Below are 72,089 nucleotides of genomic sequence, written 5' to 3'. Positions count from 1 at the left end.
TTTTAATGGGATGTAATGCGACACAAAATCATTAATATGCATATAGTTGTGGACTACAAGGAAATTATAATTAATATTACTAATATTTACAAAGTCGGAAAAGTTTTGAGGTATGTTTCTAGCTCAAATTCAGTTACATCAACTTGCATCTTCTTCCACGTCTTTGCTATACAGAAGGCATGGCTTGAGAAAAGCTGCAAACATGATCTATCATGACCTTCTTTCAATAATACATTTGTCCTTACCACTTCCCCAAAAAGAAGATTAATGGACTCCTGTTTACAAATTCTACCTTCTGAGTTGTGGCTCTCTGCAGCTCCTCCCGAGTTACCACGGTCCTCTTTGCTAATCCTTTGATTAATGGAGGCCGTCAGTTTAGGTGGGCATCCATTTATGTGTTTTTATACTGAAATTAAAGCCCAGGCAAGCGGCTATTTCTGAAAGCAGCACTATTTTTTAGTGTGGAATACATATGCGTGCCACATTTTTCAGAAACTATATAAGATTTAGCTTCCAGTTCATAATTTGTGCAACAGTCTGTTTTGCTCTACGACATAAAATCCCTTGAAAATACAGTGACGTTCAAGCGGTCTCAGAACTTTCTCTCATGAATGAGGCTTTTTTTCTTCTTCTTCTTCTTTGCCAGGTTGGTTTAACCTTAAAGCAGAAACATTTCTCTTTTTGAATATGAAATCAGTTATAGATTCTTACCGGTGCAATAAATGTCAAGAGATTTTAAAAGACTGGAGCAAAAAAACAGTATCCCACAAACTCATGAAAATCTAATTATAGCTAAGGTCTGAGGTTAAGGGTTTAAAGTTAGCGCTGCAATATGCATCGTTTTATACTTTTTTTGATCGTGGAAGGGGCTTGACCCATTAGGCATGGCTGTGCGTGTTTGTACCGCTGTGAAACCTTGTTTACCGATGCAAAACCTTTTCAGATGTGGTCGTATCCACTTGATGTGCGATGCCAGTTGTTAACTCACCTTCCTTTCATCTCCCTGGCCTTCCTTTTTCTTTTTTTTTTTGCTCGTTGACCCTAGAAGTCTGTGCCCGAGCATGCCACGCTCATAATCAGCCACTCCAATATGCAAACGGGTGGAGAACGCTATTATCAGCACATGTGCAGTCGAGCACCAGCACACATCGAGGGATGGCCGGCACCAAAACTGACTCCCAGTTTTTCTTCGCTTTACTGAAACACAAATTAATATGCAGTAAGATCGATATGATGAAGCATGTAGGAAGACATACTGAGACAGGGTTGGGGGGGGGGGGCAGGCAGTGGTAGCCATGGAGCTGTTAAAACATAGCCCAATTACCCCTCCGTCTGAGCAGGAAGGAAACGGGGCTGTACACACTCCTCAATGACTTCCTGTTAAACATCCGCAAATCACAAACTCACAAAAGGATTACAAAAAAAAAAAAAAAAAGAAAAAAAAAAGGTATACCAGAGACCTGGTGTCATCTAAATGCTGCTGGCTGTGTATTTATGTAACCCTGCTTGTAAGGAAGCTGACCACCACCTGGTTCCTCCAAGCGCAAGAGTGTATTTTGCTGAATGGGGATGTGTGTATCTTATAGAGGGGGATGTTATCAACATGGCAGTGATGAGAGATGAATAGGTGTCCCATGGGTCGGCTCTAAGTCCCTGCACATGTGCGCGCCACTACCGCCCACTAAAAAATATGACTCCTGGACACTTTTTTGAACCCTGCCTGCGACCATAAATCAGCCGTCGGACTGCGAGGCTCGGATTTGGCCGAGTGTCAGCCGCGCCTCCTGCGACCGGTCCTGTCGCTCATTCGGCCCCTGCTGACTGGGGCTGCTTAATTAATGTGGCAATTGAACGCTGCATATCATAATGAACACACAGCCCCCTCTATCTAACCCCTTCCTGGGCTTGTTATTCTTGGTTGGCGCTGAGGATGTGTCCCTGTGTACGCACGGATATTTATAGGTAATGGATCTATTAAAAATGCATGAGAGCGAATTAAAAAACAAATAAATGCGAGGGTGCTCGAAGGGGCCCGGAATGTTTGGAGAAGGGGGATACTCGGTTTTGATGTGTTTTCACAGCGCGCCTGTCGAATTTATCACTTTCACCTTCTGTTGGCGTTGCTCCGTCGGCCCATTTCATCAAGCGGAACACACAGGCCGCTTCAGCCCCAGACATTTTTCATTTTCACGAGGACTTCGCCGTCGCGGCAGCATAAAAACGCACTCAGAGGGCTGGCTTGAAAGACGTGAGTAACCTGCCCGCCATTTTTTCGAAGTGGAGAAATAAATGGTTCACTTTCACCAACCGAGTGATGACAGAGAGGTTGATGTGGGTCTTTTTTCCACCACTGAACACACAGAATATCTATTATGGAGGGTTATAATTCCTGGAGCTCATTGCTCAGTCTCAGATGGTAGTTTTGCTCCGAGCAAGAGAGCGACTGTATCAGCCTGACAGCAGCAGGTAGAGGTTAATGCCTCTCCATTTGTAACTCTTTGCTGCGTGTAATGCCACCTCCCTTGGCTATAAGGACCTCGTAAATCATTTGCTCCAGTCCTCTGTGATTCTCCGACTAGACGCGGCCCAATTTATGACTACACCTTCGAGCAGACCCCTCATCCCTTATCCTCCTATAATACCCCCGTTTCTGCTATCCTGTTAATACTCTTCTCGTTCTTTTTCCTTTCCAGGTGTCTGCGCTCTGACTTAGACGCACGGCCGGCCAAAGCACACAAAGGGAAAAAAAGATCTGTTTTCAGGAACAGCTAATAGTATCTGACATAACTAATGACCGACTTGAGGTATTGTGACATGTCAGACCTGTTGGATTTTTTTTTTTCTTTTTCTTTTCCAGAGTCATACAGCGAAGTTGCAGTTATTTAAACCAGCGTACATAGAAGAAGCTTATCTCTGCCTTGCTTTGGACTGAGGAGAATCCCTGTCTGTTGCAAATCATGCATTTTGATTAGTTTGACCGTGCCGTGAGCTGGGGGATATGGGTAACTGAATTTGGTAATCATCCCCTCTGATTTCTGGCTTTGGAAAGGGAAGAAAGCCGCACACACGATGTCCCTTCCAGATAAAGCTGAGGAGAAAATCCAAACCCGACGCTCGAACGGCGCGCGGGCGGGCTTAACCTGAACATTTCGGATTCCAGCTGAGATCATATCTGTCTAATTCAAGATTATGTTCATGTGTCTTTCACATGTTTCAGCCCAGGTCTCCAGCCTAACACTTCATCTGTTTTCTCACCTCGGGCTCTGCGCCGTTTCTCAGGCTTCATGGTTCTTGTTATACTGGGAAGACCTTCAGTGAGCTGACTTTGAACCCCAATCCAATTCCTTGCTGCAATTCAAAACCATAAAGAGACACTTTTTAAAGAGTCTTTGTTTCGGTCATTGAAGAAAGGAAACAGTCTTTCTTGGATATGTTTGTTCTCAAAATAGTCGACCCTTTGTTTCAACAGCCTTTCATTTGTTATGGCTTCGCGTCTCTGTTTTTGCTGCAGTGCAGAGTAAATGAAGTTGGGAGAAAATTTCCTTGACTCGGGGCGCAAGTTTGTGTTTCTTCGGATGGCTACGGTTCGTGATAAAACCATGGGCTTAGTCCTTCAGTAGTCCTCCTTACTGAGGCTAAAAGGGGGCAACCCCAATAATCTTGTTTGACAGTTGGGAGCAGGGGGCGCATGGCTATGGTGTCCCACAATGCAACTGTAAAAACAAACAGTGTGTAACTGCGCACGGAGGGGGGGGGGAGCGGGAGGTGATCTTCACCCCATTGTAGAACAACCCATGTATGCACGCATACCATGCTACAGACATGTGCAAAATGCCTAACAGGCCTTGCATGTGTCAGACATTAATCCAGTCCACTTCACACCCGCGTGTGTATTATGACAACCACAACCTCCATATGCGTCTTGGTTTCTTTTGCCTCGGCTTGGTTGTTTTTTCGGCGCAGGTTGGGGTTCTAATCCTGTTAAGACCTGCCAGGACTAATACAATGACAGGTCAACCCACTGTCACTAACACTCCACCGTCACCTCAAGACCAGGGGTGTTGACACGGGAGAGGAGAGTGGCTGCGTTGCTTCTGAGGTAGTTACTTTCAAACCGCCGTGAATCATGGCTGACTGTACAGAGGAAGGCGTATGAGGCATGGAGAGATACCCGCTTGTTCTGAGTCCGGCTCTGGGTTTAGAGCTGAGATTGTTTTTCTTAATGTCGGTAAGAAAGAAAGTGTCTCTTTAAAATCCAAATACAAAGCAGCATAAAAGAAATCAAGTTTATGTTGACTGTCCTCACTTCTATCTAGGGGGATTTGCGCTGTTTTTAAACAACTGCAGTCTCCAAAAATCCATAAATTCTGGACTTCCATGCACTTTTTATACAAGCATCAGTTTTATATGAGGCACTTATTTATGTTTAAATGACTTTTAGCTGTGTTAGGATACGTACTCTGCATGAAACATTGTGTAAAAAAAAAAAGAATGCATATAGTACCCACGCAGGGCAAGTTTTTACATAGAAATGAAATGCAGCTCTGTTGCCTTACAATGACAAGGTCCTGGGTTCTAATCCTGGCCTGGGGTCTCTCTACATGGGGTTGTGAATGTGTGGGTTCTCTCTGGGTACTCCGGCTTCCTCCTGCAGTTCATAAACCTGACAGGTGAATTGCTGTATGCGTGCATGGTTGTTGGTCATGTGTGTCCAGGGTGAAGTCTGTCTCTCGTCCAATGAATGCTGCAGATAGGCACCAAACCCCCACCCCTAACCCCACTCCAGCACTCTGCATAGGTAAGCAGGTATAGACAATGGATGGATGAAACGATTTTGTTTGCTACCAAACCGCAGTTAGACTGAATCAAAAGCGATAACGTATCACTCATTCCCTAAACCGAAATCATTCAGACTGCTAAAAATAATATCCCACTCTGGGAAATCTGAACTGTTACTGTATCTTTTAGGTCCATTCTCACTAGCCGCCTGCAGGGGTAACTCGTGACACTATTTGTGTATATCGCTTTGCAAAAGGATTCCTGCCATCTCAACCTGTTCATATTTTGTGATGTTAGAACCACAAACCAAACCCTTAATGTTAGGATTCTCAAAATAATACGACACCCCGACCAGCTAGAACCATGGCACTTTGAACCAGCACCACCCAGTTTTGTGCCGGTAAGCTCTTCAACAGACCCAAACACACTATGCATGTGGGTGTACACACACACACACACACACACACAGAGACACACACACACACACGTGTGATTATATTGGATGTGCAGGTAGCGGCCTGCGGACTCCTGGGATTCAGCTTCACACCAGTGCACATGGCACCACACAAAAACACACGCTGTGGTTATGTGGTTTCCTCTGTGGCCACTCAGCTCATCCAGACTCTGACCACCCCAGTCCCACCACCCCAACGTTCCCCACAGCGTCCCCCCCCCCCCCTCCACCATCTCCAGGGGGACCGCGCAGCGTCGCTGGGCGCTCGTGTCTTCAGTTGTGGGCAGAGAGTCAGCAGCTGGGGCTGGGGCTGGGGGACGCATGCGGGGCAGAAGGGAGAAACCCGAGACGAGGATTTATTAGGGAGGAAAGGGGAGAGAAAAAAAAAGAAGTGGATGTAAAACGTAAGGGAGAAAGGAAAGGATGGAGGTTAGGGCAGCAGGGGTTACCTATCACCTAGTTTATCATATACAAAATTCCCAAGCGAGGCTGTCATCCTGGAGACCGAGGCAAGGCTGAAAAGTAAACGTCTGTGCGCTGATGGAGATGAAGCGATGGTGACACACTATGGCCTTTGTGCGAAAGCCTCTGAGGCGCTTGCTAGACTTCGGGGTGACCTTTTAGTGTAAATTGACCATATTCCGCAGATTGTTATTAGATTTGTGATGTCGACATGTTTTCATGGCCACAGAAGAAAGAACGAAAGAAAGAGAAAAAATAAAAAGGCGAGTGAAAGAAAATAATCCTAGTGGACATGTTTATTTATGCTTACTGATCGAGCTCAACAACTGCGAAATGTGCTTGCTTTCAAAACTGTAACTCCAGCAGGAAAAAAAAAAAAAAAAAAGAAATGATTCAGCTTTGTCTATTGGTCCACTATTGTTCTGGGCCCGCCGTCAAGAATAATAAAAAGCTGCGTCATCACAGGAGTGGAGGGGTGGGCTGGCTGGTGAAGTGGGAATTCTGGCTGGTTCTCAGGTTTGCCCTTATGGCCTGTTAATGCCTTCTTTTTTTCTGGACGGCCAACATTAAAAAAATAAAAAATATAGGGAGACATTAACACAGAGGAAGTCAGCAATAAAAAATCAGCCAGTGGGAAGATCACAGAGAGACAACCTCGCTTAGTAATATGTCAGCCCTCCTCATCATTGTTTCCTCATTAGAAAGGCCTTCCAGTCCCACATAAATAAAGAACCTGTGGAAAGTTTCACTTCTCTCTGGAGGGTCCCCTTCTCTCCTCGCTCATTATATTTCTGCCCTCAACCTTTCTTGCCTTGTTTTAGGAAAATTCCGCTGGTGGTAATGGCGTGTGCCCCTGCAGCCCTGAAGTCTTCCATGCGACGGGCGCTGAGACGAATTTCCAGTTTGTGTTGGTTTTAGGCAAACACACCAGCTTCCACCTCATTCATCGACAGAGGTGACCCCCTCTGTCCTGGAAACTGGTGTTCTACCAACAGCTTGGACGGGACCATGGCAAACTCAAACGATCCGCATCTCGGCCCCCCAAAAATCACCCACCCCCCCGGCCCTGTGCCGCGAGTTATTTTTGCTTTGATATCCAGAACAAAGCCGGCAGAGAACAGGAGAAGAAGACAGGGGGAGACGTTTACTTACGCTTGTTAAATGTCACCATTTCGAAGAAAAAAAAGCCCTCACACATAGTGCCACTGAGTTTGCCGGGGTGATCTCAAATCAGGAAAACATTGCCATCTGCAGGAGATTTAAACCAACAAAAATAAAGTCACATTCATGTGCAACCAGAACAATACAAAAAAATAGGTAAGATTAGGATTTTGGAAACACAGAAACTCCAAATACCTGCAGCACAACTGAATCGGGAGCTGGCATGCACGCTCCTGCTGGCACCTTGACGTGTTACAATCTGGCACCATGGTGGCACTATGTGTTTAGCTAGCGGTGTTGACGCCCACCCGCAGGTGGCAAAGGTACACTGGAACCTCTGCCAGATGTTTGCAAGCCACAGCAGACCCGGCCCTGCTTGGCTTCAGCCCGCTTAACTGCCCTGATCTCACAGGAAGGGAGGAAGTGGTTAAGTTACCCAGCAGCAAATTTGAGGTTTTTAAAAGGAGAAACTTGTAAAGAAAAACCTGCCTGGAGTTTCCTTTTACTTACCGACTAGAATGAATGAAATGTCGCCTCTTCCTGAATTAGTGACCGTCATTAGTCACTGTCGGTGAGGCTCTCTATTTGTAGTGCAGGTGTTTCGGTCTTCTTGATGGACGATTGCCTTGAAAAAAGTGGGTTTAATGCCTGTTTCTCACCAGGAAGCCTCCCAAAAGGACTGGAGGCAGGTAGAACATGCTCAGTGGCAGTCTAAAGGCTAGGTTCAGGATTTTAATTTGCGGTTCTAATAAGGTTAGAATCTCTGTTGTTTAGTATATGTTAATAGATTTTTATTATTATTATTATTATTATTATTATTATTATTATTATTATTATTTGAAATTGGAGCATGAAGGGAAAGACATACACCTGCTCTACAAACTCAGCCGCACTAGTTCCAAGTTAGGGCAATGTTAAATTACACTACTCTAAAATTTAGAGTATGAAGAGATTTCCTTTTATCGTATCTAATCTTATGTGATCCGAGGGGGAACAGGAAGAAAAGCTTTGAAATTCTCTCTTGACCCCATCCATTCTAATCTTGTTCCAAATTAGCAAAGTAATCCAGAGTTTTCCCACCTCATGTCCATGGAAATGTCAGCTGTGGCATCCTGGATCTCGGGCTCTCTGCCAACAAGATGTCTAGGCCGCTTATCTGCACAACTTCAGGAGCAGACAAACATTCTCGAGGGGAGCAGATAGGCTAAAGCGGTGATTTCCATGAGAACAACACAAGGGGAACTTAAACGGTTGATCAGACTGGGAAACTTGACAGCCTGTCCTCTGGATTATGAATCTTCCAGGTCTTTTTATCGTGGAGGGCTTCTTTTCTTGTTATATTATATCTGATGTGTCATTGAAGTGTCTGGCTTTAAAAGTTCTCCTGACTTCCAGGAAATTATTGCCTCATCTTAGGTTGGCGATGAAGGAACAGGACACATACTGTTTGATATGTCGGCATGAACGTCAACGTAAACCTTGTGTTAAAACCCTTCAACTGACCGATTCAATGAGATAGATATTTCCATACAAAATCCCAGAAAATCCTCCAAGATTGTTACACTCATCAGGACCATTTTTATATCTTACACATGACAGTGATCATTGTAATCGTAATAAAATTTAATCCTATTCTAGGCATGAAAATCACATAAGAACAACTTATCCATTTAAAACTGTCAAACAAATCTATAAAATATGAAAAAGACTTAAAAGACAGCTTCCTCTGACAATAAGGGAATAATTGGGCGCACACATCTTCTCTGTTGGTTACACAAAAGACTCTAGTGGTCACGAGGCAGACAGGCAGGGAACCCGATGTCCAAACCAGACACGGTGTTGTGTTTTAAAAGGTTTATTGATAAGACCTCAGGAGCAAGCTGGAGATCTTGGCCGTGAAGAGCTGGCGGCCCGCAGCAGATGGTGACAGGCGGGATGGCTGAGGCTGGATCCAAAAAAGAGGCTTGGGTCATACAAGGGTGGCTAGCTCTGATATAGGCAGAAAGATCCGAGGGGCTAGTCAGGGCTCATAGTCGTGATAGGAGTCCAGCTCATGGTCCAGAACATAGAGGCTCAGGCAGACGTCAATCAATCCGAAGAATGTGGTCATGGTCAACCCGTGGTAGCAGGCGTGAAAAAAACACTGGACGTCTACTGAAAGCTGTCAATAATCTGGCACTGCCTGTCTGTCAGCAGCAAGTATTTGAAGGTGGAGACATACGTAGGTGGAAATGTTGAGTTTGACTGAAGTAGTAGAGAGGCAGGGTCACAGGTGTGGTCCATAGGACTTAACAGCTGAGGTCTGGGGAGTGGCAGGATGAAGGCAGCAGACATGCCAGGTCACCGCACTAACAGCTTTCTGTTTCAGTCCGGGGCCTAATCCTTTTTTTTTTTTTTTGCGTCCTTACAAACTGAGGTTACAACAGAGTCGGAAATGGACCTAGGGTAGAAAACGAGAACTTGGGTATAACGTCTGATGGTAGCCTAATGATAAACTGACGCGGCCAAAACGATTTCACGTTTGAAGAAAAAGGTTTTTCTTGGAACACACGAGCTCTGCCGTACCAGCTTCCCAGAGAAAGGTATCACAAGCAAAGCGAAAAAGTTTATTATTTAAAGAATAGTTCAGGATTTTTTTAGGCCAGGTTCTGCTAAATGGTTAGAAGCAACTTACCTGCAGTCAGTCAGTTATCTACACAGACGCAGATGATTATTTACTCAGGAAATTGAGACAGGAGGTGGTGCACCACCAGGTATGTTTGAGGGGTGTAACATGTATCAAGCAAATGCAAAGCATTTGTGGTATGAATAAGTAACTGAACAGAAAATTAGGTTGCGTAAAATGAAATGGCATTCGATTAAACTGCTATATCATCTTTGCTTTTTAGCTCCATTTTACATTCAAATGAGACAATTACTTTGAGATGCTCTGTTTGGAAGTACGTGTTTCATAGTTGCTGGAGCACCAACTATAGCTCCATTTCTTGTGTTGATAACCATCAACTTCTCTGTTAATAATCCCCTAAAACAAAGGTGACAGAGGTTTGAAGGTTTATGAAATAGTAGATGGTAGAAGTTTACTCCATATGTGGGCTTTGTGTAAAAAAAAATACCCACTTGCAACCTTTTATCAAATCCCAAAATTTCCCTTATATAAATAAAAACAAAAAATGTGATATATTTCCATGGGAAGCTGGTATTGCCAGGTTCGGGCAGTTGAGGAAATACCTTTTTCTTCAGATGTGAAATCAGTCTGGCATGTTTAGCATTTGGATTTCACGAAGGCCTGCTTCAGTACGTTCCTGCATCTGCTAAGAGGTAATGGAAATAGGGGGAGGGGGGGGGGGGGGTGAGGCACAGAGAGGTGGCAGCAGCGCCCGCCTTGTTAGAACCAGCACAACGATGCTCAGTTCACACTCAGCTGTGGCATATTTGGAAACCTTCAAGCAAAGCAACAGGAGGAAAGTGAAAAATCCTTAAAATCAGTTCCACTCTCCCATAAATTACAATCTTGCATTTTTCATTTCCTCCCACCATACAATGTCATTCATTGGCATCCAAGCCAAACACGGGCCCCTGCAGTCTGTGCAGCTCCGCAGGACAAACTGCCCTCTCATGCAGTCACAACCTGTCACGAGCACAGAGGCCTGATTAAAAAAACAACGCATTCCTTGATGCAGTGTGGAGAGGCTGGAAGTAAAAAAAAAAAAAAAAAAAAGGGACAACCAAGCCGTTGGGTGCAGATTCAGTCAGAGTAAGAAATGAAGCGGCCATGTTTACATCATCAGTGGTTTGAGATAAATCACATCCCATTACCAATTTCGCAACGCCGAACTCTAACTCCAACAATATATTAAAGATGCAAACTGCTGCCATGTCAAATCCTCACTTTGTGGACTATTTCATGGCAATTACACCACAATTTTACGCTAAGAAAAGAATGTGCCTACCCAAACATGCTTCGTCCATGCCTCAGGAAACCGTCGAAGCTTCTTGAACCGCTTGGCAGAGACGGAGTTGGCTGCTGAAATGATAGGCGCCTGTTCGTGTAATAGCTAAGCCGCATTTATTAGCATTAGACGTCTAACTACCAACTAAAAACCACGGCTCATTCTAATCATGCAGGATCTATAGCAGTTGCAACATGGCTTTAATGCCCTTCACAGCACACACAGTGCCTTAGGTATTCATACACCTTGAACTGCTTTATATTTTGTCATGTTACAGCCACCATGTTGTAGCTGCAAGCCTTTTGGGAATAAATAAACCAGTTTTGCAAAAATAAAGACTGAAATCCTTGAAATACATTCTTTGCTCGATCATAATTGCAAGCATAGGGTCTGGGGACAGCGGGTTTAAGATCTTTCCAAATGGATTTACGGTTTGACTTTGACTGGGCCATGCTAACACCACCACTCCATTGTTAGTGCTGGCCGTCTGTTTAGGGCTTTGTCCTGCTGAAAGGTGAACCTCTGCTACTCCCTGAAGTCATTTTGCAGTCTCTAACCTTTATGATTGACCTTTAGGTCCATCCACCTTTACGTCTCCGTTGACCAGCGCTGCTATCCATTTGGAAGAAAAGCATCCACTCGCCACGATGCCGTGGGGTTATGTACAGTGTTAATTTTCTGCTGCGCAGTTTTGCATGTGGGCCTAAAGGTTACATGTCGGAGCACCTTCTTCCACATGCTTGCTATGTCGCATACATGGCTTGTTGCAAACTGTACACATTTGATGACTTTTTGGTTATTTTTAACAAAGGCTCACTTCTTTGCACTCTTCCATAAAGGCTAGATTTGCGGAGCGCTCCGCAAATAGCTGTACGTTTGGGTGGACAGCCATGCCTTGGTAGGTTTGAAGTTTCACCAAACTATTACACTTTCTGGATGAGGGATTGAACTCTGAGGGCTTCGGAGAACATCTGGATTTGTTCTGAGACTGAGTAACACATCAAGTGGATTCTCAGCGCAAATGGTTGGACAAAGTTTTGTTTCAGGGGGGCTTAGAGTGAAAGAGTTTGAACGCTCATCGGTTTCATCAGATTTCATTTGTTTAAAAAAAATTGAAAGTCACGCATCGCTTTGCTTCTGTGCCGTCACAATTATGCATTACTTTAATAGTGAAAAAGGTAAAGGAGTATGAATAGTTCTACTGCAGCTTGCCCCGTTTCTGGGTGTCTACGGGTTGCAACCACATGGTCCTAAATTACAGTAAGGGATTGATAAAGGAACTGGGATATTTTAGATGTATTTTGTCCACGTCAGTGCTGCGCGCTATAGGACTGTTTGACTGGGATGCCAAACAGGTTTCAAGCATGAAAGTTTAAAAGAGATCGGATCTCTTGCACCAGACTCACATGAGCTAGGGTTCTGCTAATTCTGTCATTTGGGCGCCACACAAAGTTCTTGGGGGGGGGGGGGGGGGGAAGCACCTGGCTTCTGCTTTGAGTGCCTTTGCATGTATACATAATCTGAAAAGACAGCGCTAGCAGAACTCTAACTCCTCATTAGATTTAGCCCAGAAGACAACAACACAATCATGTCATTACCCCTCGGGCCGGTCTGCCACGTTGTTATTGCGGGCAGGAGGCGCAGGATTTGATTTCAACAGACTTCGCTGACCTCTGCCGCCGAGCCCACCAGAACTGTGGAGCTGCAGCCAGCCGGCCATCCTCCACGCTGGCTCTCCGCCTAGCCAAACACTTTAACTCTTACAGACCAAAACAAAGCCGTTTCGCCTTTCTTTTCCCCCCGCGACTCTCGGCTGTAAAATAAAAAAAAAATTGAATCAAGCATTATGAAGACATGTTTCTGATGGCTTTTTCGGTCTTGCGATTTTACGCTGCAGTTGCAAAACTTGAGTAGAATTCCCCCGAAAACTCCCGCTCCATCTTTCTGCTTATTTTGCTTCTTGTCTTTTCTTTCCTCCCGAATGTGTTATTCATCCTGTCCCCGGTGTCTCCAGGCACACTTCGGAAAGGGATCTAAAATAAACAGCCGTGTTTTCGGCCCATCACTAGACCTTGGGAGCCTGTAGCTGTAACAATAAACAGCTGGGTTTCTGCGCTTGTTTATACTCATCTTTTTTACTCATCTCTTCCGTACTCACTTGAGGACAGAAGCACAACAGGAACCAGATTGTGTATATGGATTTGCTAGGCAAACGCCCACTACGAAGCACGGGGTTGGAGAGGACTACTGGACCATGATGGAGCGGAGGCTGCTGTCAGGTAGTATGCATCGCGTCTGGCAGACGGGAGGTTTACTTTGGAGCGACACCAACCATCCGAGTGCTAAAAAGACTAAATTGCCAGCTTGATGTCAAAGAAGCAAAACAAAACAGTTTCACGTACATGGAAATAGTTTCTGTTGGTGTGCGTTTGTGCGTCTGCGAGTCTGACGTTAAAAAAGAACCAGACATGGACGGTAATAAAAAAGAAGCTAACGAGGTGGTAAGGCAGGCGACCCATGTTCGGAGGCCTTAGTCCTAAGCCCAGGTTTCAAGTCCCGGACCATAAACCTCTGCAGCATCTTTCCTCTCTTTCACAACCCCATTTCCTATCAGCCTATAGTTAAACGGAAGGCAACTGGAGCCATAGCATAAAAGAATTTAAGACAGCCAATATGCAACCTACCAGAATACCCTCCTTTTTATTTATTACCTCACAACCACAAACTTTAATGTATTTTATTGATAAACTGAAGCCAAACAGTGCATAATTGTGAAGGGAAATTAAACAAGTGCATTTTTTTTCTTTTTTTTTGCTAACAAATCAGAAATGTGGCATGTGTTTGTATTTGGCCGCCTTGAGGTGTTACGAGTCATTGTTTGCGACAATTACACCATCAGGTCTTTTGAGGCATGTCTCTGCCATCTCCGCGCAAGGGGAGAGGGATATTTCTGTGGCACAATAGCTCAGCTTCAGTCATGGATGGAGAGTATCTGTGAGCATCAGATTTTGAGTTGTGCCACAGGTTCTCGGAATGATTTGATTACATTTGACTTTGTAAAGTGCCTTGAGATGACGTGTTGTGAATTGGCACTATATAAATAAAACTGAATCGAATTGAATTGAATCAATTGAATTTAGGTTAGGACTTTGACTAGGCCATTCAAACAAATTAATATGCTTTGAACTAAACCGTTCGATTGTAACTCAGGTTCAATTTTCAAAGTCGTCCTGCAGAAAGGTGAACCTCCCCTCCCGCCTCGCGTGGTTTGTAGCTTCTAGCAGGTTATTTTGCTGAATTGCCTTTAATTTAGCTTCACCCATCTTCCAATCAACTCTGGCCAGCTGCCTTGTCCTTGCAGAAGAAAAGCATGCCCACAGGATGATACGGTCGCCACCATATTTTATGGTGAAGATGGTGTGTTCAGAAGATGGACACTGTGGGTTTTCCACCACACATGGCATTTTACAAGTGGGACAAAAAGCTCTGTTTTGCTTCCACATGTTTGCTGTGTCCCCCACATGACTTGTGGCCAACTTTAACAGGACTTCTTCTGGCTTCCTTTTAGTGTCTATCCTCCTGCCATTCTTGTATGAATACCAGATTTGTGAAGGACACAATGAATAAGTGTCCTATGAAGAGATTATCTCACCAAAGCCATGTACCTTTGCAGTGCCCCAAGTTACGTTAGGCCTCTTAGCTGCTTCTCTGGTAAATGTTCTCCCTGCCTGACCTGTCATTTGAGTTTGAAAGACATGTACTGGTAGGTTAGCAGCTGTGACATACTCTTTTCCTTTTCAGATGACTGCCTGCTGGACAGTGCTTAATGAGATGTTTAAAAGTCTGGATATTGTTTTATCACTTAAACCCTGCTTTAAACATCTACAGTTTCAACTCCAAAGTTGTGTGTTATTTGGTCTTCAAGATGATGTTAACAAATGTCCTGAAAGAAACCCATGAGGCCTTCACAGAACAACTGGACTCATACTAAATTACACACAGGGGGGACTGAATTTACTAATTAGATGACTGCTGAAGGCAGTTGATTGCGCTGAATTCTGTTTACAGGCATCAGAGTAAAGGGGCTGAATACAAATGTTATGCTTTTCATTGATATAAATTAAATAAAACTATCCCTTTTCTTCCACTTTACCATTATGCACTACTTGTCAAAAACTCTGCTCTGTATACTTTAGCTAGGCACTGTATGCAAGATGTTACGCAATTTGCAACAAAGCCCTTGTAAAGCGAGTTTCATTTTATCCTGAAAACAAGTTTAATTGCATGCAAATAAAAAAAAAATAATGCAATGGTTCAACAGGCAACATTACAAGTTGAATTGGTGGACAAAGACAGCGTCTTGGTTGGGAACTTTGTGAACCGTTTTTTATGATCTTTGGAACCACGAGAGACGCCAGTTGATCTTTCAAAATGTAACCTTTATTTATACTTACATGGAAAGTCTTAACAACGTAGCGGAGGAGTCAGTGTTTCTGCTTTCACGTCATGGCAACAGTAGTCATAGCGTTTGTGGACCTTCATAACATAACGAAACATCAAAGTGGTTGCAGCTAGAAGGACCCAGAAACATGTGGGGATTAATATATGCTGATGTACAAATTGTCCTGTTCTGATTTAAAAAAAATTACCAGTGGCAGTTATGATGTTTGAAATAAATAATCATAAAAGGGTTGACGGAAGATCCTAATTCCCACAAAAAAAAGTATGCCTCCTGCAGCAGGGAGACCATTTGTTCGACAGAACCTATTCAGCAGGACCACTGTTCTTCAGAAAAATAAAGGACTGCAGTTGTGGATGTATCTAACCATTGGGTTTAGGATAAGGTTTTGCTTCAAATACAGAGCCATGTTTTATTTATTTAAAGATGGGAAAATAATGAAATGAGAGTTGGACAGAAATTGTGTGTTGTGTCATAAAGTTTGATTGAATCTAAGTACGACTATGAGCTAGCCCACTATGAGCTAGCCCACATTCAGACAGTAGTCTGTCCAAGATGTTGTTAAAATTTTAAAAAGCCATTTTCCCTGTATGTTTTGACTCTATATGCCGGGGGATGAAAAGCCCCTATGACTCTAGAATCGTTCAGGTTAAATGTGCCTTAACAGCGGAGCCAATCACAGCATGAACATTGTAGCGCTGTTCTTCTGCCAACTCTGGAGCTCTGATAGGTTTTCCAGAAGGATGTGGGACTCATGGACGTGGCAGCTGCTTAAAATAAAGTGACAATTTTTAATGGGGTTTCAAACCTCAGTGAGTCATTGCATCCTGCCAAGTCCCTGGTGATGGCACGAGTTCAAGCCCCGGTTTTATCAGACAGGACACGGCGGCGAGAGCGTGCTCTCTGAGCTCAGATCCATCAGGAGGCCTGCGCGCAGTCAAACGCTTTCTAGAGTTTCCTTATCCTTTAGCCGGAGGTTTTTTGTAAGAGGGATACCAGCACATATACGCTAACAGACTGAAACCAGGCCTTTGAGGTGCCCCTCCATACGGACGTCAGAAGAATCCTGTAAAGTTGAGTTAAACCTGTGGTCAGCTTTGCAGTCTGAGTCACGCTGTGTCAATAATAAAGATAAATCCCTGATATAAAAAAAAACGTTCAGTAAACGTTGTAGCTTGTGTGTCATGTGAACTATCTCGCCTAATCAGTTCTGAGCGTTAGATGTTTACCAGCTGAGAGAGAGAGAGAGAGAGAGAGAGAGAGAGAGAGAGATGCAAGAGACTAACAGGAAATGCAATTACTGTCTGTCTGGGTCCAGCATTCCTCCGCAGTATGGCCAATTTCACAGCAATTTCAGTGTGTCAACAGGTTGTAAGTAATCATAATGAGCACCTTAATGTTTTCACACGAACCAGAGCGCCGCTTTGTGGTTTCATCCCTTGGCCATTTGATCCACCTAATCATCTACAAGCTTTTTTAAACAGAGGAGCTAAAGGCTCATACAAATCCCTGGAGGAGGCCCACCTTCTCTGTGTTTATGGAACTCTGACATTTAAACACCGTGTCAACAGGGATCAGGTTGCTGGCTTTAGTTTTGTTTACAGGCCGGTAGCATGCCGTAGAGGAGGACGCGGTGCCGAGAGCGCGTCGGGGCCTCAGACGGTGAGTGGATACAATATTTTATGCTTGTTTTGACACCACACTTTTCATTTGTATCTGACAGGTGAAGGTTAACTGCTTCTGAGGGCACGCACAGTTAGGAATACCTTCTCCTCATTTTCACGTAGTTAATCATGAGAAACTGGCATTTTAATTACTTTTAACAGATTGCATACTTTGTACCATGAAGTACTTTGTTCGGTCCTAACCTACAATGTGGCAACATCTGATGAACCCTCTTGCAACAGTTTTATATCTGATCTACTGTTCACTCATACTTCCTTATATATCATATTGTGTGGAAGTGTGGGGCTCCACATACAAATCAGATACAAATAATAAAGTTCTATTCCAAAAATGAGTTATGTGTTTTATTAATTAGGCTGATTACTAGAAGAAAATACTAATCCACTGTTTATACAATCTAATATTCCAAAATTTTATGGTTGATCTCTTACAAAACAGTGCAAATAATGTATAGAGCTAGATTAAACATAATCCCTGTTGGTGTACAAAGATTCATTGAATTATATGAATCCAAATATGATTTGAGACTGGTTTACAAATTCAAGAAACATAACTTTCAATTTCATAACTGCAATTTCCACTTAAGTTTAGTGGAAAATGGACATTTTAGTTTTGATTGTCATGAAAATATCGTATCATACAGTGGCTTTATACTTCACACTCTTCCAAATCCTTCAACTATACTGGCAAAACTTAAGTGCATCTATTTTTATTTTTTTTTCAGAACTTGCTCAGTTTTATTTTCAGAAGTGTTCGACCTCTCTCTGTGCCACAATTACTGCATTTTAGTGGAAAGGTGATTTTTAAAGCGTTTGCTTTTAGAATATTTTTCTGCACACCTCACAGCCAATGGGATCCAAAAGACACCAGAATAAAAACAGAAAACCTTTCTAATGAAAAGCATAGTGGCATAACAACACTGACACATGTTTTGAGGGAAGGGGGGGTCCTATCACCTCCTTGGGATGTTTCATTTCACCTGATATTGTCTGCCTTTAAATGTTAAATGATGGCCCTCTGTATTGACAATCATCTGTGAAGTTTAGTCTCAAGAGCAGTGTTCAAAATACTTTCCCTCCTGTTGTCTAGCACTGTTTAGTTTCACAACCAGGCTGGTGTACTGAATGCTGCACCAGCTCCGCTGTGCTCTAAAAGTCATTCATTTGCACTGCTGCCAGAGCAACAACAGCTTCACGTTGCCCTCAACAAAGCGCATGTGGAGTACAACTCCAACCTTAGCATGGAGGTGGGCGAGGCTCCAAAGAGCTTTTGCTCCGTGCCCAAACCTGATATGCCCTTTTCAGTATGCAAGCCCCGAGAATGGTACCCTCAACTCTTTGCTTGCTCACAGCAATCAGCAAAACACACAAGGAGGAATGAGCGCTGTGTAGCAGAACATGCTTATGGGTTTACATTTCACGGCGCAATTGAATGCATAGTTTTATTTAATGCATTATTTTTAATGTAATTAATTCACAAAAATGAATGCCCTAAAATCCCTAGCCAAGTTTAAAGTAGACTGTAAGCACACAATGCTAACACAGGAATTTTGCGTTTAATTTCAGCTCCGTTCTCTTAAAAAACTAACAGCTGTTGAAAATATAATTCTGCAGTCTTGCAAGGTCTCATAATAACGTTAAAGAGTAGTGTATTTGAGCCATGGCTTTCATAAGAGAGTTTCTCAGGCCCTTAGTTTAGCAAAATATGTGCAATGAAATGTCCAAGATTAGGATGCTGTAATCAGATTGCATGCAGCAGCACTTTGTACTCACAGTGTTTTCCAAATATAAATATTTCTTTGATAGGGTACCAGTTATGGGCTTTGTAGCAACTTAGCTAAGAAAAGACTGAATGAATAAGTCGGCATTCAGTATGTTATTATGTCTTAACATCTGTAAAATAACCCATGATGCTCATTGTTGGTTGTGGAGAGGTTAGAAAACAGTGCGTCTCAAAAAGTACGTATATTGCCTTACATAAAACATGAACCCCTGAAATGAATGACGACGGGAGGACAATAATCTCGGCAACATCTGTGTACTGCTCATCACCGCCTGTGCATTCTCTTTTTGAGATGATGGGTGGATGAATAATAGATTATCTTGTTGTAGGGCTTCTCTTCTTGTGACTTTTTTCCCCCCATTCAACTACTGTAACTCCAAAACTCCTTAAAAAGGAGCTGCATTATAAAAGCAAGATTTATTTTCAAGCTATAGTGCCCTTTTGTTACCTCTGTCCATTACCCAGTTCCCAATGCAGTGTGGCACATAAAGAAGCATTGAAAATGTTACATGTTTTCAGGCCTGTGTTTTATTCTGCTGTTACAGATTTGTCAAGATTATTATAATATTATTGTCATGAATATTTTCACTCAACAGAATTGCACTGGTTTTCTGTAATTAGGAAGAAAAGCATTCAAATGCACTCAAATGCACAGTAGTCTAAAATGTTATCATCTGCACAGATGCAACACTAGAGGGCCTCATTTCCTCAAAGGTCAACTTTAGCACCGCTGAAGCAGGCAGAGACTCTGAAGAGCTGGAGTAGTTACAGAATAATGATTATGAAGGGATTAGAGATTAGATCTTTTTACATGACTACAGAAAGGTCACTGCATTGTATGTAATCATGTCTAAAATGAAACTGACTCTCATACCCCTTAGCTAGACCAGCCAGAATAAAAGGATCACCCCTTAGTTTAACCTTCTAGAATGACTTTTTACTGCATCCAATTTTAATTCCTAAATTGGACTGTGTGTTCAGCATCATCGTTGACGTCAGGATAATTAGCTTTTATCAGACGGTTTGTATTCATGCTGTATTTTAGCGTGTGAATAAGCACCTAGCAAAACACTAAACTATTATTACTCAACTATTGTGTGCAGCAACAGAATCTATGACTGACATATAATTAAAAAAAATGGATTACAGCAGAATTACTGGACGTTTAAGATTAGTTCTGGATATAAGGTCATCTCATGATTTGAAATTTTCAGCTTGAGCATCAGGAATCCAATATAAAATCATACTGTCGTTATTTCTGGCACATCACAGCCTTTTGAGAAAATTTGCATTATTTGATGCCATCGGCTGGCAAGACATTATTACTACTTTAATTTGAATATTATTCAGTAGCTTGTGGAGCCGCCCTTAACAGTAGTAACATGAAGTAGTGGTTTTCTGTATAGTTTCATATACCTCTTTTATCCATTTGGAGGAATTTTGTTGCAGTCTTTTTTTTTACATCATTGTTACAGCTCAACTTTCTTTCTTTCTTTCTTTTATTTTTTGGCTGACCTTTATCTCTGCACAGCTCCCTAATGGTCCCAACACAACATTTCATTCAGACTGAGGTCTGAACTTTGACCAGGCCAGTGCAACACTTCGTTTATTTCTCTTTTCCAGTCATGCTGTTAAGATGACTGCCCACTGCGGTCTGGGTTTCTCTCTTCTCTCCCCGCTCCGTCTCCTTAGTTGTGGCTCTCTTTTACAGGTGAGGCAGACTCCTGCAGTCGCTCCTAACCACAAGACGGTAACCTAATCATCTCCTGGGTATTTGGCATCAGTGCTTCTCTTCTCCTGTTACCATGATTGTTTATCATGGTATTCAAGCCAACCTGTCAAATTCCTGTCGTTTAGTTAGATGCTGCTCAGAGCACATCCTTAATTACCACTGTGTGATCTCAGTGCTCACTGGATCAAAGTCTATTACGACCTGGCTTAACGAAAGGAGTCACTCAACTACTTACCTGCATCTGTTCACCTTACTCTCTGAGGGTTGTGCTATACCAAACAAGTGATTGAGATAATTCATCATTGCCAACCTACCACATCGATGTCTCTGCTCTCAACCTGCGACACCCATCTTCTACCAGGAAAGGACAACCTGTACTCACAGCTCTTCAATTTCTCCACTATCATCAGCATCCCAGGACATTTTGCCAACCTGCCAATAATCCAATTCAATTCTATTAAATGTTATTTATATAGCGCCAATTCACATGTCATCTCAAGGCAGTTTACAAAGTCAAATTGAGTCAAATCATACAGATTGGTCAAGAAGTTTCCTATCTAAGGAAACCCAGCAGATTGCATCAAGTCTTGACAAGCAGCATTCACTCCTCCTGAAAGTGCGTAGAGCCACAGTGGAAAGTCGTCTGCATTGTCCATGGTTTTGGAGCAATTCGTCATACTGAGCAAGCATGAAGCCAGTGGAGAGGAAAACTCCCCTTTAACAGGAAGAAAAAACCTCCAGCAGAATCAGGCTCATGTGAACGGTCATCTGCCTCGACCCACTGGGGGTTAGAGAAGACAGAGCAGAGACACAAAAAAAGCACACATTGATCCAGGAATCCTTTTTTTGTTATATGGCAATGGCAAATAATAATAATCTTTATTCATCTTTATTCTCATTGCGACATCTACCTCCCCTCAATGGTGTCACAGTTAACAGAACACCAGCCCAGGTGTGTCATGAGGAGAAAAAAACAGAACAAAAAATTTAAAGTTGAAATATCAACAAGCAATGCAAATTGGAAAACAGTAGAACTCAGCAGAGTGAGAAAAATAGGCCCTGATGTCTTCCAGCAACCTAAACATATAGCAGCATAACTACAGAGGTAGCTCAGGGTAACATGAGCCACTATAACTATAAGCTTTGTCAAAAAGGAAAGTTTTAAGCTTAGTCTTAAAAGTAGACAGGGTGTCTGCCTCACGGACCAAAACTGGGAGTTGGTTCCACAGGAGAGGAGCCTGATAGCTAAAGGATCTGCCTCCCATTCTACTTTTAGAGACTCTAGGAACCACCAGCAGACCTGCAGTCTGAGAGCGAAGTGCTCTGTTAGGAACATACGGGGTAATCAGAGCTCTGTTATATGATGAAACTTGATTATTAAGGGCTTTGTACGTTAGAAGGATCATTTTAAATTGTAATTATGATTTAACAGGAAGCCAATGAAGGGAAGCTAAAGTTGGAGAAATATGATCCCTCTTGTTGATTTTCATCAGAACTCTTGCTGCAGCATTTTGGATCAGCTGAAGGCTTTGAACTGCATTTTGTGGACATCCTGAAAGTAAAAAATTACAATAGTTCAGCCTTGAAGTAACAAATGCATGGACTAGTTTTTCAGCATCACCCCTGGACAGAATATTTCAAATTTTGGCAATATTCTGGAGGTGAAAAAAGGAAACTCTGGAAACCTGTTTAATATGGGATTTAAATGACATGTCTCAAAATGACATGTCTCAAAAATAAAACCAAGAGTATAAGAATAACAAGATTTTTTTACTTTATTACCAGACAGCAATTTAATGCCGTCCAGATGGAGTGATTGAATAAGAAGTTTATTTTTTGAGGACTCTGGTCCAAAGATGACTTCTGCCTTGTCAGAATTTAAAAGCAGAAAATTTAAAGACATTCAGGTTTTGACGTAATCAAGACATACCTCGAAGATTTATGCGACATAGTCAAAGAAACTGATTGGATTCGCCATCAGCATAATAGTGTAAATTAATCCCATGCGGTCTGATCATTTTGCCAATCAGAAGCATATATTTAGTGAAGAGAACTGGTCCAAGAACTGAACCCTGTGGTACTCTCAAGTGACCCTAGAGTTGGAAGAAGATTTATTATTAACATGAACAAACTGGAATCTGTCAGACAGATTAGATTTAAACCAGCCTAATGCTTTCCCCTTAATCCCTACAGTATGTCCAAGTCTTTCTAGAAGAATATTGTGATCTATTGTATCAAATGCAGCACTGAGATCTAACAGGAAAAATGCTGACACAAGTCCATTATCTGAGGCCATGAGAATATCATTAGTGAATTTAGTAGCAATAATTTGGAATTATAATATGAGTAAATAAGACCTAAAAGTTTGGGAATTTCAATCAAATCAATAAGATTTATTTTAATAGTTTTAGATGAGAGTAAGAACATATAACTGTCTCATAATCCTTCCAAGATTGATGGGCAGAAAAAAGATTGATTCTCAAAGGTCATCGCTTATGCATTTGCCTCTTGGCATTCGGTACTAAATGCACATAATCTTTCTAGTTTTATCCATAATTAGATTTGGCATCTTTAAATGTAATAGTTCCCTCATCCATACTTTCAAGCCTGTCTCTTACCGCTGTTTTCGGCCTAAATCCCACCGTCCTTTTAATCTGAAATCCTATTGTGCATAAATCCCAGTATCCCGAAATAGATGAGCAGTTTCCTTTCTTTCAACATTAAACTGATGCAGCTGCAAAGAAGCATAGATTATGACTAGTCAATTTCATTAACCTATGAAGGCATAAATTATCCAAATAAAATTAATAATCACAGGTCTGATATGTTTTTGCATTACTTTTACAGAAAGATACAATTGTTCCAATTTAAATTGGAATTTAAATTCCCTGTCTTGCTTGCTTTGCTTCAGAAAACTTGAATTTTCCAGATTATTCAGACGAGCACCTTACAAAATGTACATATTTTTAAACTTGGTGTGTTTACAAAATAGTACGCAATTATACAAAAAGCAAACATGTTCAGTTCAAATCTAAATACAAGCAGTCCAGTCCATATGTACATAATCCAGTATCTGCCTTACCTTGGTACAACCTTTTTCATGGGTCAGTAAGGGCAAAGATCAGCTCATCATCTGTATTACTCCACTCCTGTTAAAACCGTAAACAGAAATGACCTGCACTTCCAGTGCCTTTTGGTTCACAAAAGTTCTTCAACACTCCGTGCAGCAGGCACAGGTGTTTCTACATTTACTGAACCAGGGAATGCTACGTGCTGTTCAAAGAGGAATATAATTCTAGTTCTATTTCACAGCATCAACCCACACTGTCCAAAAAGAACCCTCTTCATTAGGGTTATAATTCTCTCAGTGTATGAACTGTATGCATTAGCTCAGATGATCAGAGCACTTAACTTTGTGCTGTGCGCATGGCAACCGCAGCTGTAAACCTTGGGGACTTGAAAGAAGCCATTTGCTCGATAAAATGTTCCTCGACCCAGCCACCCAGCGTCACCTTACACATGACTGACTTTCTTTAAAAAGAAGCAAAAATGGCACTAAAACCTGAACAGTCTTTCATTTTCTTGTCCATTGTGTTATTTTTCATACACACACACACACACACACACACACACACATATATATATATATATATATATATATATATATATATATATATATATATATATATATATATATATATATATATATATATATATATATATATATGTGTATATATATATATATATATCCATACATCCATTTTCCACCACGTTTATCCCTACTGGGGTCGCGAGGGATGCTGGTGCCTATCTCCAGCTGTCAATGGGTACACCCTGGACAGGTCGCCAGTCCATCGCAGGGAACATAGAGACAAACAGGAAAAAAAAACCATTCATGCACACACTCACATCTAAGGAGGATTTAGAGAGGCCAATAGAGGTCATGTTTTTGGACTGTGGGAGGAAGCAAGAGTACCCGGAGAGAACCCACACTTGCACTCGGAGAACATGCAAACTCCATGCAGAAAGAATCAGTGCAGCCATATATATAATATATTTATTTCTTTATATATCTATGTCTATATATATATATATATATATATATATATATATATATATATATATATATATATATATATATATATATATATAACAATGCATATGATATGCATACCATACATAGGAAAGGAGAGTTTACAAAAAAGAGCATATTGAAAAAAAAAGTCTTCCCACCTTACTGAGCCACTGCTGCTTTATGGGCTCATTTGGGAGCTGTTTAGGTTACTCTGTTGCATGATGCTTAATACCTTCAACTCTGCTGTAGGCCACCTGGACGACTCACTAGTCAAAGATAGGTCTGGGCAAACTAGACACCAGGGGGTTCATAAATTACCTAGTAACATCACAGTGAGGGTTACTTTTTGTTTCTCATCCATATTGGGGTGGATTGCTCCCTCCCGATTGGGGATCAGGTTGGGAGGTCAGGAGGAGATTGACTATCTTGGTGTCTTGTTCACGAGTTATGCTTGGATGAATTTTAAATTGAATAGAAGTGGGCTTGTCTGCCTATAATGTGGCATTGCATCAAGAAAACAACTGAAACTGCATCAAAGGGAGTCAGTTGAGGTGATTTGAACATTTATGCAGGATACCTCCTGGGCACCTCCATTTGTAGGTTTTCTGCATATATTTCATTGGGAAGAGACCCCAGGGCAAAAATAGGACACACTGGAGGGATTCAATTCAATTCAATTCAATTGTATTTATATAGCTGCAATTCATGTAACATGTCATCTCAAGGCACTTTACAAAGTCAACTTCAATCAGATTATACAGATTGGGTCAGATTATACAGATTGGTGAAAAATGTCCCATATAAGGGAACCCAGTTGATTGCTTTAAAGTCCCGACAAGCAGCATTCACTCCTGGAGAAGTGTAGAGCCACAGGGAGAGTCATCTGCATTGTCCATGGCTTTGCAGCAATCCCTCATACCGAGCAAGCATGAAGCGACAGTGGAAAGAAAAACTCCCCATTAACAGGGAGGAAAACCTCCAGCAGAACCGGGCTCAGTGTGAACAGTCATCTGCCTCGACCGACTGGGGATTACAGAAGACAGAGCAGAAACATAACAATATCATGTGCCTTCCATTCTGAAAACACCTTAAGACCCCCACACGATGGGGTGGGGGTCTTATACCATGGTTGACCAGAGGGTGAGCAAGCCTTTATAGAGGGGGGTGTATATGCTAAGAAACATATATTGCATATCTCACCTGATTCAAGTCTTAGTCCTTCTGTCTCTCAAATACACACACATTTGTGATTATCAGCAAATAACTAATCTTTACACAAACAATAGGGTTAGTGTAACATTAAAGATTCAGTACAACATATTTCTTTGGTTCTTGTGAGAATTGGCTAAATGTTTCACAAAACCATCCATATCGACTGTATGCACCCTCCTTGACTTAATACTGAAAATCCCTGGGTGATTCACAACAATGGTTTTACTGAGGTATTAACTTAAAAGATGAGAAACATTTTTCGCAGGATACTGTACTCACTGGAATAACAAGAGAAATCTTCCAAGGTCTAATTAGCCTAGAGAAAACCTCTTCATAAACCTCAAGAAACATAACTGAGTTCCAGTTCACACTTGTATGAATTCCAGCGTGTGAACATTTAAAATAAGAATCTCATATCAGCTTTCTGCCGGAGGTTTCAATGCTAAAAAACAAGATTGACAAGAAATTCACAAAACTATGCTGTGGAAAGGAAGCACAGGTCCTACACTTCCTACTGATACCACACAAAGAGAGAGAGAGTCTACCGATGTTAGAGGCCATCCATGTGGGGGAGCCGTGGCTCATTTCAGGGCTAACTGTATGGAGCCTTCCGCAACCTGTGTGCAAGAAGATGGTAGAAGAGTGAGGAGAGCGGAAAGGAAGTCCATTCATGGCACGTAGTGTAACAAGACACCAGTCACTCCTTCCTCGCCTTAGAGACACTGCTTCTTTTCTCCTGAGAGTAATTTGTGCATTTCATCCCACCTTTTATTTTAATTATGCTATTATACTTAGAGCACTGTTTAGTAAAGGGTTTTTCTTATTTTTTTTCACAGATTTTCCTTCTCTTTAGTCTGTTTTTTAGAAGCTTTGTCAGGGAGTTTTTGGAGCTTTGTCACTCATTTTCACTCATTGAATCTGTTCATTTTCATCTTAAATGCAGTTGTCCCTTTTTTGATCATGTGTTTATTTATGCATAACCTTGTCTCTTGAAGTCTTTCTTTTGGTGAGTATCCTTCCATTCTTTACCAAAGTGTTTGGTTCCTGACTGGGTAATACAATAAAGGCACATGCTGAGGATTTAAGGTGAATTAGTTACAGAGTGACTCCAGGATAATAAAAGGGGAGATAGTCTGTAAACATTGGGAAAAACTGTTCTTCCTAAAAAGAAAAAGAGACACAAAGGCCACCCTTGCTAGGGTTATTGTTATGAACTGAACAGGTGGACTCAGTATTCAGGCCAACAAGCAGGAAGTATGTTTAAAATACGGTTTATTGATAACACACTATAAATTGGGACTGGGATCACAGGTGGGCAGAGATCAGAACAATGATCAGGGCAAGACAATGCCCGAGGTTGAAAAACAGTCCTAAGTAAAAAAATAAAAATAAAAAAAACAAGCAATCAGAAGAGCAGGAAAAGTACAGAACAGACTCCGAGCACAGAGTCGGGGAAGGTTCGGTACACAGGTAGGTTGACAGGCGGGTTCGGCGGTAAAGACAACAGTCCAGGTCGGTCCAGGTCCAGGTTAAACAGACGGCGTCAGGCAAGCTCGGATAATCCAAAAACTTGGTCAGGCACACAGGTTAACAGTCAGAAAATATCAGCCAAAACAGTCAGAAAATATCAGCCAAAACAGGGGTCAGGCTGGCCCAGATTCCGGAGGCAACTGGGTAATATCGACAGGTCAATCAGGACAGAGAACGCTGGATAAAATTCACAGAATGGCTCGTAATGATCTAGCACAGATGACTGGTCTGAAGGCTGGTTATATACTGACAGATGCAGGTGAATTAGGTGAGTGGTAATGAGGAACGGGGCAGAGCTAATCAGGTGTGTGAAATGAGTAGTCAGACCAGGCATCAGTGCCGAGATTGTGACAGTTATGGTGATTCTGGCTCCGCTCTAAACAGGTTCCTGTCATAGTTTGAGGTAGTTTCATGACCCACATGCAGAAAACTCAGGAGAGTTTAACAATTTATTGAAAGATGTGTGCTGGAGGGTGAACTCGAGATAACCGTAGATCCGGGAAGCGATCACTGAAACGAGGAGAGAGTGGTTTGTAGTGAATGTGACTTCCAATACAGATGGTAACTTGACTGATCGCTTACTGCTGGTGGAGATGTTTGAGTCCTGGGGAGGTAAGCAGGTCCTGCGGTCGCTGTCTGGGTTGGTAAATGCCCCTTGGTTTGTTGGAGGGCGGACAGGCTTTCAGGGAGTAGAAAGGTGGAGGAGAATGAGACGTTGCCAGTTGTGGGGTGATTATCCAGAGGTTTAACTTGAGCCTTTTCTTCTGGAAGAGACCACACAGTAACCACTAAGGTTGACACTTAGCAGCTTCTCTTAACCTCCTCATAACAAGCCAGATGACAGTTCCCCCATTCCCCTCACTCATTATATTTCCTATTTATTCCCAAGGGTCTTATCCCTAGAGCAGCCATGTAAGTTTGTATTATTTTATATTTATTTTATTTTTTACTTGTAAATCTCACCCACTCTAGGATGCTTGAGTGGGACATTTATTCCCAGCAAGCATATATAGAATATCTAGAGGAGGATAAGTGGTGTCAACTGCTGGGGCTTTCAGATTTGTCTGAGTAACCATAGCACTCACTGGTTAAATTTGATAACAAGAAATAGCCTTGGGTCAAAGTCAGGAGGTTGATTTGACACACACAAAGACGGGTTAGGTTGTGTCCAACAAACTTTTTAGTCAGACGAAGCGTCTGTGAAAATGACATTTGAAACCGGCATCCAGAGTGTGAAAGTTTGAAACTGTCCTCCACGGCGGCTTCATCTGGACCGGCTAGACATTGGTGCATTTGCACATGCAATCCAATGCAGACCTTACTTAACTTTTAAAAGACCAATAAGCAAAATTTCATTATTTTTGATAGAAAGATTTCAAAAATTGGTTTGTGAAGAACTAAAGGTATCTTTTCAGATCGACTATACACTTGCACGCTGCCACTCAGGGCTTAGCCCCTCCCTGCCCATAAACCACCACAGCCAGAGCAGTGTTGTGTAGGCACAAGATGGAGGGACGCCCAGCAGATCAAAACGTTCACTCAATGGCGTAGCAAAGGTATTACAAAACCTATTGAGGCTCCTCCAGCTTGATACGGTTTCATGTTTACCCTGAAACGTTTCTGTGCGGAAACCATTTTCAGCGCTGTGTAGAGCATAACGTAGCCTAATAAGTATAAGTCAAGCAGAGGTGATAGCCTATCTTCACCACCTTTTTTCTCCTCAGGAGAAGCCTGTTTTGGTGAACCTCATGCTTGAGGTCTTTTGCATCTGTTTCAAAGGTCTGTGCAAAGGCAAACAAAGGCTCCTCTTTTAAGAATGCTGTACCCTGAGGGTCAAGAGATTGTATCCCTTACATTATCTCACAATTCTTTGAAAAGCGCTTCTCCGACTCACTAGTGAGACAGTCAGTTATTTGATAAAAGATATTGTAGATATGTTAAAGTCCTCATTACTCTAGCACTCACTGTAGCTCTGTTCAACAGAGCTCATCAATAGTGAGTCAAGAAATGTAGAACTAGCTTTAGGTTGTCTATTAGTTAGCTAATCAGTGCTGATTTTGCAATGCTCTCTACCAGTTCTTTGACATCTTTCAATAGCTCATTAAAAGAGGCTTTAATTCTGTAGTCTTTCAATTTGTCTATCAAGGCACCAACTAGAACTACAGCCCTTGGACAAATCAAGACTGCTGGACTGGAGCATATCAGAGAGGCTTTTGACATTATTGAGCATTTTATAAAAGATAACCAGAAGCCAGTGAATGTATCTGAGTCAGAAAAGCATTGGCTTTAGCTTTTCTATCCCCACTGTTCCCCACATTACATTTTTTGTAGTAGTCTCATCACTGCTGGGAGCCTCTCTCGAATTACAACATGCTATATACCTGCATTCCCATCTAATGTCTATAAGTCTCCGTAATTCCTAGGTCTTATCCTATGAATACAACTGTTACTAAACAGTAAGCAACTTCGTATGAACAGCAAACCAGAGACGAATGCCCGCATCCACAAGAACTACAGTACATTCAAACAGTGTGCATTACAATGCACAAAAATGCTAATTTTTCATCATCAACTCTTTTTTGGTGAATTAATTACACCAATCAGACCGTCCATTTGTTTAAGAGACTGTTACTGACATAATAGAGAGATGAGAAAGAGAAGAGGTTTGTCTCTTTTATTTTATTTTTTACACATTACGCATGTGGCCCATCACCAAATTCTGGTAGCAAATTCAAGTCTTTACTTACAGAGATAATTAATCCTGAGACTTCTATTTCTGTTGGGGCGCCAAAGATGTTAGGAAACTGTCATAAGTGTCATGATTTGTCTTTGGATGAACCCGGACATAGCACGCACACACAGAGCTGGTCTTAAGAGAGTTTATTGTAAAAGTTAATGATGATGACATGATGAACCAGAGTCTGTAACCAGGCGGAGATGAAGGATGCAGGAGCTGACTGGCAGGTACAGAGCGGAGTAATAGTCCATGAACGAGTTAGGCAACAGAGTCCGCAGCTCGGCAGAAGGCCCTTCAGCACGGCAGAGAATGAGTTCTTGAGATGGATACCTAAAGACCAGAACCATAGCAGGATAACAGCTAATCCAGGTGAATACTTGCAGATTGAGTCAACATGGACCAGAAACTCAGCCTGAGATGCAGAGGGGATCCAGATACCAGCAGAGATACAAAGCAAAGCACTAAGGCAGAAAACAAATGATCAGAAGGTGCAAACCAGGCAGACAGCCGAGGAGTAGGTGTTGAATGATGACGGACCGGTATTGGAGTGAAACAAAGGGAGGTTTAATTAAGGAAGCTGGCAGGTGAAATGAGTCTGACTGATTGATTGACTAATTACCAACAGGTGTGGCTGACTGCAAGGCGAGTGGAGTGAAGTGAAGGCTGAGTGAGAAGGGAGGAGGAAACTAAAACTAACAATAAATAAAATCAAATCATAACTAGAACCCAAACATAGAGGAAAAACAGAAAACTAGTAGTAAACAAAAGCCGAGTCAAAACTAAACCATGACAATAAGATTGTTATTGTGTCAATTTATGCTGAAGCAGACACTTTGCACACACGTATGTGGAAGAAAATTTGAGCCGTTTATCCAGGGTTAACATTTTAGAAACCTTTTAGGTTAATTGGGGATTCTTTGCTCTGCTGTCTTTCAGTTGTTGAACAATGTCATGAGATGATGTTCTAGTTTGAAGCTTAATACACTTGCCATTAAAGTGATTATTTCTTAATTTGTGCTTCTTTGAAGTTTCTCATTTTCCTTTCGATTAGGGATGGGTTATAATCTCTGTCTGTAAAGAAAGATAATAGGAGGGGTTGGAAATTGCAGGAAGTAAATTAGGAGCAATTAGGTGATTATTCTGTTGGTTAATAAACCAACTGCAAACAGTGACTGAAGAAAGTAATAATGAATTAAATAAAGAACATCCATTTGAGGACCCCCTCGTCCTAAAATGGCAACCCCAGCTGAGCTCCAGCCTCTCATCTAGTAACCAAAGCTCAACACATGGCAGGATTTGCCAAAAGACTTCGACTGAATGAAAGTTCTGCCCCGGCTGTTGGTTGCAGAGCTGCAGATGACAAAGATGCCCTTGTGTGTTTTATAATGCTGTTTGGCATGAAGATGTTTTGTCATTTAGGTTAATGCTAACAATAAGCTACCTATTGCCCTGTCTGTAGGCATTTAGAAACTGCTGCTGCATCTTTGCTGGTTGTACAGGAGGATCCACCTCTTCTTGTTCTGCTCTGTCTCAGTGTCATAGATGTACAGTTTAAACATTGTGCATTTGTTTGCAGCCATTTTCACATGTATAAAGTGTGAGTGTAAACATTGAGTTGAGTGGCACGGCCAGCTACATCTTGTATGCATAAAAGTGACAGAGCCCTAAAAATAGAAGGAGCTCAAAACAGGCATAACTGAGGAGGTGAAATCTCATTATGTGAGAATGATTTTGACCCAGAAGGACAATAAAACTATCTTCACAGCGGTTACTTTTAAAAAAAGGAGCTTATATGTGTAAAGGTGTTCAAAAATTGATATTTTCTTGTCCTTTCTCCCGAAGGACAAGAGAATCACTGAAGCGTGGCTGAAGTTCATTTTTGAGGACTTTATTGACTTTAATGCTGTCAAATTTAAGGAAGGTGTGTTTGTCACAACCACGACAACATTCCTGTGTCGTGGCTGTGAAGGCAGCCAGCTCCCTGGCGCGTAGGTCTATCTGGCTTTGTATTTTGGTCTCCAACAAATTTTTTTAATTAAATTGTTTGGAGAACTTACATTTATGGCAATATCAACTACATGACATGGTTTACAGAGTAATGTCATGGTGCCGTTAAAGTGAAATTAATGAAAAGTGTTTTGAATTCTCTATCAGAGTGTCATAGTGTCAGGTTTTCAGTCCTGCACAGAGTGTCTGGTGGTTGTGCGTATCTGTGTGTATTCTCACCTCTCTCCAGTAGGGTGCTGCAGGTAGACATTCACATTCCTGAGCCGTACCTGACTGAAACCTAGTATCTTGTTACTTCCCTAAGCACCTGTCCTGGACCTTTCTCTCCAACGTGCTCCACCATAGGACAGTCATCACACTACAACCAACAGTCTGTCTGCCACAGATCACTGTGTGTTGCCACACCTCTCCTTGGACTCCAGCATTCACATAATCCCAAAGTAGACCTGTGCCTGCACTATCACACACTCCTTCTTGTTGTCAGTGCTCAGCCTTGTATACTCTTTTCTCCCTTCTGGTCGGTAATCCCAGAGGGAAATTGACACAACTTTCGATAAATACACGGCCTTCCTGCCTCTTTGTTCGTTGCCTTCCGGGTCAAAATGGAAAAACTAAAGCTGACGGAATGCTCTGACCAAGCTGACCCTGGAGCACAAATATGGACCACAGTTTCCCACCAGAGAGTACTCGTTGGACTACAGGAGGCTTTCTTACAATCCATGAGCAACCAACAAGACCAAATAATGCAAATTTTAACCAATTTTTTCAATCAGAGTCTTGAAATCTGCTCCCAACTTCCAGGGCATCCAACTAATCACACTCCCTCAGCCATACCTGCTGCTGCAACAACGTCCACGCCCCCTAATGATCGAAATACAATCTCTTCTACATCAGAATTTTTTTTTATGAGCTGGAGAAATGCCATGGGTTTCTTCTGCAGTGCTCGTTAGTTTTTCAACAAGTCCCATACTCGTTTCTTGATGACACCAGTAAGATGGGTTTTATAATAGGACTATGAGAGGCCCGGCTTTACACTGGGCCGAATAAGTGACGTATCACCTCTTCCAAGAATTATTTAAAATGACTTTCTCCCCCAAGGCTAGTGATAAGGAGTCTCTGAGACAGGCTAATAGTTTGGTGGCAGCACTTGCCTTTCATGTCAACAGTGGCATCATATGCAGAAATAAATATTTGTAAATTTAGGACCTGTCAAAATTCATAAAACAATTATGTATATACCATACTATATATTTATTTTTCAGTAATATATATATTTTTATTCTGCACTACTCTAGACATTCTGTGGGGGTATTGTTGTTGATGACAAAGTTGTAGCCATGACCTTTAACTAGCTAATTCTCTCATATGTCCTTATCTATTACTGTCAAACGAGTTTATCGATCACACCAACCAGCAGCTAGTACAGCACACAGCTTTTTCAGTTAAAGTTAAAGAGAATGTGGCCATGCTAAAATAAAATATGATGCCAATAACATCATCATTTTGGTCATTTTGAGTGCAACAAGGCCAATAATTCAATACCTTGCCATTAATGTAATAAAGTGTTTGAGCAAATTATTGTATCATGTGATTTATCGTTATCAATATCCATTGTTATGTGCAAACTGCACAAAATGTGCCCAAAAAAATGTTTTGTTTCTATACATGTGTTATTTGTATATGATTATATAATCAGCTGCATTTATTCCCTTCATCCATCCATCCATCCCGTGTTTATACCAGCTTAGGGTATAACACAGAGATACAAAGGACAAACAACCATGCACACACATACTCACACCTAAGGGCAACATAGAGGGACAATTAAACATGTTTTTAGACTGCAGGAGGAAGCTGGAGTACATTAAGAGAACATGCAAACTTCATGCAGAAATAACCCAGGCCCAGGATTTTCTTGCTGCAAACAGCACTACCACTGTACAGCCTAGTTATTGTCTTTTCAAAGAAATTTTAAATGCCACTATAAAAGCATAATAGCCTATTGCAAAATTGTATGAAATTATTTCTTCTAAAAGGTAATTACATTATTGGCAAGTTATTGGATTATTGGTATCTTTACATTCACTTATTACTTTAATGGAGATTATTTCAATATTACTACACTGCACAATGTAATTTCACCATGACTGAATGCCAAGCACATCTGATACAATATGTAGCGCTTTCAAAAATGTTTCGCTGTATATTCCCTGATGCCACACTAATTAGCTTTGGCATTTTGGTATTTGTTTTTAAACAGGAACTTTTTCCATTGTTTTTACTTCCGTAATTGACTTTTAATTACTTAAGATGAGTGCACAAGTTTGGCTGAAAAATATAGGTATGCATTAACAACTTGGAGAGAGTACACATAATCAACAACCGCAACTTTAAAGCGGGGTAAAAGTTATAAAAAGATTTCCTAAGCTTTGAAATTCAAGCACTATTCAGTGCATCATATAAAAAACGGAAAGGCGCCGCTGTTGATCATGCACTCCTTATAGAAAGCTATTATCAAATTGTTTGCAGTTTTAAAAACCATGCATGTTTTTCATTTTTCATCCATACACCTAATGGCATGTAAAGAATAAACGCTCAGGATCCCTGTAGGTCAAGCCTCTTTCAAGGATTTCCTTTATCACTGGTTCAATGTGGATTTTTACATCTTCGGGCAGCATGTTGGCTGGTTGGTACTGGAATATACTTTCCAATGATATTGTGTTCATCTGATTTTGTATCAGATTTTCTGTGCAAAATAAGCCATTGTATTGAAGATGAAGAACAAAAGCTATTTTAAAGAGGAGCATTGGATCAGACCTGAAGAGATTTAAAAACATCAGGATCCTTTTCCAGACTTGACCATGTGGAGAAGCCGCAGGAAAGAGTCTCTAACTAGTTTGTTGATCTAAAATCAAACGATTCACTGAAACAGAGGAGCAGAGATCGGAGAACCTTTAGAACCACGGCTGTCTCAGCTGCACTTCAATCAGACCTTTCTGCTAGAGTGGCCAGACAGCAGCCACTTCTGAGTAAATGGCATCCGACAGCTCAGTTGGGGTTTGCAAAATGGCATTTCCAAGCCTCTGAGGTCACGACAAAAAAGACTGTAATATCATGATATACAAAGTGAACCATTTTGGCAGAATTCTGAGAAAAAAAATCCAGAGAGACCAAGCAGTGAACATTGACTGGTTAATAATGGTCTCTATGAGATCATGCTGCGGTGGCGCAGCTCAGCAGGAGGGACAAGAAGTTTGCTTGAAACTTGGAGAGGGGAAATGCTTCAATAATTCGGAGAGAGAGAAGGAAACCCTGCTCCAGTGGACGGACTGCTTTGTCTGTTTCCCAATAATTTCTTGTTTCATAAAGTGGGATTTCTATGTCATGGAGTCTATAAGGAAAAGCGACATAATGGGACTTCACAAGGGAATGGAGACCAAATTTATATCTGCTGTTTTCAAGTGATATATACCGATGTAGTTGAAAAAGGAATTGAAAACACAGTGTCTCACTGTCGTGTCTCACTGTCTACCAAGTCTTTTCCCAGTGTCATTCACTGGTAGTCTCTCTAGGGTTTTACACATTATGGTTCCTGTGAAATATTTGTCAGTGTGCACTATTTTTAATCAATACTGAAGATATTGCAGAGCAAATGTCTGTGTGGTAAGGCTGTTATGTTGGTATCTGAGCTTTTTTTCGTCGATCCTCATGAAAGACGTAATTTTAAACCAAATACCTTTTCGTAAGCCAGAAATGTGAAGGGGTCAATCATAATGCTTCATCGCACATAAAAAACACTCTCGGTTTGGATGGAAGTCTTTTAGCTATCACTTTACCACAGATCATCTCCCCTATCCTTTCAGTTGTTTTTGTATCACCCCATTGGGACATTTTCCGCTTGTGTTGTTTAGAGAAAGCTCGAGCAGAGTACATGTGGGGTCACGTCTTTAAAAATGCGACTTCTTGTGTTTTGAAGGAACAAAAAAAGAAAGAATAAACTTCAAAGAAGTTTGTTGTAGTTACAGCTCTCTAAATGTAAATGAAAACATCCAAAACACACTTTTGTAAAGTCTGAGGGTGCAGAAGAGAGAGGTTATTAATATTTTATCACATCAAAAGATAGAATTCAAACAAATGTCTTAACATATTCTAAATTGTGCTCTAGCCAATTTTCCAACTGCTTCTCTCTCTGTTTAGGTTCTTCTTTTCTCATAACGTGAACTAAGGTTAGATTGGAAAGCCTTCTCACGAACACTACTATCTTGATTACCTAGGTTATGTATGTATGTATGGATGGATGGATGTATGTATGTATGTATGTATGTATGGATGGATGGATGGATGGATGGATGGATGGATGGATGTATGTATGTATGTATGTATGTATGTATGTATGTATGTATGTATGTATGTATGTATGTATGGATGGATGGATGGATGGATGGATGGATGGATGGATGGACGAATATGGGCCTTAGACTGTGTCACACAAGTCCATAGGAATGTAATCCATTATTAATCTATACCAGGGGTCACGAACATGGTGACTGTGGGCACCAAGTAGCCCCTGGGGACCACATGTAGCGTCCACGAGCCTGTTCTTAAAAAACCACAACCCGCCAGTGAGCTGCATCTAAAACTTCATTTTATTCCGTTACTCTTCCTGTTTATTCACACTTGCATTGATACACATTTAAAAACGATTATATATACCAAAGCATGAAAAATGTTTATTTCACATAATTGTAAGATGAACTCTGATTCTCCTGGTTCAAAGCTCAGTACTGGTAGCCCTTTGTATAACACAACACCAATAAAGTAGCTCTCATTTTCTAAAAGGTTGATGACATTTGAGCTATGCCAACCAGAAATGATGCGGGCCTTAAGAGTTAAGTAATTTGTTTTTTCTTTTTACACAATGTGTTAAAAGACAAAATAATCATGTGTGGTTTATGTTACTGAAGTCATATATAGAAGACCAAGATCAAAATTAATTTATAGTATGGCCTTTAATTCAACCCAAATAACACTTTATATTAACTTTCGATCATCCCAACTGATTAATCCATCCATCCATTCTCTGACCCGCTTAATCCATCATGGGGTTGCAGGTGCCTATCTCCAGCGTTCACTGGGCAACAAGCAGTCTGTCACAGGGCAACACAGAGAAAGACAGGACAAACAACCATTCACGCACACACTCACACAATTTAGAGAAGCCAATTAAACTAACAGTCATGTTTTTTGGACGGTGGGAGGAAGCCGGAGTACCCGGAGAGAGAACCCACGCATGCACAGGGAGAACATGCAAACTCCATGCAGAAAGACCCAGGATTGGACTTGAACCCAGAACCTTCTTGCTGCAAGGCAACAGCGCTACCCACTGTGCTGTTAAAAAAAATTAAAGTTAAATAAATTTGGAGAGATGTTCAGGAGACAAAAAATGTTCTGCGTAAAATTGTATAGTGTTGTCAGACTGAGGTTCTTGGATATTGACCCAAACACAAACAGGCATGCAGGCAGACAGCATAGTGAGATGAAAAGACTTCAATAAATAAAAAGCAAAAACTTGTTACTTGACAAGGGAACAGCCAGAACCAGTGTACGAACAAAACAAGCATGGACATGGATTGGCTTAGCATAAACAGAACAGTATATTCCAGCTGAGAAATTTGGGCGTAAATAGCAGGAGAAACAGGCGAGAAGTGTGATGAGCAGGAAACGGGAGGACTGGATGGGCTTAAATGGACGGTGGCTATTGGTGTGTTCCATTTGCCTCGGAACGCGATACTAGCAAGTCGCAGATTACGCCACCTCCACCTTTGTGCATTCCAGTTTCCCTCTTGTTGGACAGTAGGAAAAAAACATCATGGGCGCTGTCACAAAAGCCATAATTAGATATAAAAATACAACCAACCTGCATCTCAGAATGCATTTTCATTTCATTGCAAAATCTTTGTCTTTTTTAAGCCCTGCTGAACTGAATAGGAAACATTACACAATAAGTGGTGATTCTCATTTAGTCTCTATGGCTACTGTTGTTAAAACATTAACAATAACGACAACACCATTCTACACTGTGTTTTGTGCATATAAACAGTGCTATGAGAATTGAAAAGTAGTACATGTACGACTGTACGGCTATATTCAAGTAAAAGTGAGGGAATTTGTTATGTCACCAACATGATTCTCACATTGAGGTTTTTTTTCTTTCTGCTATGTAAAATGTTACCAAATTAATATAATTTGCATATTAAAAATAAAAAAATAGATTGCCACAATCAGTAAATTAAATGTTCATGTTGTTATATATATATATATATATATATATATATATATATATATATATATATATATATATATATATATATATATATATATATATATATATATATATTCTTTATTATTGTGCAGAGGTGTTACTTCAGTGACTCAGTCTAAAGCCACTTAACACCCATCTGCTCCGTAGTTGCATAATTGTATGCATGGAAACCTGACTATAAAAGCATTGCTAAGAACATGGAGGTACTGTATGTACCCTTTTAAAGTCAAGAGGGATTTCAATTACATGCTCTGTGATAACAGTTTAATGTGGTAACTTAAAAGTGACAGTTTCCACATCCCTAAGTGTATTGTATTTTTTTACTTTCCCAGTTGTATACAGTAAGAAAATGATTCATTGCCTTTATTCTAGAATACCCAGCATGTGGCTTGGAAAAATTACACGAAGAGTAAGCCAGAGAATGTAAAACACCCAGAGACTAAGTAAATGTATGATACGTCAACACACTGACTGCATAAACAGCAAAGACAATTGTCCAAATTTGAGCAAGGAATCATGTTGGTCCAAAAATTTATATTCCTGTTCTGTTTTCTCTCTGAAATCATCACAGTCTGGGCTTTCTCAGCCAGGGTTGTTTTTAAACCCTTTGCCAGCTTCTTCTCTTTTTTTCTTCTGACCTTCTGCCCACTGGATTGAACTAGGATAGTTTTTTTCACACTCCACAAAACAAGCTGCAACCTCCGTGGTTTATCATTTGGCTCACATGTCTATCCTTAGACAGCTGTGATGATCAGTTGAAATTTATTTTATGGTTGTTAGCTCTTGGAAGAAGCTTCCCTCCCAGTAACGACACAGTTGGGCACATGATTTTTTTAAGAGTATTTCCCTGACTCTTTGCTGAAAGCTCCTCATAAGACCCATGTCACCAGACACAAGCTCCATCATGTTGAAACTGTTTTGTTTGCCCCATTAGGGCAAACAAAACTTGTAACTCACCGAACAAGCAAAGCTGGAAGTCAAAATGTGGAAAACCTGAAAGTGTAATGTGCTACTGAAATCTCAGTTTCACGTGACAGGGGTATATGAAAACAATAATCCTAGCAACGCCTTCCTTCTCATTTATAAATGTATTATACACATAATGATCACCAGCTAAACCAGACAGCCATAGAATTTCGGAGCATTTTACATATGACCCAATGATAATATTTCCTGACATTTTGGAACAATATCTTATAATCTTTTAAATGCACTTTTTGTGCAGGGGAGGGTTCACCAACCTCAGCATGCTGGAGGCCTGAAACTGGAGGTGAAACTGATGACATGACCTTTTGATTACTCAACAAAGAATGTCTCACTTGGAAGCTTTCAAAAAAATTATTTTCAAAAAATCAGTAGTCCCGAAATATGAAAAAAGTTGAGACAATAAGACCCCGTCCTGATATGGGTGATCACTGTGAATTTTACACACTTGATCCCATACACAAAGATGTAATTAGATGTGATGCATGGCATGCGTTACACAACATCGCAAGAAAAAGGTTAAAATATTCTTGGAATTTTACTATAATAGAACATCACATTGTCCTGCTCATTCCCTTTTTAACGCATATTTTGTAACACTAGTCATATTCATTTGAAAGTGGATTAACAGGAAATAGAGTTGAGAAAGAGGGGGAAGTTATGTACCAAAGGTCCACAGGCCAGGAGTCGAAGATACTGAACTAACACTAAAAATTAAGTTAGAAGAGTATTAAATATAACCTATCGAATAACCACAATTTTTGGTTGCGCACACTTCCCATGCACCACAATCACACCCAATTGTCCACCTTAATTAAAATTGTTCTGAGATACATTATATTTATTGCTCCTCTAACTTAATTTTTAGTGTTAGTTATCAGTATCTTAGCAATGAAATGTTTAGGTTTGGGACTGAATTATACAGCTTTCTGTTGTTCTGACTCTCATGTCTTCAAAGTTAAATGAAAAGATTTATATGATTGTAATGTCTGTCTGCAAAAGCCTCAACCTAGCAAGGTACTGCTTCAATGCTTAAGAAAGTGGGAGTGCAAAACAATTCTCTCAGTTGTGTTTACCACTTACAAAACAAACTAATATTTGCTCTTAACCCCCCCCCCCCCCCCCCCCTCCAATTAAAAGGTTGTATAACCTAACAAGAAAATAATCAAAAAAGATCTACACTAGGCTGACTGCAGATGGTGCCAGATTATTGAAAGCTTTTTGATGGTAGATGTCTAGCCTTCCTTTCATTTCCAATTACCACGGTTTGAACTTGGTCACGTGTTTCTAAACGTTCCTGCCTTGCCTTTGCCAGACATCTACCAAGCTTCTGATTTCTGGACCTTGAACAGGATTGTTTTCAGGACTGTGAACTTTGCCTAGCCCCTTGAATCTGTGTAATCACCTGTGCTTGACTCAAGCCTGTCCCCTGGAGTAGAATCAAGCCTCAGCCATCCTGTCTGTCACCTCTGCTGGGGGAAGCCAGCCCTCAGTATTGCCATATTCCTGCTTGCTCCTGAGTTCTATATCCTGTTTAATTAATAACTAATTAATAATAAATAAATAATTAATAATAATTAATAAACCTTTTTACAATGCAACATTATGTCTGGCTTTAATTTTGGGTTCCCTGCCTGATCAGATTCCTAACTCCAACTAACTATGATTATGATAACTGCTGTAATGACCACCTGATATTTTGTAGCCATCTTTTCCAGGAAATATTTAAAAGACAATTATATTTTTCTTTCCATCTTTTTGAAGGTGGAAATAAATGATCTGAAATATTTGTCCCTTAAAGCTTTCTGCTTTTTTATACACATTTTGTACAGCAAAACATGTGTTAATTAATTCTGCCAAGAAGAGCCTGTAATACCTCAAGCTATTCAGATAAGACTTGGGAGGATTTTGTAAGTGATTGCATCAGCTCTAGGGTTTCATCTTTCAAGAAAACACGATGACTGTGGTTTGGCTTATCAAACACTAGACAGTGTTTAATTTGCATATTAAAACCAACTATTAATCAACTTTATGGAGAAATCTGGAAATGGAGACCTGTGCAGACTGTCAATCCAGATTTCTCTCATGGTGGACAGATTTTGGCCAGAGGATTGTGCACTGTCAATTTGTACAAATAGATGTCTCACCTCTAAAAGCTGAGAAAACTGATGACAGCCTGTTACCAAATGACATCATTATGTCAAGCTTGAAGGCTGTTCCACCTAAGGAAACTGACGCACGATAAACACCCCTCAAACTTAGCCACCCCATTGTTGCCCTTCACACCTCAGCTGTGATGAGAACAAGGATTAAAAGTGACGTTCCCTGTTTGTCTGATTGATCAAGCTCTGTAATGATAGGCCCCAGAAATCCATGGATTAGTAGAGCTGTGACTGCTTCTGGATACCAGACACACACAGCTAGAGTTTACCAGCTTTAAAGAGAAAGATTGATAAGTTTAAAAAGTGACTCTAATTTTGAAGTATGATAATCCAAAAAGGAAAATTTAGCAAAACAGTGTGGGAAAAAGTGTCAAAAGCAGCCCACCCAGAAATCAACAAAATAAAGAATCTCACAATTTGGCTTTGGTGACATTTCAATCTTAAAGTTAAACTTTTCAGTTTCAGTTTTAATGTTTTTAACTGGTTTCAGTGAGGAGTACCGTCCAACAAGCTCAAGAACTGGAGCTTGACACCCCTGGCCGAGACTGAAGAAGATCCACTCACCTCAGAATACCCGATGCTTGAAGTGGCTCCATCCAACAGGTAGGCCAAAATCCATCCATTATCTATACCTGCTTACCCATGTAGGGTCGAAGGGAGGCTGGTGGCTTTGCTCAGCGGTCAGTGGGTGAGAGGCGGCGTACACCCTGGACAGATTGCCAGTCTATCATAGGGCAACCTAGAGACACATAGGACAAACAACCATGCACACACACACACACTTAAAGGCAGTTTAGAGTAGCCAATTAACCTAACAGTCATGTTTTTGGACTATGGGAGGAAGGTGGAGTACCTGGTGAGGACCCACACATGCACAGGGAGAGCATGTTCAAAGAGTGATGATTTTAAGTATAAACACTGACCATAGGCATCAATCTGTAACATCTTGCTCATCAAAGACGAAAGTCGTGATAGTAGGGATTCCCTTCCCTGCAACCATCACCTGCAGCTGCTTCGATAGTCTGGCTTGTGACTTTGCCAAAAGTTTCAAGTCATTGCCATGACATGAGCTTTATTCATGTTCGCACCCAGTTAAGACGTGATTTTAGATATGCCAACATATGCAACAAATACAAATGAGCAACGGTAACATTGGCATTTCATCATTCCCAGGTCAAAAAATATCAACAGAAATAAAATTACATCAAAACTCCTCACTTGATTATCTGCTGCATAAAAGCTGAGTTTCACATTTGATGTATTGCTCTGTGTTTTGGATACAATCCAAGTCAATGCAGTTTCATTCTGTTTATGTAACCAATCACAAGAATGATGTAAAGGTAATATATGAGCACTATAGTGAACATGCCCCGTCGAAATTAAATCTAAACACATACTGACAAGATAGTCCAGTTTATTCCAGTTTAACTCAGTCCAATAACCATTTACAATGCAATAAAAAGTACAGTCAGATTCTAAGTAAAAGCAATGACAAAAAGGCCATTTCATCAAGGACTGTCTATGGTGAGACACTGATAGTTTAGATATAAACTTTACTCAGATGAATTCCTCTTTCTCAACTTGCCATAGAGTGGCATGAAAGTGAGAACTTGTGTGTCTTGCTGTGTGTTAAAGTGTGAACATGCCAAAAGGAAAATTTTAATGATACTTACAGGGAGTTGCCAGTTCTAACAATGTATGAACGAAAACTGTGGTATTGATGTTAGCTGTTCGTTGTACATTTGGGACAAATGAAAGGTTGGAAATTCTATCATCTGTCAATTGTATTTTTTAGTAAATAAAATACATTTTTGCCAAATTTATTTTGCAGGAGTTGAATTAACTATTTAACTGGGGGGGGGGGGGGGGGGTATGATATTTTGGACTTCTTACTACTAAGAATGTGGGAACACAATTATTTGAGGTCCAAGTCACATGCAGACAAACATAGAGGAGCGGCATACAGGAATTCTCAATATGTGGGAAAGAGCAAGGACCCAAAATATAAACAAGAAGTCGGAGGGAAACATATTATTGTAAATCTCAATATTGTCTAAGAAACATAGCTGTTGAATAAATAAATAACAGAAGAGAAACATAAGAGAAAAATAAAACCAGACCTTGAGTAAACATGAGCTTAGCGAGAGTAACTGTGCTGGGAGCTGATGCTGCTTTCTGTCTGCCTAAGAAGTCAGATCCAGAAATGTTGTCAAACCCAATTGTGTTATAGTAAAGTGTACCAAAAGTGCTGCGGAGCAACCACTGGCGCTCCAAGCCAAAGGCAATGCTTGTTCTGCATTGTATTGGTTCAAATATAAAAGAAGCAGGCTCATTATTACATGGGGTGCAATACTATGGGGTAAGGTTTCTGTCAGTATTTATGCATGTCTGCTGACTTCCATTTACAAAATTACTTGTGTGTATACAATTTTTATTGACAGAAACCTTATGGTATATAGTACCATGTGACTGAATATTATTGAAATATGCAATAAGCTGCTCAGTAATTGTGTTTAAATAATAAAGTTGTTTGTTTAAATAAAGTTGCCATTTTGTAATATAATGTAAATAAAAACTGAACTGTATTTTGTTAACTGATTGTAACAAGTTAGCCTTTTGCAGCTGGATTTACAGTGGATATGGCAGAGTATGGCGGGAGTAACAAATATATATTCGTCCACAATTGGCAAAAGTCAATGGACGATTAATATGTCAACCCTTATGTAATGCTGGTTTTGGCGGTCTGACCGCAGCCTTTTATGAGTATCAAATTGCTCTTTATGATAAGAACTCATGGCGTGGAGTCATGTAATTTTGCCTGCAAGCTAAATTCTCGCAGTATTTGTGCCCTCACAAATACACGAGAATCCATATTGTATCACTCTGGCATCAAAAGTTCAAAAGAGCACCAAGAAGTGCCTTGACCAGTTTAACTTGTTGTGGTTTGTCATAGCCCCTGTTGCTTATATTTTAATTTGATACCGTGATTGGTTAAAACCAACCTTTTGGTAGGTGGGCACTCTGGGTCACTTCGTCCAATCAGCTCGGAGAGTTCTGAATGTCCCATCTTTCCCCAAACAGATTCGATAAAAGCAGTCCCAGATTGATAATTTGCAGAACGGAGAGTGCTACACATTATCAATCTGGTATGACAGATTAGAAGTCATGAGCTGAGTGAATAATTCATGAGCTGAGTGAATAATTTAAACTGCAATCTCAGGATTAGATTAATTGGGATTTGAAGAGCTCTCAGATGAACACTCCTCTCCCAATGAGTCGCTGTAGTAGCTCATTAGCGTTGCACACTATGGAGTGTATGGTTTATTGAGGTCCCATGGACAGATAGTGCAGTTTTTTCAGTGGACCTCTGCAGTTCCTTCAGGGTTACCTTTGGACTCTGTGCTGCCTGGCTGATTAATGCCCTCCTTATTCAGTCTATGAGTTCTGGTGGGGACCCTCTCTTGGCAAGGTTGTTGTGGTAGCACATGGTAGCACCACAACGCATGTGCTTTCAATTTAAAGATGAGTTGATGGTGTTCCATTGGGACATTAAAGATCTTTACAGGTTTTTATGACCCCACCCTAACTTGTTCTTCTCAATAGCTTTGTCCCTGACTTGTTTAAAGAGTACCTTGGTCTTCAAGGTGTGCTGTAGCCTCTGGAACTTTTCAGAAAAGCTGTGTTTTCACTGACAGATCATGTGACACTTAGATTGCACACAGATGGACTTTGTTTAACGAATTATGTGACTTTTGAAGGTAAATACTTTTGGTTGCACCTTAACTTAATAGGGGCTTCTTAGTAAAGGGGGTAGTTCCATATGCATATGCCAAATTGAATATATATACATGTGTATATATATATATATATATATATATATATATATATATATATATATATATATATATATATATATATATATATATATATATATTCTTATTTCACTTAAACTTAAACAATCTTGTACAGATCCACCACATGAAATAAGAATAAAAACATTAAAATTTCAGGTTAGAATAAAACAAAATAGGTAAAAAGCCAAGGGGGTGAATGCTTTTGCATGCTTATGCTATATATTATGAGTTCCCTTTCTGAGATGAGCGACAAAAAACATTGTCACATTTTCTTGTTTTGTAATCTGTTTTTTTTATCAGTTGTGCTTAAAGTAAGCTCACTTCCAATTGTTTTCTGTTTTTTCTACCCTACATTTGTCTGCTTGTCTGTCAAAAGGCTATTTTTTTATATTTTGTGTCATATGCTTCACACTCCTTCCTGTGACTTTGAGCCTGATCCTCCTGGAAGTCTCAGAGAGAAGACAGACACATTGACATGGGTTGTCTTTTTGGCACCTATATTTTAAAGGGCTGTGGAACCTTATGCAGGACATTGTAGTTTAAATTAAAAAAAAAAACAGACACGTGTTGTGACAAACACCGCTGATGCTCATCTGACCAAACAAATTCCAGCTGTAGGCTGAAACAGAGAAAAATGGAGTGCAAGTGCAGCTGTGCCACATGTTTAATTGACATTGCTTAAAAATGACAGGCTCCCAAGCTGTCAGTTTAAATTATCATCTCAATATATAGTTAATGAAGGAAATCATAAGTAAGGATGTGTTTCTAACATATATTACAATAAAAAGGTTTAGAGTTTTTGAGATTTCTCTGCCTTTTTATCTTATGCATTTGACTCACCTCTTTCTTTGGATCATTACGACTAAACTGCAAAGAAGATAATCGTAAAGATTCCAAGAGGTACAAAGTGAAATTTGTTTTGTCCACATTTTCTTCTGAGTTTTAATATTTCCTTCTGAAAAACCTTTGTATTATTATCTTTTTATGTGGGTAATGTATTGTTGCATGTTGTCCCTGCATGCATGGACTCTCTCTGAGTACTCCAACTTCCTCTTACAGTACAAAAACACTGTTAGGTTAGTAGGTGTCTCAGAACTGCCCTTATGTGTGTGTGTGTGAGTGTGTGTGCATGATTGTTGGTCCTATGGACTGGCAACCTGTTCAGGTATAGACAATGGATGGATCCTCTAACCATCTAAAAAGATTGATGCTGCTTAATGGTGGGCCAACAGTGGGCTTTTGCATTACCCCAGAGATGAACACATGAATAAATGCATTCTGTCCCTTCTACCTTTGCTCTCTTGAAGTCATAGGCAAATATACCCAAAATAACAGCAAACATTTACTTCAGGTTAGCTGTGGCAAATGATTGATATTTATGACCACAAATCCAAAAACATATACTTGTAATTGGTTCTGGCACATTTTTCATTAAATATGTGCTTTCCACATTGAAAAACACGTTCACATGCTTCAGTGTTTAGTCTGACTAGCTTTTATCCTCTCTGGCGAGTGAAAACATTTAGGCACATTTTTTGTAAATCCTTCCACAAAATTAGTTGAAACGCGATAAAAGCCTGTGGTGTAGTCATAAGGTCTCTGCAATCAGAAATGGGACAGGCTTAGGAATGTTGCATAACTAATGATTAACACTGTAGCTGCCTCATTTACAATGCAGCTTGGTTTCCTGGAAAAAGGATGCCAGATTAATGTGCAAAAGTCTAGAGTTGCTCTTCTAATTTGTTGTTTCCAAAGAGCCAGACTTGCCATTCCATTTCAGTTCAACCTGCTAATATTGGTGACTAGCAGCATTCCCATATTTTTTGTGCATCAATAAACAGACAGTAACTTTGACCTCCTGGACTAAAGTTAGAAGTTAGCTTTCCCTTATATTTTGATATAAATTTTTAGGTAATTTTCTTTCATTTCTTATATGGGGGAATGCATTCTTGCAAACTTAATCTGGACAGCTGTTAATAGGAAAACATTTTGAAACAGACTGAAAAGTGCAAAATAATTTTTCTTCAGTGCCACTTCATAAGGTCATAGGAAGTCTACCCTCTGATTCTATGTTGTAATTGAGGATAAATACATTTGAAAAGACTTATTTGTATTTTGAAGTGAAATGGGGGACAGAGCATGCCTTGGACATTTCAAAGTGAGGTTATTTGAAGAAATTATCAGTAATCTTCCCTTACCTTTGTTTTTTGTTTTATTTCTGAAGTCAGTTGATTGCACTAACCCACAACACTCCGTGAGAAGCTTAAAGCGTGCAAATAGGCTATTTGCATGTTTAGAAATATTGTCTTGTTGTGTCTGCATGTTATGTATAATCTGTGCGCATTCTGAGCTGCCGTCTGTCTCAACACACTACATTTGAATCCAGTGTTTAGCTGAATAGCAGAGCTCTGTAACGCCTGAATCCACACTAAGGAGGCAGAACATCCATTTAATTTAGTGATGTTGGACCATGGACACACAAAACTTTGCCAAATATCCACAAGGACTGCAGTTTGAGACCCCAGGGCTATTCTTGCACAAGATAACGTTAGGTTTGTTACTCTTTTCTCAGCTGTTGATCTCGCTGGCCCAGTAAAAGACGCCATCTTCGAGGAAACCTTGGATCCAAAATACAGGCTGGTGGTTTGTGTACTCCAACCTAAAATAAGACCATCAGACGGAACCTGGGTACCTGACCTCGTGCAGAAAAGAATAAGGAAGAATCATAGATTCCCCATGAAGAGTTGGTATGCCAAATTACATGAAGAAAGTGGTCTTTCCTTCTACTACGTTGAGAGAAATTGGCATTTAAATCTGTATCTTCATTTGAATAAAATCATATGAACATAGGCTTAGTGGATAGCTTATAGTCAGACATACACCGTTGTTGTTCAAAAAGCGAAAAACAACTTTCTGAAAAACAAATTTCCAGAAGAGCATCTAACTCACAATCAGTCTATTTTCCAAGTCTGCTGTCATGCTGTCAGTTTGGTGTGTTTCTAAAAGGCTGTGTCGATTTTATCCCAGATGTAATGAGACACACCTCAGGCTCGCAAAGCATTCTGTGATGCTTAGACTTAGACAATTTTATTGTCATTTTGTATGTACAGAGTGCATACGGAATGAAATTTCGTTGCATAGAGCTTATGACAGTGTAATGCGATTGCAGTTGGAATAAGATAACATTACAATATAAAGTGCCGCAGTGATCAGAATGTAGCAATGCAGGAGAAGAACAGTGTGCAGAAGAATGTTCAGCCATGTTTATGGTGAAACAATAATGGTGCAAAAAGGCATTAATATGAAAAAGTTCAGTGCAGTGCTAAATAATATGGTGCAAAAAAATACAGTAAACGTTCAGTTGTGTGCTTTCACGCCAACTCTATTTCATATTCAATCATGTAAGTGAATAGATATGAAATAGATGAGGAATTTATTGTCTGCTCTTGAGTTTCCCTTGGTCAGTACAAGATTTGTTACATTTTGAAGTCATGTTGTCAGAAAACTTCTGATCAAGAACTGTCTTGATTCTGTAGGTCTGCAGTAGACAGCTTTGAACTCAACTTTTTCCATACAAGGTTATTCACAGTTATTTCATAATGTAAAAAGGGTATATAAACTTTTTCACATGGAGTAAAGTTTGGTTGGGAAGCTGTTTTTTCTTAGTTAAAAACATCATCGTTTGAAAACCACATTGTCTGATATTAATTTGTTTAAGTATTCAACATATAAGTGTGACCATTAAGCAAAACAAGAAAAAAAACTTACTAAAATTAAGTTTATGTGAGGACCAGAAATGGAGTAAAAACTTTTTTTTAAAACTGTTTTGCAATATATCCACATTGTGTGTTCTGGCTAACCCCGTCAGCTTGATTTGGTTTTCGGGCAAGGTCTGTTTATACAGGCTGCCTTTCAGACTCAAGGACAGTTTGTACTAAGGTACCAACGAAAAGCTTAGTTTCCCCAGTTCCCTCATTCGAAATTTAATGAAATTTTACCTTGAACTTTTTTTATCTTTACGAAAGGCAAAGAACTGGCAATGGACACAAAGCACAACTTCTGCTGGAAAATCTGAATAAATGATTGAATAATCAACAAAGTCCTTGGATTAAAAAAAACAGGCTTATTTTTACTATGTAAGAAGAAAGATAACAATCTAGGAAAATAATAAATGTTTCAAATCCTGTAGAAAAATAATTTATAATGCTTAATTTCATATCCATTTAACTATAGACAAGCTTGTTCAGTAACAAACTGAACATTGCAAACAACGCAGTACTTATTCACAGTGAGAAAGTCTGCAAGCCTTGAGGGGTTAGAGTCACTTTTTACAACTGTATGAACCATTTATGCTCTCATTATGAGAACATAAAGTGTACATTACATGGAGGGATGTGCCACGAGATTTGAATACATTTATAACTTGGAAGTACATAGATCTCCTGAAGGTATTTTTTTAAACAGTGTGTGTTATGAACAGACCTTTATTCCACAGTTGTAGATTAATTTGCCCATATTTTTGGAAAGAAGATTGAGCCCAGCTTTTCTTAGCTTGGCTATCTTCTCTTTGTGTTGGTCTAAGTCCCATGATTTTGTTATTGTATGAATGCTTCTGAAGTTCTCTCAAGATCAAAACCTCCTTTTCTTCTTCCTAAGTAAAGTGCAAGAACTCGCCTCAAACTGGTCGTCATGAAAATTAAATGAAAAACACTGTATGTATCATGACATAATGGAAATTAATTTGTCTTTAACGCGTTTCTAAAGTGATTCAAATTTAATTTAATTAAAAAACACACAAAAAAGAGATTACTCACTGTCATTATACATTATACGAAAAATCCATCTCTTACATTACTGTGGAGGATTTCTCCCCGCTCCTTTTTGGAAAAACATTGCCACCATTCATTGAGGTTTGTCGGAATTTGTTTCATCACAGCTCTCTTAAGATCGTACCGCAGCACTTCATTCTGATTATTTGTTTTTCAGAAGACATGTGATTTATTCTGATGCAACATGATTCAGACTGATAGTTTCTTTCGTTTTGTTTACCTGAGTGAGAAGAGTTTACTGTCATGTGCTTTCACGTCTTAATGCTAACCGCTACTAGCCTGCAGAAACCTAGATGTAGCCATTGTGCGTGTTTTACAATCACTAAACGATCTGACCCAAGGGAAATTTTGCAGGGATGTCCTGGAAGGTTTTGATGCCTGACTTAAATGTTTTCCACTTATGAATGATCTTTTATACTTTTAAAGGTTTGTATTTGAGGTTGTTCGGAAGTTGCCTGACAATTCTTCGTAAACTCATTAGCTGCACATGTGCTTCCCAGTGGTGGGCACAGCTAACCAAAAAGTTAGCTTCAACAGTTCATATTCCAAAACTAACAAATATTAGCTTCACTACCATTAAACAGAAGATAAATAAGGAAACTGTAGGAAGCTAATGCTAGTTGCTAACCGCTAACCAATGCGGTCCACTCAGTCTATGTCACACGTCTTTAGACCTCGCTATGTCCCTTACTGGCACCAAGGAGCTATAAGGAATCCCACAATCCTTTGCATGACATGACGTATAAGCACAGCCAACCTCATGTAAATTAACGAAAATGTCATGAGAGAAGAGAGCGCTCACTTTGTAGTTGATTTTCAGAAGGCTGTAGGCCCAGATTTTACTAGTTTCTGTCACATAATGACAAAGTTAAAGGTTGTCCAAAAATGGCACAGCCGTCTGAATCTCCTTTCCTCCCCACAATAGGATTCTTATTGTTAACACATGAAAGGTCAAGGAACAGGAGCTGTCAGCTAGGAGCTATAGCTAATTAGACGTTTTCGGATGGAGCCTGAGTATTAGTTTACCAAGTGTATGTTCTTAGCAGCCTCTGGCTCTTATAATAAAAGAAGGAAGGATGCACGTTCAGACAGATTTTTTGTTTGTTTGTTTTTAGGCTTTATCTTTGTTTAGTAATTCATAGAAAAAAGGATTTTAGTTTATCCTGATAGATACAAAAAGGTCAATTGGGTTTTGGACAGCTCAGTTTTAGTTGTATCTTCTATTTGACAGATTTTTTATATAGGAACTATGTAACTATTATGACATACCATCTTTAGTTATATTTCCAAATCAGAGGCAGAGTAAAGGGTGACTGTGGCTTGATGGGTTGAGTAGTCATCTGGCAATCAGAAGGTTGTGGGTTTGATTCCAGCTTCCCCTTGCCACATGTTGATGTGCCCCTGGGCAAGGCACTTAACCCCAAATTGCCTACCGAGCTGCATCTTGCTGTATGGGGAGTGTTGGCCTAGTGGTTAGAGCAGTGTGCTTGCACACAGGGAAGGATGCAAGTACCCAGTTCGATCCCCAGCACTCTGCACTCTGGGTCCCTGAGCAAGTCCCTTAACCCCAGAACGCTTCCCAGGCGCCGCACATGGCAGCCCACTGCTCCCCAAGGGTGATGGGTTAAAAGCAGAGAACAAATTTTGTTGTAATGTATGTTTCAATGACAATAAAGATGATATTACTATTACTAAAACTTTCAGCAACCTCTTTTGACCTATGGAGGTTCCTTCATTTTGTGCCCCAATTAGGTCCATTTGAGACAAAAAATACTGTTTAAAAGGTTTTCAGATAATTACATTGTAACAGTATCTCATGATTTAGGTTGTTGTTTGTTTATTTTGGATTTTTCTGGACTTTTCTTATCTGCTTGTCACCTCTCAGCCACCAGCCACTGTCTAATCAGCTCAGCCACTAGTCAATTGGCCCACATCAACTCCACCTGCTGCCAGTAATTACATTGTCAACTCTGGTCACCTGTTCACCTGCTTCAGCCAACTCGTCCCCACCAGGACGTCTCTTCTCATCTGATCTGATCTGATCTGATCTTGTGTGATGTGCTTTGCATTAACCCAGCCAAAATCCAAACATAGAGCAAAAGAAAACACATAAGTATTCATGTCTTTATAGTTTCAGACAGCTAAATGAGCCACTCTAACATCTCCTCCCTGGGGTGTATTTCTTTTGACATGTGTGTGCAACTCTACCATGTAAACAAAAGTTAGTTTGTACAGAAAATTACACTAAATAACCCCTGAGGGAAGTTCTTATTACGGCGCATGATAAAATTCATACTGGTATGCAGTGAACTGGAAAACGGAACAATGTTTTAGTGGCAGTTTAATCATCTCTCTCCTTCTCTGCACTTGGGTCATAGATAATTTATTGAGAACCCTCATTATTTACAACCAAGTCCCCCTCTTAAACTTGTCAGTAGTGAAATCACGTCACTGCTGAAAGACATGTTTGGACTCTCGGGAGCCACGGGCCAAAACTCCCGTTCAGTTCCTTTCTCACACACACTGGCTCCATCTGGGTAAACAACGTGCTGGTGAGAAGCTACATATTATTGAGGCACCCTGTTGTTAATGACAAACCTAAAAGCAAGAGCAAAAAAAAAAAGACTTACTTCAAGACTGCATGAATTCGGGGTTGGCGAGGATTGAACTTAATCCCGTTTAAATCCACACTGACGCAAAACATGATCTTGTTTGATCGGGCATTGCAGGAATAAAGACAAAATAGCAAAATCCTGTTTTTCATGTTGTCATCCTACAGCCACAAACTCTAATCCAGTTTAATGGCACTTTATGTGACACAAAAAGGACACAGTTGTGAAGTGGACAGAAAATGCATCATTTTTCAGTCCAAAAATCTGAAAAGTGTGGCATGCATGTGGTGTCAAAATGAGTACAAACCAACAGGACTAAAGCGAGTGAGCAAACCTTTTAGGGGCCATGTATTAACCTGTATACAGGGAGAGGACTACAGCCCTTCAGATTTTTTTTAAGCCTCTAACATATTTTCTTTCCTGGATTGCCCTGTTTTGACCAGTTTCCCTGTCCCTGCTCACAAAAAGCATCCCCACACCTTGCTGTTGCCACAACCATGTGTCACCAAAGATAACAACATGGCGGCGTTTGGTTTTGGCTTTCTTATGGTGGTTCCTGCTTAATCCACTTCTCCTCTTCTACAACCATGAGCTCCAAATCGCTACAGAGGACCAAAGACGCAGTCCAAAGAAAGTTATGGAAAAGATCCAGAAGTGGCAGGGACAACTTTGTGAATGGTGTCGTCATTGCAAGTGAATGTTGGGGGAACCTGTCACAGCACCAGTGGTGCTGCATCTTCTGATGTGTGCCTGTTTTTTCTTGTTAATGAAAATTTACTGTGTTCATCTTCATGTGGACTAGGTTTACGTCTAAATTTCGCCTAAATCTTCCCATTGAGTCTGTATAAGCCTGCACATCCTGATACCGGAAGCTTTAACATGACCACAGAGTTGTTATGGTGCCCTCCGGGGTCAAGGAAATATCTGAAATGATTATCTATATAAAGCATCTGGAACCATAAAGCCCAAAACTATTTGAAATGAATTGACAACATTCCATGACCCCTGGATAGTTTTTACTTTTTCTGGTGTTAACACAGTTTTGAGTACATCGAGTAAAACGCTCATAGAGGTACAATGTCATGACGGTTTACAACTATTTCCAGAATGTGAAGCCTATCACCAACAAGTTATTTGATTCAGAAGAAAACACATGTTTTCATTTTAAAATGTAAAAGGAAGAACATATTTTCCTTTTCTTAATCAAACAAAATATGACAGCCAGATGTGCTTGGACCATCAATATGGGGCTATCACGTGCTTAATTCTTTACAACCAATTTTAGAAAGGGTTTTTATTAGAATAAATGTTATATTATGGCCTGCACAATCAGAAGAGTGCCCACTAGATGGTTGACCAACAAACAGAAATGGACAAGTCCACAAAAAGGGTAAACCGCAAAAGGTAATTGCCAAAAAAGCTTGCTATTTATTAAGTGCTATATCCAACCATGCTATCGTAAAGTTGATTGACTGCAAACTGTGGGAGAACAATATGCACAGACAACAAGGGTAATTGCAGCCTTAAAAAAGTTAATAATACAGTAATGAATTTCAAAGTGCCGCTGATATAGAGTTGTTACACACGGTAACATTTTCCAAGCATTTATTCTTTGTTAATTTAAATGATATAAACAAACGCCAATGAAAAGGCTAAATTCAGTTTCTCAGAAAATTGGAATACTACCCAAAATATGCCATAAACCGGTGGTCCTCAGTTGTGGTCGTCAAGGGCCGGTGTCCTGGAACATTTAGATGTACAGCTGATCCAACACACCTGAATCAAATGGTTGAATTTCCTCCTCAGTATGCAGTCAAGTTCTCCAGATTCCTGCTAACGACCTCATTATTTGACTCAGTTCTGTAGAAGCAGAGGAACAAATTAAAGTTATAGGACACCGGTCCTCGAGGACCAGAATTAAGGACCACTGCCATAAACCAATTGAAAAAGCCTTTTAATATATAAATTGTCACAATCCCTATCTGTGTGTTGATTTTCTTCCGTGGATGTAATTTTGACTTGTTCGTTAAGATTCCTAGATCATTCTATGTTCCTATCTTATGCCCTTGTAGTATTTATCTTTCGGCGGTTGTCCGTATTTTAGTTCTTTTGTGAATTTTGTTCTTAGTTCATTCTGTGTTATATTTCCTGTGTTTCCCTTCATTACATTGCTCTCCTCTCCTCAGCTCATTTGTTTCATTTATCTCAACTGATGTTCCTCAGTTCTCCCCTGATATTTCCACCTGAGCTGTAATGTTTTCCCACTCCTTCCCCGCCATAAGCTTCCTGGTTTTGCATTATTTTTGTTTTTCATTTAAAAACTTATGCGGCTTCCGAGGTCCTATCTGCACTATTTTTCCAGCAACACCCTCACATACCTTGACGGAAATATTATGGGACGTTACAGGGGAAAACCACCAACCTCCACAAGGAGCATAAGCCCCAAAAGGTCAATACTATGCAAAATATTGGTTATACAACCACATCATTGGAGAGCTTAGTGAAAGGAAACAGTATTTCAGAAGGAGCCCACAAGCAGTAGAACCAAATGTAGCATTTGGAGGACCCTGAAGCCCATTTAACAATTCTGGGAAGATACCCTTGGCATAAACTGTGTTGTGTTTCAATACCTGATCTAATGATCATGATGTGATTTTGCTTGACTGGCCATCAAATTAAAATGCTTTACCTACGTGACTGTGTGTGATGCATCTATTTGAGTTTCCCTTATTTGGAAGGCCTTTGTGAAAATAAATGTAAATTTTATTGATATTTTAACTGTTGTATTTGTTAGACATTCCTGTGGGATTGTCGCCCTTGGGTTTCAGGTTGTCTATGGAGGGAGGGGGCGGCATAAGCAGTCGCAAATATCGTTTGCGCGTCGGGACAGCCCTCCTCTTCTCATCACTGACTCACTTCTAATAGTTTCCTTGCCCCTGACAGTGGTTTCCGTGGGAATAGCGAAGCTTTTCCCCACCCTTCCAACTTGTCCCTCCTCCTCCTGAAGGTTATGTCACCCGGCGGAACCGGGATTGCTTCAGACTTCGGACGGCACCGCTGCCCTTTTACGCACGATCTCCCTGTTTGCATCCCGCTACGTGGGCGCACGGCTGCCGTCTCTGTCTCCGCGATCCCTGCGTGCGGACAGATGGATGCGACAGCGGAGCGCACCAGCACCGGCTGCAGCGGCACACATCCACTTAAATATCACATGAGGACCCTTCTTTTCTAATAATAAAAAAAAACACCTGTCTTTTTTTTAACATTTCCAATGGATATTTACGCCTCTGCGTTGTCACCGGCGCTGGACATCGGCGCGGGATGCTACCTGCTGGTTTTAAGTAAGTAGACACGATTTAAATTTTTGTTTGTTTGTTTGTTTGATCAGTTTGAAAGAGTTATTATCATTATTTTCTCTCTTGGATTTGGGAATCGCCTGGCAAATCAGTTTTTTTTATAATCTAATTTACAGGTTGCAACAATGACACATTCGGTCAAGTAAAAGCAGCTCTCTGTTCTGTGGATGAAATATTTGGGCATGCATGTTGTCACTTAAATTTAAAACGTAGGTGACCAATGTAGCGTTGTGGGTGTCTGCTTGTCTTGACTGAGATTGGATACGTGTCACCAACCTGTTGATGAAAACATTCAAAGAATTTTCTTCGGTTTATTCCTGGTTTCTGGAATAAATGTAAAATTGCGCACCGCTTAAGTCAGTCAGGAGTACAAAAACCATAAACTGTCGGGGCTGTTAGACGGGGGCTCATTGTGATATCAGATGTTGTTGTTTTTTCCTGTGTAATTATTCCTAAACAACAATCTGATTGGATTCTAAATTTGGTAAAAACGCATACATTAATATTAAGCGTGAATCATTGGTAAGATTTAGAAATTATTGTCCAAGATTTTTTTTTAACATGCAAACAAATAGATATGATGAATAACATGCAAAAATAAAAAGTCAACATTTGTTCAAGTATGAACACACACTGGACACTTTATTAGGTACACCTTGAAAGTATCATGTAGCACCCCCTTTTCCCTTCAGAAGTGCCTTAATTATTTTTGGCATTTATTCAACAAGGTGTCAGAAAGATTGCTTAGAGATTTCGGTCCACCTTAACATGATGCCATGATCTGGTCGGTGCAGACGTGTCAGCTTCACGTCCATGATGCTATAATCTCGTGTTCTGACACATCCCTGGGCACACACACAGAGGATATTTTGTGGGCATGTGCTCATGCCAATAAAAGGGCACATATCACCATTTTTTTCATGAAAACACACAGTAGAACTTTATTTTTGTTTAACACAGGGTAACTCAAAGTATCAAGTATAAATAAATGAATACCAGGCCAAAAAACAGACAAACCGGGTCCATACTCTGTGCTTTTTAGTAATATATATCTCTGTCAAGTGATTTCAAATCTGTAAAACGTGTAGGCTATGTGTTATGAATAGATGCTCTTTGTGCGAAAAAAGGCAGCAGCATTTCCATCAGGTGTGACACCTAAATCTCCACCTCCTTTTTTGCAGGAACCGTCAAGCCAGAAGCCCCATAATGTTTTCAGCAGCACTGTAATATTAACTAAGTGTCATGGTTAAATGTGCACCAAACAACTCTAGGGATTCCACAAACACCAACATTACCTATGTGTCAGATGCTACGGCTCATAGGAGAAGTGTGACGGCTCAAAATTTTGGCCTGGTGCTCAGGCTGAGATCTCTGCGTACCTCCAAATAGAGGAGCAGGGGAGGGGCTAGGTGCTGTAGATCAGGTCTACAAAATTCTTGCAAGAACTCAAATAAATGCCCGTCAAATGTAAGGGGGGGGGGGGGGGGGGGGTTGATGACGAAAAGAGATTAATTGTTGTTTTTAAATATTGATGAATGGGAGGAAAAAAATGCAGCAGAGCATTCTTCTCATCCAGGGCAAAAGGGCAAGTGCTCTTGCACCACTAAGGGTTTATCACATGCCTGCACATCCCAAGGGTGTCCTATTGGTTTCGGATCAGGGGGTTGTGGATCCCATTGGAGTACAGTGAATCATTATCATTGCCAAGAAACTTGATGTGAGCTTCATCACATGAATTATCCTGCTGGAAGTAGCCTTTAAAAACATGGGTACACCGCCCCTAAATTGATGTACATGGTCGGCAACAGTACTCAGGCCAAATTATGGCAACGAAATGCTCCCCATATTATTAAACCACAAGCAGCAGCAGCCTGAACCATTTATACAAGGCAAGATAGATTTTATTATTTGTATAGCGGTAATTAACAACATGTCATCTCAAGGCACTTTACAAAGTCAAAATCAATGAAATCATACAGACAGATTGGTCAAAAAGTTTCCCGTCTAACAGAAACTCAGCAGATTGCATTGAATCTTTAACAAGCAGCATTCACTCCTCGTGAAACATCATAGAGCCACAGTGGACAGTTGTCTTTATTGTCGATGGCTTTGCAGTAATCCTTCATACTGAGCATGAATGTAGCAACGGTGGAGGAAAAACTCCCCTTGAACAAGAATAAACTTCCAGCAGAACCAGGCTCAGTGTGAACGGCCATCTGCCACGACTAAAAACAAACATGAGATGTAGGCTCATGGTTTCAGGCCAACTGCTGTACCTGATGTCTGAATGTTACAGCTGAAATCTATTTCCTGAAGTGGCACCTGGTGTTGTCTCGTGCATTTTTTTTTTCTCGATGTTTTACATGCTCACAGGATATCTTCTTTCTCTGACCGCTCTCTGTAAACCCAAGAGATGTTTGTGTGTGGAAATCCCAATAGAGCACCGGTTTCTGAAATAATCGAACTCCATCTGACACTTCAACCCACTTTTTACCCTATTTTGATGCTCAGTTTAAACTGCAGAAAGTTCTCTTCACAATATCTAGATAGCAAAAGTCATTAGGCTCCGGTAATGTAACTGGCTGATATGCTATTTGGTTTAACAAGCAACTAAACAGCTGTACCTAAAAAGTAGCTAGTGAATGTACCAAATATTTTCAACCTCTGTTTTACAAATTAAAGGTTGTTGGGTTTTTTTTTCAAGACTTTGAGGCACTAGCGGCCCTTGTTTACAGAGTGCAATGGAGTTTGTTGTTGTGGTTCACTTGTGTTTTATGGATCTGGAGAAGGCTCATGACTCTGTTGCCTCCAGGGGTTTGTTGGGTTGCCTCAAAAACATAGGGGTCGGCTTTTATAAGGGCTATAAGGTTAATTTATAGCCAAAACAAGTCCTGCGTCAAGCATTGTTGGCACAAAGTCAAGTTCTTTTCTTAGTATGTGTTGGCCTGGAGCAAAGCCTGATCCTGTTTGTGATGTTCATGGCCAGGATCTCAGGGCAAGATCATGAAGAGATGGAGGTCTAGTGTACAAACCTCAGGGTTGCGTCTTTCCCTTTTGTAGTTTGATTTGGTCCTATGTGCGTCTTCACACCATGACCTTCAGCCGGCTTTGGAGTGGATTGTGAAGCGGTTGGAATAAAATCCAGCTCCTCTAAGTCTGAGGTCATGGTTCTCAACCAGAAAATGATGGATTGTTTCCTCTAAGTTAGTGGTTAGAGACACAACTTCATTCATAGGTTCTTGAATTGTGGTAATGTGTGAATGGGGGCCATATTTGAATTAGTGTTCATTATTAGTTACTATTGATTGAATCTACAGTGTAGGTTGCGGGTAAAGGCAAATGCAAGGTAGCTTTCAATAACATTTTTGAGTAAATCACCATTAGCAGCTCTATAAATTATTGAGGGTACACTCAAACCTTAACATGGTGTACAGATGAAAAAAGGGGTTGGCAATCTTTAAGTGGGCCTGTTATTAACCTAAGACGCCCTTACTTTAAAATACACCAATATTAGAACTCCAAATATTTCAGAGCGACTCATCTGATAGTGAATCCGAATGTAGTTATGTGAAGCTCTCCGTTACACAGCAGGATTGTTATGCCCACATCCTTTCTCCACTGGATCCTTGCCACGTGACGAAGCTCCAGATGGAGGAATAGTAATCAGTTAAGATGACAGAAGCTTTGGCAAACCCCATGTTATTTCACACTTTACATCTGCCTGCAGCCCTGACACAACAGCCAAAGACACATACAGAGCTTTGACTAAATAATGTCACATTCAACTGGGCTGAAAGTCCACCGGCTACTGTCACTGATGAACAAAGCCAAAGACAAAGCCAGTGCAGCTTTAAATAAAAATCTGCTCATTGATTCAACTTTCACTTTTTTCAAAAACGTGGTTGATGGAACAGGACTAAAAATGAGCTTTTACGTGCATTCTAGTACTATAAAAAGAAGACAGATTTCCCTGGGGGGAAAAAAACCCTTATGTCTGTACATGAGAACATGCAAACTCTAAAGCCATGATTCAGTTTCATGTTTTTAAGAGACTTGGAGCATAGCATCACTTCACTCATTCAACGTTGTGTGTCCTTAATCTGCAATAAACCAATAAAGGTTCTGGTGGATGCGTGTCTGAACCCAACCCACATCAGTCTTTATTCATAATGCTTATAAAAACAAACAGAATTTGACCAAACTGCTGAATCGACCAATAAAGGCACAAATACAATTATATAAAAAATAACTGTGTGCAAAAGCAAGGTCCAAACAGACTTCAAAAAGGATATGATTAAGCAAAAAAACATACAATAAGCAAACATAAAAGGACTTCAGCTCAACTGAAGTCCTTTTATGAAAGGTGTGTTTATTCTTTAATTTATTTGTGTTTTTTGTGGCATGAGAGACTTATTTAACAGTTTAGCAGATATATAAAAGGAGGCAAGAAGTAGAGGATAAAGACATGTATTTAAGGGCCCAGGCTCAGAGTTAAACCCAGGACATCTTCATGATGTTTGTTGTTCCTCTGTACACGGTCACCTACTCTACACACTGTTCCTAGAAATAGCATGTGTTTAAAAATTAAGACTTAAACATCTCCAGGGTTGGTTCAGATTTGATTTGCCATGGCACTCTGGTCCAAAACCTAATAGCAGCCTCAGTTACCTCTGGTCTGCAGCCTAATTTTAGCAGACCTATGTGCCCTGCAGAGTTATGAAAATGTAGCAGTTCTGCAAGATACAAAAAGGTGGCAGCCTCTTAAAATCTATAAAAACAATCAACACAAATATTTTTTTAATAAATTGCTATTGGACATAGACCGCTGAGCATCATACAGTAAATCGCAGCTTAATCCAGACTTCGTCTGAGCAAGTTAAAGGTATACTATGCAACCAGAGTTGATTTTCCAGCGAGGCTCCCCCCAGAGGGCGAAAGTAAAAGTGCACTGTCATAAAGATGCTCAGCTGCTCTGGTTTCTCCGTCAAGCCAGGCGCGGTTGTTTTGAGTTTAGCAGACAGGCGAACGCAACGAAAAGTCAAAAAAACGGCAGTAAAAACAATGACTAACACAGTGAAAGTATGAACATCAGGCTTCCTGCAGCGCTATCTTGGAGAGGCGGCCGTCTCACCAAACTCACGCTACCACCTCGCCAACCTTAAAAAAAAAAAAAAAGATAATAATAATAATAAAAAAACTCGATATGCTTGCATGTTTATTTGACGAGAAAAAGAAACCAAAATCCACATGGCCTGTGTGAAAAAGTGAACTACGCCACCCCATTAAATCATAACTGTGCTTTATCACTCCTGAGTTCACCTTCTCTGGCCACCACCAGACCTGATTACTGCCACACACGTCCTCAATCAAGAAATCACTTAAACGGGACCTGCCTGACAAAGTGAAGTCCACCAAAAGATCCTCAATGGCTACATAACAAATGGCCACAAAGCCATTTCTAAAGCTTCAGGACTCCAGGGAACCACAGTGAAAGCAGTCATCCACAAATGGAGACAACATGGAACAGTGGTGAACCTTCCCAGGAGTGGCTGGCCGACCAAAATTACCCCAAGAGCGCAGCGACGACTCAAGACCAAGAGGTCACAAAAGATCCCACAACAACAGCCAAAGAACTGCAGGCCTGACATGCCTCAGTTAAGGTCAGAGTTCATGCCTCCACCATCAGAAAGAGACGGGGCCAAAATGGCCTGTGTGGTAGAAGTCCAAGAGAAAACCTCTGCTGAGTGAAAAGGACGTTAAGACTCATCTCAATCTTTCCAGAACACATTTTGATAATCCTCAAGACTTTTGGGAAAATATTCTATGGACTGATGAGTCAAAAGTTGAACTTTCCCGTTAGATCAGACAATAAAGTAACACCGTATTTCAGAACAAGAAGATCATAGCAACAGTAAAACACGGTGGTGGTGGTGTGATGGTCTGGGGCTGCTTTGCCGCTGCAGGACCTGGAAGACTTGCTGTGATAAATGGAGCCATGAATCTGTGTCTACCAAAAACTCCTGAAGGAGAAGGTCCGGCCATCTGTTGGTGTTGCTGAAGCTGAAACCAACTTGGGTTCTGCGGCAGGACAATGATCCACAACACACCAGCAAGTCTACCTCTGAATGGCTGAAGAAAAACAAAATTAAGACGTAGGAGTGGTCTAGTCAAAGTCCTGACCTGAATCCAATTGAGATGCTGTGGGATGATTAAAAAACCCTCAAATGTGGCTGAATTAACACAATTCTGTAAAGATGATTGTGCCAAAAGTCATACAGCGCTGGAAAAGACTCACTACAAGTTGTCGCAAACGCTTGATTGCAGTTGTTGCTGCTAAGGGCGGTCCAACCAGTTATTAGGTTTATGGAGGAATCACGTTTTCACACAGGGCCATGCAGGTTTGGATTTTCTTTTCTCCTTTTTATAATAAAACCCCTCATTTAAAAGCTTGTGCTGTCTTTATATTTAAATTTGTTTGATGCCTTGAAGCACTTGTGTGAAAAACATGCAAAAGAATAAGAAATTGGGAAAACACTTTTTCACACCACTGTAGATAGTCATCAGGTACATCTCCAATACATTTTGGACATGTGTTACTAAGTAGATGGATATCGACTAAATTACAAGAGAAGGAAAAATAAGAATGGAGGAGGTGTGTTGGATTATAGGTTATAGCAGAGACGTGCAGTCAGGGGAGGTAAGTGAGCCCAGGCCTCACTTACCATCATGGAAAGACAGAAAATATATAATAATGATAACATAATATAAATTGTGATTTACTCAGTCATTTGTAATATTTCTTTTTTTATCTAATTTCCTTATTTTTTATCTATTTTTCTCTATTTTTCGCCACCAAGGATTTTTCATGTAAATCCTTGGTGGCGCTTCTCTTCTCTCACAGTTCTCAAAAATAATGGGAAAACTGTTCACTGCCAGAAGAGACAAATTGTTAATGAACCCATATATTAACAGAAACCAACATTGTTTTAGAGCAAACAGATCAACAAATATGGCATTAATTGACTTGGATGAGAAAATAACAAATTATATTGATCAGAAGACATACGCAGTTGGGATTTTCATAAACATAGCAAAATGTATACAATCAATCACAATGTATTTATAAAAGTTTGGAAGTTTCACTCCTCCTAAGCGTCCAGTCTTTTGTTACGATGTTAAACTTATGCATTGAGGTTTAGATGTCCATAAAAAGTTGATGTGATAGAATCTAAGCCTTTGAAGTCTTGGGTGGTTTGACTGGGATCATAAAGATGATATAGTTTATTATAGGGAGTACAATCATTTTAATTGCAGACATTCTTCCTATAAGGTCATGAGGTCTTCTTTTAGTATTTTTTATGTTATTGCATAAATGTGTCAGCGCATTCATCCTGTTACAGATAGCCAGGTATCTGGTTCATTTCAAATCTGTAAAGGATGATTGAAAAGAGGTGAATATGAGAGGAGATAGGAAGAGCCTTTTAATTTTTTTCCTCAATTGACAAAAGTAGTCTGAAATTGTTAAGAACTTATTTATGAAGGTTATTGCCTCTCAAAGAAAAGCTGTGAAAGAGAGAGTGGACAGCCCTGTCTTGGGGCTCTTTCAAGGTTGAAGCGCTGAGAAATCCAGTCATTTGTATTCATACAAGGATTGGCTGAGCTACATAGTTCTGATGTGTGACAAAAAAGTGTGTCCAAATCCAAATCTATCCGAAGTAGTAGCCCACTGACTTCTGGATATAGGGACTTGCTTCTTCACAACCCTGCAGTCGATAAATGATTTGCTCTTGTTCACAAATATTCATTAATTAATGAATATTTAAAAGGATTTATCCGTCAACATCAGTACAGTCAAACTGAGCAGACTGTACAAAAAGTGCAGTCTGTCTCCATGTGTCTAGATTAGTCCAGCTAGTCATCCAGCTGCACGCCCAGGTACCTGTAGCTGGATACAAACCTCCATGCATTGAATAGTGAGTGGAGACAGTGTGTTCCCCTTGTTCCTGAAATTGATCAGGTCCCTTTTTGGGGACAGGAACTATAAAACATGGTTTTCATTGTGCAGGGATTCCCCGTAGGTTCAGGCTCGGTTGAAGAGGTTTCTCAGTAAAGAACAGGTTGGCCGGGGAAGGTCCTGAGAAGTTTGGGACTATTTGCTTTCAGGACCAGCTGCTTTCCCCTGCTTCAGTTTAACAAGTTCACCTTCACATTTGACTTGGATTCTTTTGGGGGTCAGGGGGGAATAGAGCAAGTACTCAGGATGTAACAGTACACATGGGTGCATTGAACTGTACTGGTATGGCATGTCCAGTGCAGTCCATTTGTGGACCGTTTCCGGTTATTTTTTTATATACATAACATTATTTTATTTTATTTTTAGCAAGAAATTAAGCGCTGCAGAACTAAAGTTCCTATGCATGTTTCAGCATGGACGCCATCTCATGACGGTCTCAATAAGGTTTTACTCCCAAGCATGCACACCTTTAACCCGGGCTCACACTGACTACGGTGCGGGTTGTGGACGGTCCTGATCCAGTTCTGGTTTGCTGCCAGCTGCAGCTCCAGCTGTGGATATGGGACTAGCGAGAACAGGTTCTCATGGTCCTTTCTGTTGCTATCCCTCCTAATTCGTTAAAAAACAGATGTGGTTTTAATTGTTAGGGCAAAACATGTTTCCTCATGTTTCTGTGTTGCCGTTTTGTTTACACAAGTCAAGTTAGCGTAAGTTGGTGGGTTGACTTTATGCTCAAATTCCCCGGAACTTGTCCAGCGCCCAACGTTTCCTGTTTGGCTCGTGAAATTCAGGAGCTTGATCCGGGGACCGCTGTGGCGTCCGGTCAAACTTCCTTCTTGCGGAATTTTTTGCAGCGCTGCTCCGCCTTCGGTAACCGGACTTGCAACTGCATGTAAAAGAGTTGACACACTGATTTTTAATCATCTGGGTTCCTTGCGGTGCCGCAACCAGAACTGCACCATATGCAATGTGAGCCCGGGGTAACTTTTTGACGCACTAAAAACAACATCACCTGAATGATGTCTCTTCTACAAGGAAGAAAAGATGCTTGCTGCAAAGACATATAACCACAGCATTTAAACAACCTTTAGCAGGTAACTCAGATTGGGCCAAAGCATAAATAGACATAAATAAAACACTAACAATTTGTAAGAATGGTTTATTTGTTGTAAAGACAGCAGTTTATCTAAAATATCAGCCAAATAGGTTGCTGCTATTTCTATACAAATATTATATTATTTACTTGGCACCTCAAAATAAACATTTAAGTATTTATGAACCAAACCGACCCCTCATTGAAACTGAACGGAACCGAGATGTGATTTCAGCGTACCATTACACCCTTAGTAAATAGCACTGGGGCGCTGACATGAAGGGGAGAAGCTGTCAAATTGATTATAGGAGACATTCAACCCATAACCCTGCTACTGGTTCCCCCCCCAGGCAACACTCCACACTCCTCCTCCAGGCCCGTGATCTTTCTCATGCCCGGTCAGACCCGTGTCACTCCAACCTGCTGCAGCTGATGTGCCAGCTTTTTTTTCCTTGTCTTGTCTAGCTTCATGGCCGGCAGACTGATGCTCTGGCTGCTGTAGTTATGCCAAACCTATTTGCTTTTCCAAGAGAGGCTTTCTACCTATAAATCCTTCCTTGATCCCCACCCATTGATGATTAATTTTTTTTTTTTGCTGTTAAGATATTAGGTACAGCTGATGCCAAACATGACAGAGGAGGAGGGGAATCCAGCAGGCCTTAGAATCCAGTCGTTCTATAGTATCTTGAGTTACGTCACGGGCAGATCAGCGTGTGCCGAGGGTGGAGCGTAAACAGCTACACCATTGATCATAGTGAAGTTACGCACGACCAGGGTTACACCCTCTGTTATTAACAATGGGAGACAGACCCCTTCCTTTATTCTTACTGAACACATTAGTGTCCCTATCTGCATGCGTCCTCTGAAAGCCACTGATGCTGCTGTCACTGTTGGGTATGTAGTCCTTTAGCCACGTCTCAGTGAAACACAGGCTGCTCTCCTGATAGATTCTCTAAATCCTGGCCAGAGTCTCCAAGCTCCTCCGTTTTATTCAGCCTGGAGCAAATGTTACCCATAACAATGTATGTAGAAGACAGTCTATACATCCCTTATCGCACCATGGCAACAAAATGTCACTATACTGAGAGTTCTGCACCAACATGGACCGTGAGGCCACTCAAGAGTGAAAGAAGCTGTAAATCTTCTTTTTTTTTATTACATTTTGCAAATGCATGCAGCGACAAAGTCCATGCTCTTGTCTGATGAACCTAAAGCATTAGATCATAATGCTCATTGTTGCATTTAGTGGACAAAAAAACAAAACAAAAGAAAGCCAGTAAGCAATTAATCTAAAACCAACATACTATAAAATAGGGTTGGCAGCATCCTGTTGTGTTGGTATTACACTGCTGGATGGGACTTGTGCACCTCATAAAAATAAATTACATAAAGGGGAACAAACTGCACTAGTTGGGAACTAAGCCACAATTATGAGTTTAAATGTTTATTATTATTATTAAAAGGTGAGTGGGCGCAAGGAGACCTGCAAACCCTAGCCAGTTACATGATGTTACATGGAATAGATGTAATGAAAAAGACAGAGGACCCAACATTTCAGCCAGACATAGGAAGGAAATATATTTTAGGAGAGAGACTGGAATCTGTCGGTGGGACAGACAGGACTCACTGATGAGGAGGAGAGCAGTGTTAGGGGTTGCTGAGATGTCAGAGATTGTTAACAGACTCAAAAATAAGGCTACTAACCATCTCAAAATCCAGGCGGGGTTCGTGGTTCCTTTAGAGTACAGGGAAGCCAACGAACAGGTAGGGCAATGAACGAGAGGAGAGCTGGCTTTAATCGTGGTGACAGAGTTAGACAGACCACCAGAGACTAGACCCGGTTCCATGGGACAGGCGTGGGTTGGTAACAGGCATGCAGAGACAGGCGTACCAATCCGTGGGTTAAGCTGGTTGCCTAGGTCTGGATGCAGAATCAGAGTTGTGGTCCAGAGATCAGTGGAAGTGCAGTAGAAGTCCGACAGGGGCAATGCAGAGAGGGGAAATGAAAAAGCCATGATCAGAACAAGTCAGGCAGGCAGGAAAGAAATGCTGGACATGTACTGGCTGAGGCACTTGATAATCTGGCGCTGTCTGTGGTGAGTAAGGTAGAGAAAAAGGTGGAGGTGTTCAGCTTGATTGTGCTGCGTGGGAGGCAGCTGGCAGGTGCGCTGGATGAAGTTAATGAGTCTGATGAAGGAGTTTGGTGGAAACACACAAACAGAAAGGTCAGAATCATACACAGGAATGGGCTAAATTCTAGTAAGCTGGCAGGAGAATCTCGTGGAAAGACACCCTAAAATGTGAAAGGCAAGTTTTACAAGCAGTAAGGAAATTTGTGTAAACTAAAAAAAAAAAAATCCTCTTCTAGTGTTTAGCAAATATAAATGATTGTACTCCTAACTGTCCTAAAACAGGAAGTGTCTAGTCAGATTGGTGAGATAAAAGGTCCCATACAATGCTGGATGTCTGATTTCAATCACAGAGTGCATTTAAGTCTTGGTTGTAACAACCACTGAAGCTCTTAATAATGCATCATTACATCTTTTACCATTTACCTTCGCTCAAGTGATGCATCCACCCTCCACTTCCCCTGTACAATCGCTGACAGTCAATAGGGTGTTTTAGACCAACGTTGAGATTTGTTAGCATTAGAATGATAAAAGCATCTTTGTGTATATCGCTGTCTAACACAACAAACTGCATCCCAGTGGCTTGTTGGGCAGTCGCTCTCCCTCTTATTGCAGTGACTACAGAGACAAAACACTGGTAGATCATATATTATTTCTAAATTTCAGTTCTCAGTGCTTTCATTTCAGCCTAGTATAGTTGCACAGTGTTTATTATGTGTAAATATCTGCAAATACAATTTCATTCTACATGGTAAGAATTGTGAATATAGTGGAAAGAAAGCAATAGGACGTTATGCATTTATTTATCGCACATTGATGGTGCTTTCCAGATATTACTTCTGCTTCACTCCAGCCTTTGAAAAGTTGAGTGTACATGTAAGTGCTGAAAACCCCCTTTGAAGGTAAATTTTTTTGTTGTTCCAATTGATTCCTTTTTGTTCTTGCTCAGTGAGTTTGTAGAGCTGTATTGGCTTAGGCACGCTTCCTTGAAGGTAATTACCAGTGAGCTGGAAGTTGATTGGGCCACTGAGCTTCGTGGCTTACAGTCCCAAAGTGGCTCCTTGGTGAAGTTCAAGGTTCAAAATTAACTTTTGGTTTGTAGAGATCGTTGAAGCAGGATGTCTCAATTTCAGGAAAACAGAGGAGGACGTTTATACTTGATCTGTTTGACTTAGACTTAAAACTATGTCTTGAACTTTTTTTGTTCTGTCACTTTACAACCTTAGCCTTTAATATATCTATTATCTGGAAGGAGAAAGAATTTTATGCCCATTTTTTTACTAAATATTTAAAACTTTAGATTTGACAGAGAACATCTGTGAGGAGCAATGTTTAAGTCTTTCCAAAATATAGGAACTGATTTAGGCTCCGGACTTGGATTGGGTCATTCTGACACATGAATGCTTTAATCTAAACCATTCCCTTGTAGCTTTGGTTGTACGGTCAGGGTTGCTGTCCTGCTGCAATCCGTGCTAGAGCCAAGCATCCCACAGCATTATGCTGCCACCACCGTGACGCTTTGCAGGGAAACAGAGTTTAGGGTGATGCAAAGTTTCAGTTTTCTGCCACAAGTAGCATTTTGGAAGTAGCCCACCACCTGTTCCGCAGGTGTACTGTGTCTCCTATGAAGGGCTGGATGATAATTCAATAACAGTATACAGTATATGTGTGGTTTAATAGAAAAAAAGGGGGATAATAAAAAGTTCAATAGAACAGTTTTCCTCCCATTTGCAATTACCTATCATGTAGACTAATACTACAGTTTTTATACCCTCCCAATCAATCACAAACGCATTTTCATTTCAGTTCCTCCAGATTTACTATGAGCTTCTTGGTTGCTTGTCTAATTAATGCTCTCCTTGTCTCTTTGGTTGAAAGGGTAATCTCTAGCTAACTTTGCAGCTATGACATACTCTTTAGATTTTTAGATGACTGATTGAGTCTTTAAGGTTTTCAAAGCTTCTATATTGTTTTGTTACCTAACCTGACACGTTGTGAAGGCAGCCAGCTCCAGCTCGCCACTGTCTGCCAGCTGTGGGCTCCGGTTCACTGCAGGGGAGAGCTGACTCCCACCTGAGTGCTGAAGCGGGACCAGAGACCCTCCCTTGTTTCTTCCACCTGGGGTCTGACTCTGGCTCTCCTTTGCCTCTCTTCCTCATGCGTGATGCTAAATGCACCTAATCCAGCAGGGTTATCCAGGTCCTCATGGAGCCAGGCTAGGAATGAGTCTGGTAGCTGTTCATCAACTGCCTCTCTGATTGACCTAAGGCAGGTCATTGTCACTGGGACCTAATAAGGGCCGTCACATAATGCTAATAAGGGCCGTCACATAATGCTCAATTGTTTTATTTATAAATAGAATAAGGCAGAATGATTACATTTTGAATAGTCTAGGAATAAATTATTTTAATATACCTGGTCTTTGATGGACAGGAAGTTTACATTTTCCTTTTGGAAAATCCTTGAGAGTTGAGGGAGATGTGGCAGCACGTCTGCCAGCAAGTAGCCTGCTGCAACAAAGCGGTATTATCAGGGGCAGTCCTGTTGGTTAAAGGTTTTATGTGCGTCATCTGTTCTTTTCACTATTTTATTTTGTACTTATTTCTTGTCTCATTTTAGGCAACTTCACTGCCTGCGTTCCCTCCTGCAATCAGGCTCTGCCACCCCCCACCTAGGGTTTATGCTCCTCCTTGGTTCGTCTGCCTATTTATTCCACACTGATGCAGTTTCCGTTTGTCTTTGGCTTTTGTGTCCAGCCTTACTTTACCTTGAAACTTAGCCTTCTAGTGTTTTTGACCCAGCTTGGATTTTGGACCTTCCTCTGTTTTAGGTACCTCTGCTTGGATTGTGTTTTTGGTGTTTGACCCTGGATTGCATTAAAGGAGCCTTAAACCTGATTCCACTGTGATGAGTCTTGCATTTGAGCACTCGGTTCCTGAGCCGTACGACAGTACAAACTGGCGAAGAATGGACTCAGCAGGCTGTGACTCGGTTTTAAACATCTTGGGTGCCCAGGGGAAAAGAATGCATCAACAAGAGGAACAACTGGCTCACCTGCAGTAAGGAATTAGACAGCTGGATGAACAGCGGGTGTCTTTTACTTCCTGAAAAATATTTCGATAAAAGTGAAAGACAAACAAAGTGCATTATAAGAGCCACACTTTCTGTAACAAGATGACTGGTTTTCTATAATCTTACCGCCACTTTGAAGGTCAGAAAGCCCAAAGACTGTTTTTAAAACAGGAGTCCTGTGGGCGCTATTGTTGAAATAAAGATGAAGCTGCTGCAAGTGTTCCCTGAATGTGGCCATATATGTGACACCAACTGAGGCATCCCTGTATGCCAGGGCGAGGCAATGTGCAGCACATGCAACTGGCAGCAACCAAGGGAAGTCATCCTGGAGCAGCTCTGCTATACCATTTAACATCGCTGTTTCAAGAATAAAACTAAATCAGCACATGCAGTAACTAATTCATGCTCAGAACCATTCTACTTTCTAGTGTTGCTAGTTCGTACCAGTCATTACAGCTGCTCCATCCGTTCCTAATCCATACAGGCTTTAGGCAGGAATCTTCTTTCTGTGCAGCACTGCTTTTATAGTTGCCACAATGGTATCTGCTTTTTCATCCTATACATTTACCAGCTGCCCTTCCTTGTCCATATATCTTAAAGCATATACAACAAATTTAATGTAATTTGTTGTTTTCCCAGGCCAGGGGTAATGGTAACAGCTGAATTAGCAGATCTTCAGCACAAAGAAAATGCAAATATGATCAATCACAGTAACATTACCTTGAGCTTATTGAAATAATCACAGCGCAGCAACTCTGCCAGATCCAGTAGCTGGGTAGTTAGTATGGTGTGCCTGCTCCCTCTTGGTGAGGTAATATAAACATTTAAAACCACCCAGGATTGGCTAATGCTCCATATTTATTATGGGGCTTTCATAACTGAAGAACCTATGCAAAGCAGGCAGAAATAAACATCTTTGAAGGATGTTTTAACAACATTGTACCCAAACGATTTGTAACCATTAAATTAATCTTTGAACATTTAATTAAAGGAACTTCACCTTTCCCCAACAAGGCTTGTGAAGTGACACAATTCTTGTGGTGCTCTGTCCCTGTATGTCTGTCCAGGTAATTTACTCGGTAGATTTGGCATCCAGCTTCAACAAATGGAAGTTTGGCCACTCTTGCTTTTGGAGTTTGTTTGTGTTGGCGGCATAACCCGCGCAGTCGCAGGGGGTCAATCAGCATAGTCATTGTTCTCTTATAGTTAAATTGATGGTGACGGTGCACCACGATCAACTACATGTAGCGGAAACCCTGCTGCAACCACGTCTTTATGTCTTCCGGATAGGCTTTTAGTATGAAAAGAGAGGATAATTGGAAGGGTGAAGGGGCTGACAAAGACAAAGATGTAGTGGGTGGGGTCTTAGATACCTGTTTAAGATACAGCTGAGTATCATCAGCACAGCAGTAAAATGAGATCCCACACCTGCTGATAATGTGTCCAAGTGGTACCATATACAGATTGAAAAGAAGAAGTAAGGAAGAAGTCCAAGAACTGATCCTTGTGGCCACGCCCGCTGACAGGGAGGGACAAACGGGTCAATTGTCCAAGGCCCAGGACGGGGGGGTCAAAACTGTCAGCCTGAACATTAAAATACAGGCAGAACAAATTTTTTCAGAAAATATTTGTGTGA

At 40.6% G+C, this 72,089-nt stretch overlaps 1 protein-coding gene and 1 long non-coding RNA gene across 2 annotated transcripts in view; both read left to right on the top strand.

Annotated features, from left to right (window-relative positions):
- The first annotated feature begins 16,888 nt into the window (after positions 1–16,888).
- Positions 16,889–48,009, top strand: LOC118566098. Its single transcript, XR_004932798.1, has 3 exons — positions 16,889–16,927; positions 41,985–42,097; positions 47,921–48,009. It is a non-coding gene; the product is annotated as an uncharacterized LOC118566098 (long non-coding RNA).
- A 7,715-nt stretch (positions 48,010–55,724) lies between these two features.
- Positions 55,725–72,089, top strand: part of LOC105929042 (opsin-5-like) — a 36,055-nt gene continuing 19,690 nt past the window's right edge. Inside the window, exon 1 of the mRNA XM_012866641.3 lies at positions 55,725–56,130. Coding sequence (XP_012722095.2) covers positions 56,061–56,130 — 70 coding nt within the window. The 5' untranslated portion in view covers positions 55,725–56,060. The remainder of the gene's footprint in view (positions 56,131–72,089) is intronic.

This window comes from Fundulus heteroclitus, chromosome 15 (assembly GCF_011125445.2).
Source record: "Fundulus heteroclitus isolate FHET01 chromosome 15, MU-UCD_Fhet_4.1, whole genome shotgun sequence".
Classification (NCBI taxonomy): domain Eukaryota; kingdom Metazoa; phylum Chordata; class Actinopteri; order Cyprinodontiformes; family Fundulidae; genus Fundulus; species Fundulus heteroclitus.
The sequence above is the reverse complement of the archived record's forward strand: the minus strand, read 5'-3'. Positions and strand labels throughout refer to the sequence as shown.